The 72,089-nt window shown below is 41.6% G+C and overlaps 1 protein-coding gene across 5 annotated transcripts; it reads left to right on the forward strand.

Annotated features, from left to right (window-relative positions):
• The first annotated feature begins 12,987 nt into the window (after positions 1 to 12,987).
• On the forward strand, positions 12,988 to 47,501 carry LOC148034473 (phosphoinositide binding protein). Of its 5 annotated transcripts, XM_087679417.1 has the most exons (4): positions 12,988 to 13,307; positions 13,953 to 14,121; positions 43,436 to 45,505; positions 45,680 to 47,501. In XM_087679417.1, the coding sequence occupies exons 1-4, from the start codon at positions 13,194 to 13,196 to the stop codon at positions 46,900 to 46,902; spliced, it is 3,576 nt and encodes a 1,191-aa protein (XP_087535543.1). In that variant the 5' UTR covers positions 12,988 to 13,193; the 3' UTR covers positions 46,903 to 47,501. The 5 variants fall into 5 exon arrangements, with proteins under 5 accessions (XP_087535543.1, XP_087535547.1, XP_087535545.1 ...); XM_087679421.1 differs by lacking the exon at positions 12,988 to 13,307 and having other exon boundaries at positions 13,985 to 14,121; positions 43,503 to 45,505; XM_087679419.1 differs by lacking the exons at positions 12,988 to 13,307; positions 13,953 to 14,121 and adding an exon at positions 42,930 to 43,172.
• The last annotated feature ends 24,588 nt before the right edge of the window (positions 47,502 to 72,089 follow it).

Raw genomic sequence — 72,089 nt, forward strand, 5'->3', positions numbered from 1 at the left:
AGCAAAATAGGCTTTACATCCTGCATGCGGAAGCTCTCAAGGACTTTATGAATATACTCCCTCTGTGACAAGTAGAGGAGTCCCTGATGTCTGTCGTGTCTAATGCGCATACCAAGTATATGAGAGGCCTATCCTAGATCTTTCATCTCAAAGCTCTTCTTGAGCTGAGCCTTAAGAGCATCTAGCTCATCATGAGCTTTCCCTGCTATCAACATATCATCCACATAGAGTACCAAAATCAATAAAGAACCATCACGGGCTTTCTTCGTGTAAAGACACAGATCCATAGTACTCCTGTTGTAGCCCTGTGACTACATAAAGGCATCAAACTTATGGTACCACTCCCTAGGTGCCTACTTCAAGCCATAAAGACTTTTCTTCAATCTGCACACCAGGTGCTCCCTGCCAGGTTCTGCAAAGCCCTTAGGCTGCTCCATATAAATCTCATCATGCAAATCCCCATGTGAGAAAGCCGTCTTGACATCCATCTGATATAAATCCAAGTCAAGTTGAGCAACCAAAGCCAAGACTAAGCGCAAGGTGGTCATCTTAACCACAGGAGAAAAGACCTCATCAAAGTCCACACCATGCTCCTACTTAAAACCCTTTGCTACCAATCTAGCCTTGTATGCCAGCTTGGGATGTCCAGGGATACTTTTCAGCTTATACACCCACTTGCATGGCAAAGCCTTCTTGCCCGTAGGCAAGATACCAAATCCCAAGTGTCATTCTTATGCAAGGAGTCTATCTTTGACTGCATACCGCTCTCCTAGGAGTGACTGTCACCCCTGCGCATAGCCTCATCATAAGTGAAGGCTCTCCTGCATCTGTAACCAAGACATAATGCGTCAAGGGCTGAAATCTATCAAGTGGACGTCTGTCTCTAGTAGACTGTCTCACGGCAGGCTCTAATGCCTGCCTAGCTGCTTGTCCAACACCCTAACCATGAGTATCTGCTGCAGCTGTAGGCTGTGTAACTGGCTGTGCGGGAGTCCTCGTCTCCTCTTGAAATATGACCCTGCAGATCTCAACAACTCTCTCAGGTTGCCTATGCATCTTGTCTTCATGGAAGACTACATCATGACTGCGGATGACTTTCTGCGCCTGCAGATCCCAGAGACGGTAATCCATCTCGCCTGCATCCCCATAACCAAGGAAAATGCATTTGACACTTTTAGGATCCAGCTTACTTCTCTTGTCCGTGGGCAAATGGCAAAATGCCTCACATTCAAAGACACTGAGACGCGCATAAGAGGGAGGTTTTCCAGTCCATACCTCCTCTACAACCTGGAAATCCAAACCACTAAAAGGTGATCTATTTATGACATGCATAGCTGTACTAACTGCCTCAGCCCAAAAGCTCTATGGTAGGCATAAGAGGGAGATTTTCCAGTCCATACCTCCTCTACAACCTGGAAATCCAAACCACTAGAAGGTGATCTGTTTATGACATGCATAGCTATACTGACTGCCTCAACCCAAAAGCTCTGTGGTAGTCCTGCGTGGCTAAGCATACTACGTACATGCTCTTAGATGGTTCTATTCATCCGCTCAGCCAAACCATTCTTGGGGGGGAGGGGGGGTATAGGGGGCGGTCAACTGACGCTTAATACCCCTCTCATCACATAACTGCTCAAAAGTATGTGAGACTGGTTCTCAACCAATGCAAGCCATCTCTGAAACACAACCAAGACATCGGATTTCAGGTTAATGGGGTAAACCCAAACTTTTCGTGAAAAATCATCTATGAACGTAACAAAATACTTTGCACCACCCATAGACTGACAAGGCATGGGCCCACAGACATCCAAATGTACCAATGCCAAGGGCTCACTCATGCATGGCCTACCGGACTTCTTATGCGTAGACCTAGTCTGCCAGCCATAAAGACAATGCTCACATGAATCAAAACATGCATAATCAAGGGGCGGTAAGTACTGCAAACCAGAAAGCATTTTCATTCCCTTCAAAGACATATGGCCCAAATGCGCATGCCAAAGAGATACATGTGAGATAGAACCCACAAACAAAACATAATCAAGGGAAGAAGCGAATACAATCAAGGGATAGAGGCTGTCAGCCCTAGCACCTCTCGCAATCACAAGTCTGCCATGAGTGATCTTCCATGCAAAGTTTCCAAAAGATACATGATAACATGTGTCATCAAGTTGTCCAGCTAACATGAGACTGCGTGTCAAAGCAAGTACATGATGTACATCCTGCGTAACAAAACTACTGCTAGAAGGAAACTGCGGTCTAACATCACCAATGCCCACAATATTAAGAGAGGTATCATCACCCAAGTGCACAGAACCGGAAACAGTACGGTATAAATGAAACCACTTTCGACTAGATGTCACATGAAAGGACACACCTGAGTCCAAGAGCCAACACTGTGCATGCATAGAGTGTATCTCTATCATTTGTGAAGCATTAGAAGAAGCTGCAAGGATATAATCATCATCAACATCCTCAGGCTGCATAACATTGATCTCTTCAATTTTAACACTAGACTTTGCAGGTACTATGATCAGAAGACTTATCCTACACTTTGTCTTTTCCCTTATCTTTGCGTATTTCATGACATTGTGGCCTAATATGGCCCTTATTCCCACAATGGTGACAAGTAACTTTTGCATTTCTGCCATTGGATTTGCTACATGACTTCCCATGAGACTTGGACCGAGATTTTTGAGAATCTCGTACACGGCCACTGCCACTACCATGCTTTCCATATCCATCATTCCTGCCTCTAACTATCATGGCATGCGACACACGAGAGGCATCCAAATTCTTGCGGTTAACCTCTTCCTGCAGAAGAGCACTCTCAACATTAGATCATTTCAAGGTAGCAGTAGAGGCACATAATGCAGTGCGGAATACATCCCATGACTCATTAAGAGTACCAAGCAAGAAAAGAGGAGTAACATCCTCTGTAAAAGTGATGTCCTGCGAAGTCAAGTTCTTGAGTATAGCATGGAACTGGCTCAAGTGAGCAAACATAGTCACATTCTCCTTCATGTGCAGATCCATAAGCTACTTCAGCCAATACATCTGACTCGCTGGACTTTTCTTGTCATAGAGATTCTTGATTTTATCCCACAACAGCCATGCACTCTGTTCTTCCTCAAATACATTGTAATGAACCTGTTCTGTGAGAGATAATACAATAGTGGACTTGCATAACTCATCAAGCTCAAGCCATTCCTCATCTGGCATAGTTGCAAGCGGATGCCCGCTCAACCTCAATGGTTTGATCTACGATTTCTGTACCAACACCTACCAAATCTGGCTCTTCCAATAAGAGTAATTCAAAGCTTAATGATGTTGAAAATAGCATGATTAGTGGACGAACTCGCCAAAATGCAGGCTGGAAGACTATAGACAGTTCAAAATTGCTTGTTGTTTATTGCAGAAAATGATAAAAAAATCACCAAAACTGAGAGAAAATGGCGAGAAAAGTGTAACCAAAGCTGCTGCCCACCAAGTACTAATGAAAGTACATCATTTCAGAATATTTCAGCATGAAAAATCCATGTCAGTTCGAAGTTATATGCTTGCTGTAATAAATGATTACAGGGTACTATGAGAGTCAATTGCTGACCAAATAACTACACCAAGTCAATAAATGACAGCCAAGACATGACCAGCCATAAACGGACATAAATCAGCACCAAATAGTCATCAAGACCCTGAGCAAACACCCGAACATGTCACCAAAGCATCCGTCAGTGAGTAGGCATACCCTCTGGACAGTAGGGCAAAGTATACATAACACTGGCAAGACCTAACACCAGTAGGTGTATGCTCACAAGAGTGTAAAGCCCAAGCTCAGGTCAAAAGCAACTCCAAGATATCAGTGCATGAACCATGCAACATTTAAGTGTAAGAGATCCCAAAGTCTCAAGTATCTGCAAAATGCTCAAATTAGCATAAACCTCCTACTCAATGTCGGTCAAGCATACAAGATGCTCCCACTGGCTCAAAAGATGGTTAAACGAGCTCAACAGCTCAAGCAAACCAAGTCAAAGTACCAAAGACATGTAACCAAGACAATGCCTCAATAGCATCCAAGGTCGTAATGGAAAAAGCCAAGTTGTAACGGAAAAATCCAAGTCAATGTCCAACTGCTCAAGGGAATACTCAAATGAATGTCGAGATGAGCTCAAATAACTGCCATCCATAGCCAAAGCATAAAGCATTCACCAAGTCATCATAATCCGTACTGGGTAGCCTAGGCATAAACCATGTCATAGATGAAATGCCAGCTACAAAGAAGTGACAGTCAAACCCAAATCGAGCTCTAATCTCATCTCAAAAGCATTCCGGAACATAAACAAAACATGTGGCATAGTCCAAATACATCATGACATCATATTGAGTAGCGGGAGCACCTCGTGACCAATAGGCATAACCCAATTGTAGCATAAATAGCTTCAGCCCTGAAGTTTCCAGCAGCATATAACCTCTGTAAATTGAGCAAATCAAAGCAAATCAGTGTTCAATCCAACTCAAATCCATAGGCAAACCATAGGCATACATTCCCATATGTATAGGCACCAACCGGGCATAATCGGCCATCAAATGCCAAGACCTGTAAGCATAAAATTAAAGTAATAGGTGGCTAGTCTGTTTTAGACAGATCTGTGATTGTTCAAAACAGTCAATGGCTAAGCTAAATGAGCTCCAAATGCGTCTCACATAAGAGGCATAACATCCACAAGTGATCCGGTATCAATAGGCATAAGTAGAAGCATCACATAAGCCATGGGCATACAAATACATGCTCTCTCAGACACGAAATCTATTGCAGAATATTCTGTCATTAGAATTTGGCAAATCTGACATCACCATCGTGTCCGGAGTGTGCCAAAACCCCAACTTAGACTCTTACCTTGCCTAAATTGGGTTCTGAATGCCCGAGATATGACAAAAAGAGTGATTTTTGGGCCACATTTTGAAACAGGAGAAAAAAAAACGTGAGCTAGTTGGGGGGGTCTGCTGTTCCACGTGTCAACAATGGGGCCGAAAGGGGGCATAAATGGGGGCCAAGGAAATCCTACACCAAGCCTCAGCAAGCCTTGATAGGCTGGATGTCAAGATTGTGGGAGAGAAGGAAGGAGTCTCACTTGTAGCTTTCTTGCTTGCACAATGGGGGAATACACACAAGGGTGGAGGCTGAAAACAGTTTTTCTCTTCTTAGTTGTGTAAGCCAAAAAGAACACTCATACAAAGAAATAGAAGAACCCTATATATGGGTCTCAAACCAAACTCAACTAACTAAGGTGGCATACTAACTAAACCACAAACTAGAGTAGATAAGGATAGCTGTCATCTAGCTATTATTCATGGGCGGTGTACCAACCGCATCTGCAACTAACAAGTCGGTGACATAAATGCACAACGGTCACCCTGGCATATCACGAGTGGAGCTTGATATCTCAACACTTCCCCTCAAGCTCAATCCCAATTCCTGCACACCAAGCAGGTCTCTGAACTTGCACAGCTTCTCTGCGCCCAATGCCTTCGTAAATATGTCAGCTACCTAATCCTCTGTGCGGACATAAACTAGATCAATAAGACCTAGTAAAACTCTCTCTCGCACATAGTGATAATGCACCTCAATGTGCTTTGTTCTAGCATGATAGACTGGGTTACTACTCATGTTGTCACAATAAATGACAACTGGCCCATCTATAGACTGATGCATATCATAAAGTAGCTTATGCAACCAAGCTACCTCACATGCAGCCATTGCTGCACCCCTGTACTCAGCCTCTGTGCTCGACAAGGCAACTATAGGTTGTTTCTTGCTGCTCCAAGTGACTGCAGCACTCCCAAAAGAGAACACATATCCACTGGTAGATTGTCTATCAGAAATACTACCAGCCCAATCAGCATCAATGTATCCATGCAACTGTATCTAAACCCCAGTCTCATAAAATAGTCCATACTGCAATGTGGACTTCACATACCTGAGTATGCGTCTAGCCGTATCCAAATACGGTTTCCTTGGAGCCTGCATAAACTGACTTACCAATCCAACATCATAGCTCAAATCTGGCCTGGTAATAGTCATATAAACCAAACTTCCTATTATGCGTCTATACATAGTAGGGTCTTCCAGAAGCTCACTTGCATCTGTGCTCAGCTTCACATTCTGCTCCAAAGGAACTGAAATAGGCTTATAGCTTGCCATCCCATATTTGGACATCATGTCCAATCCATACTGCCTCTGCAAGAGCCATATCCCACTTGGTGATCTAATAACCTCAATGCCCAAGAAATAACGCAGCTCTCCCAAATCCTTCATCTCAAACTTCTGCTTCAATAGCATTTTCACATGAAGGATATCTTCATCACTATCACCTGTGATAATCAAATCATCAACATAAATGACAAGCGACATAATACCTTTCTCTGTTTTTCTCACATAAAGTGAGAAATCTGCCTTGGAAATCTGAAGGCCAATAGTGACAAGATACTGTCCTATCTTATCAGACCATGCTCTAGGTGCTTGTCTCAAGCCATACAAGGCTTTCTTCAACCTGCAAACAAACTCAAGATGAACAGTATGCACATAACCTGGTGGCTGCTCCATATAGACCTCTTCTTATAAATCACCATGCAAGAAGGCATTCTTTACATCCATCTGATGTAAAGACCATCCCTTTGATGCAGCCATAGCAATGATTGCTCTTACGGTTGCCATCCTTGCAACCGGACTGAATGTTTCTTCATAATCAATTCCATATGTTTGTGCATACCCCTTGACTACTAATCTTGCCTTGTATCTGTTTACGGAACCATCTACATTGTGCTTCACCTTATAAACCCACTTACAACCAATTGCATTCTTATCTTTAGGCAAATGTACCAATTCCCATGTAGCATTTGCTTCCAAAGCATCCATTTCTTCATCCATGGCTTTCTCCCATTTTTCTTTTCCCATGGCTTGCTCAAAAGAAGTGGGTTCTGGTTCCTGTATCACTTTGACTATATATGCATAGTGAATGGCTGTAAATCCATCATATTTCAGCCTATCCAATACAAGATACCGAGCTCTGGTAGACCTACGCAGAGTAGGTTCACTCCCAGGTGCTTTCAAAACATCCCTGGTCTTCCTTACTCCAGGTGTAACAATAGAAGGAATACCCAACTCATCATCAATGCTCTGTTCTGAGCCACTGGATTCACCATCCACATAAGAGTGACCTGCATTCACATCAAACATGGGCTGATCTACCTTCTCTTTTCCTTTTCGTGATACCTACATACCACTATCTGCATTGCTTTGAGAAGATTCTCTTGATCTCAATCAGCCTGTCCATGGCGAAGAATGTGAACCACTACTAGAGGACACTCCAAGTCCACTAATATCTTGTGACTGCTGCTGTGAATTCTATGAAGCATTACCATTTTGTGCATCTACATTATCAATCACATTTACTGGTTTATACCAGCTACTCATCTCATCAAAAATAACATCTCTGCTCACTGTAAAGTTACGAGTAGAAAGGTTATAGCATCTATACCCTTTCTGTTGCTGCAAAGAGTAACCAATAAAGATGCACTTCTCAGCTTTTGGATCCAACTTGGATCTCAACTCATCTAGCACATGAACATAGGCAATGCAACAAAAAATTTTCAAATGAGAAATATATGGTTTCCTACTAGTATACCTCTCCTCTGGAGTCATGCCATGTATTGCTGTAGTGGGAGTCCTGTTCATTATGTAGACTGCTATAGCAAATGCCTCAGCCCAGTAAAAATCTGGTAGGTCTTTTTCATTGAGCATGGCACGAGATACCTCTCCAATATGCCTATTTTTTCTTTCTGCAATTCCATTTTGCTATGGGGTATGACTACATGAATATTGCTGCTTTATGCCATGCTTCTGCAAGAACCTTGCAAACTCATTTGAGAGGTACTCTCCCCCTCCATCTGACCTTAGGCATTTTATTTGCAGGCCTGTTTCTTTTTCAACCATAGCTTTAAGAGTTTTGAAATGCCCAAAAACTTCACTTTTCTTTTTCATAAAATACACCCAAACTTTTCTGCTATAGTAATCAATAAAAGTGACAAAATAATGACAGCCTCCAATAGATGCAGCTTTGGTAGTCCACACATTAGAGTGGATTAATTCCAATGGCTTCTTACTCTCTTGAACATGTCTAGGAAATGGTTTCCTTGCCTGTTTTCCAAACTAACAGGCTTCACATACCTTATGCATTTCTGCAACCTTGAATTTAGGCAATCTTGCAATAATATTTTGGGCCTGCATTGATTTAAGTCGTTGTACATTAACATGACCCATACGTTTATGCCAGATATCAATATCTGCAACTACACCGGTCCCATGTGCAAATATTGATGCACACAATTTAGGCATGTCTGCATCCAACGTAAACATTTTGCCCTTCTTCTTTCCTTTTGCTATCAAGAGACCTTTATTTTTCATATCCTCAACAAAGCATCCATGAGGATTAAATCTGACGTGCAAGCCTTGCTCAACCATTTGACCAACAGAAACCAGATTCTTGGTGATATTCGGGACATGAAATACGTCTGACAGGTATTTCTTTTTTCCATCCTACATAGACAAATGAATTTTTCCAATCTGCACAATAGGATGTGCAGTATCGTCACCAGTCTCCACAAATCCTGGTTTTTCCATTTTCTTTGCATCCTCCATCCATTTTGCATGACCTGTCATGTGGTTTGATGCACCTGAGTCAACATACCACACTTCGTTGCTTTCTTCTACACTTGTCACAGAATTGTTCATGTGCTGCACCATAAACAAATGCTCATTTCTTTCATCACCCTGTCTACTAGAAGATGCATAATTCCCTTGTTGCAATTTTCCATTCATGATGTCATTCTTCTTTTTATAGCAGTCTTTAGCCATATGACCCATTTTACCACAATAGTAGCATTCAACATTACTGTTTGCATTTTGGCCTCTTTGCCATCCACCACGACCTCTTTGGCCCCCCCTGCCTCTAGAGTTACCACGTCCTCCTTCATAGGATTGGTTTTCTTGAGTTTGCTGCATATTCTGATTTCTACCACGGCCTCCAGATCAACCTCCTCTACCTCTTCCAGCATTTGAGTAGAAGATAGCTTCTTTTGAAGTTCCTCCTGAAGAAGATGCACCACCATTTCTCTGCTCCTCAAAAATTAGAAGAGCAATCAACTCCTCAAAATCAGGAAATCTTTCATGGACGGAAATGGATGTTCGGAACTACGCATAATCCTTTCCTAGACCATTCAAGGTCACGAAAACTAAATCATCATCTTCCACTGGCGACCCAATGGAAGCAAGTGCATCTGCAATCTTCTTCACCTTCATGTGGTAGTCATTGATGCTCATACTTTCTCTTTGCACATTGTGCAACTCTTGCTTGAGCTACATTTTCCTGGCTTGCGTATTTGTGCTATACATTTTTGACAAAGTATCCCATGCCTCCTTTGGGGTACTTGCATCCTGAATATGCACAATCATAGAGTCTAAAATACTGATAGACAGCCAGTATATAACTTTCCTGCCTCTCTCATGCCATGCTTTGAAAGCCTACATTTGCTGTTGATTGGGAACATCAGGAAGAACTGGTTCTTCTTCATTTCCTGCAATGAATTCCCAATATTCTTTTCCCATAAGAAAATTCGTCATTCTAAACTTCCATGCTTGGAAGTTGTTCTTGTCAAGCTTTTCAGTGACAATCTATGAAAGAGAATCAGACGCCATTAGAGAACACTGCAAAAAATTCTGTCGCTGCAAAAAACACAGCTTCAGCCTCACAAGGGCAAATCTGCAAAACTGACGAAAGTGGTATTTGACCACACAGTCACTTCCAAGTGACGATTTTGCATCAACAGGCAACAAGGATGATTCTGTAACTCTTAGTGTCTCTGCACACAAGCTTACGATGCAATTTCTACGGTAACTTTTCACCGACCTGTAGAACAGTGATCGCACAACAAAAAACAGGGCCTTTTCTTGAGTGCGTGTAGAAAACTTCCGTCTGCAAAACAAGCCCTGAAATGGCCTCGAATCAAAAAAATAGGGCAACTAAGGGCTAAAGCCTGCTCCCGCAGTATAAACTGCCCTCTTGCTACACCGCGAAGGGCATCTCAATCTGAGACAATGCACTCTTGCACTTTCCGGCTGTGCTACCTGTAGAGACTTGCTCCCAAAATAGAAAAATGAAAGCAACACTAGTTCTCTTACCAGAACACCGCGAACTTGGTTTGCTTTCTTGAGCTCCTTACCATAAACAAGGCTCTGATACCATGTCAAGATTGTGGGAGAGAAGGAAGGAGTCTCACTTGTAGCTTTCTTGCTCGCACAATGGGGGAATACACACAAAGGGTGGAGACTGAAAACAATTTTTCTCTTCTTAGTTGTGTAAGCCAAAAAGAACACTCATACAAAGAAATAGAAGAACCCTATATATGGGTCTCAAACCAAACTCAACTAACTAAGGTGGCATACTAACTGAACCACGAACTAGAGTAGATAAGGATAGCTGTCATCTAGCTATTATTTATGGGCGGTGTACCAACCGCATCTGCAACTAACAAGTCGGTGACATAAATGTACAATGGTCACCCTGGCATATCACGAGTGGAGCTCGATATCTCAACACTGGAAGCAAGATCCAGGTGAAAGAAGCTCCAAGAGGTGTGAGCTATAGCTGCCCACAACCTGTGAAAAACCTGTTTACCTAGACCTGTGGACTGAGATAAATCTCTGAAATAATGAAGCAATACCTCAATGTCAATGCCCTGATGGTGCTTCAATAGGCCGGGAAGAAGCTCGGGAAGCCAGGGAGTGACAGGAGCTCAAGAGAATGAGCTATGGTTGCCGGGAAGGAGACCCAATGCGAGTGGGGAGTAGATGGGAAGCTGAGAATGCCACGAGCCAAGCTCAAGAGTCAGAAGTCGTGCTCTGATACCAATTGAAAGGAGAGAATGATCGAAGCTTGCACTCGAGAGCTATGGCGGGAGAGCAAGAGCAAGAAAGAGAGAGACAAGAAATGGGAACTCCAACAGTCACAATGTGTGAATGGGCCTTCCTTTATTCAAACTATCACTAAAAGAATAAAGAATAAAGTGATGGTGACGGGCGCCCGCCACCTGCAGTGTGCAGTGGCAGTGATTGTTAGTGTAATAATACATGGGTGGCTAGGCGGAGGCGCCTTTACCCCCAACAAGAACCTAGTAATGTCTTCTATCCACATCTAATATCTTGCCAATATCATCTTTAACAAATACAATAGTTACAGTATTTTGCTAGATTTGAGTGTGCCAAAGTAAAATGAGAATGGAGCATCACTATTTAGATCCCATGCAACCCTTAATGTACCTTGATACAATCAAGTTGAAGACCATCTTGAGCTTTAAGATAATATTTAGTTACTTGTAAGAGTCACAGTAGAATAGGACTAAGAAAGTTAGTAAAAAGCTTTGAGAAATTGCCCCTACGTCTAATAGTTCTATAGAGATCCCTTCTTCTCCTAGTTGCATGACTCTGGCATACTCCTTTGAGACCTCGATTCAGTTTTGCTTACATCATAGACCTCAAGGACATTAGGGATGCTGTTTTTATGATTCCACACAATACAAGACTACTTCTCAGCCCTAGTGATTCCCTTCCTTCTATTTGACACATAAATAGATTGCTAAGAACTTCAATTAGATCTCAAACCTCTTCATCCATCCAATTGGGTAATAAGGGGAAGGCAATCCATATGGGGCTATTGTATTCGAGAAGATTGAGGGGGTGAAGTGAGTTCTCCATGGAAGGACATACACAAAATTCCCCTTGTAGCATACTATACTAAAATCTAGTCTTGTTCAAGCACTACTTTGTGCACGAAGAAGAAGCCCTAGCCAATGAAGGAAGGTTGAACTAGCAAGGCCTCTTATTCCCCCAATTTCTTCTCAAGGAAATTAAAGAAAATACAAGTAAAAGAATAGTTAAGATGATAAATCTTGAGGTTAGGGAGTGAGAATGTTGCATCACGTTTGAGAACTCTCCTTCTTCCATCCCCCAGAACTTGCTACTTTCTTTGATGATAGGTTCTAAGATTTTTATAGCATTCCTTCTCAATGTGCTCCAAGTCTTGCTAAGGCTCTTTGAGTAGGTTTCCATGAGTAGTAATCCATAGAGTCCTCTTTGTGCACCTTCCTTGGCTCAAAGGTACCACTGTTTTGAGTTACAAAAGTGGGTTAGAGGGGTATCTTGGGCCAATCTTTCCCCTGCATGCAAGGAGGGGGGGGGGGGGGGGGGGGGGAGGCCACATGTTAGAGATCACAAATGGTAGTAAATGGAATAAATGACCATGTTCTCCTAGCTTCCCCTTTTGTTAAAGGTAGTTATGCTAGCCTCAAATTGGTTTTGTTAATGCCAAAACTTCTCTTTGGAGCTTTATTTGGCTATTCAATTCTGAGTTATTCTTGTGGGCTTGAGAACTAGAAATTGGTTTTTGGGCCAGTTTGTGGTTTTCATAAACTAGTCCAATTTCCATGAACTGGATTGATATGTTTGAAAGTTCTTTCTTTCTATAAAAATTCTCCTAAAAAGCATTGTTAGGTATCCCTCCCATCTCCATTCAAAACCATTTGCACCATTAAAGGTTTTTTTTTTTGGTTGCTCCCACATATATGGACCAGTTTGATCCATATTCCTAGTTAAAAATCAGTTTTGTTTTGAAAGTTGAAAAGTATGAAAATTGGTTTTTGAAAATCATCTCACATGAGAAGCCCGTTATCTTATAAAAGACTTATCGAAAAGTTTTCAAGGGAGTGAGAGACTTCAAAACATTTTTCTTTACACACACACACACACACACACACACACACACACATTTATTTTTAGGTCCAAAAATTCCCTTCCAATTTCCATCCCTCCACTTTTTTTTCTATTTCTTTAAAGGTTGTTTTTATACATCTTCAATCAGAATTGGTCATTCACAAATATTCTCTAAGGCTTTCATTGAACCTTGACTACGTTGTGACGTTCAGTCATCATAACTGCGATCAAGCATTTGCAAGGCGAGCAAAGGACTGTCTCATGTCCCTTACAGACCCTCTTCTTTCTCTCCGAAGTTGCGAATATCTCAAGGATCGACAGTGTGATTGAAATTTTCCCAATACGAGGCATCGGGAGCCAGGTTTTGCCAGACATGTTGGAGAAGATCGGATTGCCACCAAAACCTGCTCTGAAAGGCAACGAATGGGTACTGGATGCTTCTCATTGCCAGGGCTGCAGCTCAGCCTTTACATTCTTCAATCGCAAGGTATGCATTTTGATTTGTATTCTGCTGTTTTTACTCCTAAATTCACTCTCAATTCACTTCATGCTTTGATAATGCTCCACTTTGACCTCATACATTCTATGTCTTATGTTTCTACTGATGCTGCTACAAGACAGACTCTTTGTACTTGGTTTGGCTGAACCTGCTTAATGATGATCAGTATGCCTGTATAATTTTTTGAACGTTTATGGACATACACTTGTATTTCTACACACACCGCAAAGCACCACAGCAAGAAATCATGCAGACCTGAGTATATGCCTGTATGTACATAAGCACTTGCTTTTGTGTATTATATGCCTTTTTCCTTTTCCTGTCCTGATTAATGTTGTCTATGACGATCTAGCCTCACTGCTGAAGATGTGGATACCACAATATGCCTTTTTTATTTTCCTGTCCTGATTAATGTTGTCTATGACGATCTAGCCTCACTGCTGAATATGTGGATACCACATTCAGCATCGAGCAATATAACATTGAGTGCTTGTACGTACAGACTATAACAACGCAGCATGAAATTGTGCATACCTTAGATAGCTTGCATTTACATTTTGTATGCTCGTAAGCGCTTGCTTTTGTGTATTGTATGTATGCTAGTCTCATGTAATGTTGTCTATGAACATCTAGCATCATTGCCGAAGATGTGGAGGCATATTCTGTGGAAATTGTACCCAGCAAAGGATGATTTTACGTGGACAAGGAGATCAACCTGTTCGTATATGTGATCCCTGCAAAAAGCTAGAGGAGGCTGCAAGATTTGAGTCACGCTATGGACACCGGAACAAAGTGTTAAAAGGTAGGCCTACATGCTATATGAATCATTTTATTTGTTTCTAAGACAAAGCAAACAAAATGTCAAACTTGGAAAGTGGTTTTATGAATCCAAGCTTCTAGTCTTTTCTTTTAAACTTGAATTTTTGTGATTTGAGCAGCATGTGAAGCATGCTTTCACTACTTTTGTAACACTAGATGATTAATAAATTTTATCAACAAAATGAACTAAGAAACATAATCTTGTCCACCCAAAGGAGTACATACTACATGTGTGAGGTCTCTATATAATGCTCTAATGTGATTTGTGTGAAGATATGAGCTTTGACACTGAGAGTGAGAAAGCAAGGGCTAAAAAGAGTGCACAAAGATGTATGAAACAACACGACTAACAAATGTATGCTTAGACAAGGAAATGAAATGATGCACCGAATGACCAAGCATGGTAATGAATACAATGAATGCTTTAGGAGTAGGGAAGATAATTGCAATGTAGCTAGAGTGGAGGTTTCTACTTCAAATAGAGGTGGAAGAAGGGGACCCAATAGGCCTTTGTCATGATGGTGCAGATTGAAGAGAAGGAGGCCCACTTAGACATTTGTCACGCAGGGGTGTAGGAGGTGCTTGTTGTACTTGAATGAAATCCTAGCACTTGTGTCTTGGATTACGTTAATTTGTGTGAAGGAAGCTGATACATATGTGGGAATTGTAGAGATGACGAGATAGACATAAATATGGCAATGGTAGTTGGATGATGGCAATGGCAAGATCTTGACAATGAAAAGTATAGATGGTTGGAATGAAAGTGGACACACCTTTGTTTCCCTTTTATCTAACTTTTTGAGCTAGTAGTCTTGCCAAAACTTCTCCAATTTTGGTTTGGGGCTTTATGAAAGCTGAATAAATTGACCAACAATTGGGCATGACATAATTTCTTTTGTAGCTTAAGAGATGCCCAAAAGGGAGCCCAAGAGGTTGTGACAAGCAATTTCTTTATTCCTCCCTCTCGTGCCAATTAAGTATGGATCATAAGGATGCATGTGAAGTGAACCAAATTATGCAACCACCACTCTCAAGAGTGTTGGTGATGCACAAATGCTATGAGTGAGTTGGCTCCTTGGTGTTAGGAGTGAGTCAAAATGGGACATGTGTCTAGTGGGTTTTTATACAATAAGTATGCAATGCCAATGTAGCTACAAATGGAAATGGATGTTGATGTCAAAGCCAAAAGTAGACAAGCAAAAACTTGAATAAACCAAGAACCTGAATGTACATTTAAGGAAAGCACCCTTTTCATGGTGAAAGACAAGCTAGGAATCCCTCTCCCCATCATGTCAACATCGGAGGAGGAGGTGGACCATGAATGTTAGCTAAGGGTACTGAGAACTTGGTGAAAAATAGTAGAAGCCTCTTAGTTAGAAGCCTTTGAGGAGAAATTGCCTCCGTGATAGCATTAACAAGTGCCTAAAACTCAACTTGGGGAAAGGAAGCATATGGTCTCGGATTTACTGTTGGTCCTCTATGTTTTTTGGTGGTGTCTTGGGTCGGGTTGACTAGATGCTACATCCCCAATCCAAGTCTCAATGGGTTTCTTCTATTTAGTTGGCAAGATATTCTAATGCGCACAAGTTTGTGGGACATTCTAGTTTTACCCTTCGGTTTATACAATTTGCATGAGAGTGAGCTTGATGCTTGGATTTTACATTAAACATTCTTTCCATGTGTGGGTAAAAAAAGAACAACTCTAGAATGTTGTGGGTCAGTCAGGGACTAAAAACTGAATAGAGATGTAATCTAAAGGTAGACTAGGGCCTTAATTTCTCCAAATTCAATTACTTTTTTCGCTCTATTCTTGGTCTCTTCTTTCTATTTCTGACTTTTGAACTTTAGCTGCTATTTTTAACAGTTACTATATTTGGTAGTTGCTATTTGTGACAACTTTTAAAAATGATGCAACCTGCCACTTGTACTTTGATTGCTGCTGCCCTGTCTCGGAGGACAACACTCACCCCTTTGAGATCATCACATGCTGCTGCCACAGTAGCATACTGCATTTTCACCTGCACATGCATTTTTGCTACTCTAGAGGACAGCCAGATGATGATGCCGTCATTTACCTCTCCTGCTGTTTGTGAGTTTCAGCAAGCAAACCTTGCATTTTACTGCCCAAATTCATTGTCTACATCCTGCTGTCGGGAGTGCTGTGTTTGACTCCCTCCATTGCTGCCCACATGATTCCTTTTGCTACTTGGAGTCTTCATTGACATTCTGTTGCTTGAAGGACTATGTTTTTCTCCCTCTAGTTGGTCAGATGGTAGCAGATAATGATGATGACAGACTGGCCAGTAGAATTAGTGAAACACAGTTGGTATAGTAGTAGCAGAAACAGCTCAGAATCACATTGCTAGGCGCTTGATGGATGTCATCAGTTCGGGTGGTCAATGTCAAGTTTGAAGCACAGCAGGCAGCAGGCAGCCTTTAGAAACACAGGAAATCAGGTTGTGGAAGCATGCTAAATGTGTCCTCTACTGATGGGGATGTCCTCTAGATGGGCAGTAGGGTGAGATGGGTGGACTAGCAGCAGCTTTGGAAGGGGTGTGGGCAGTAGCATGAGGGTAGAAAGATGATGGCTAAGGGCTGATGATTGATTAAAATGGGATGAGGGGATTGCTAGTGCATATTTCAGTTCACATGTGAGTTTGTGCCTTAGTTGTGGGCTGGGAGCACATAGTTCCAGTTCTGATCTAGTGGTACCTGTTTTATTGGGGATTGTATGTGGCAGACTGACTTTATTTTGGTCCTTGTAGCTGACTGATCTGATCATATTTATTTGCCTATTTATAGGCCAAGGCTTCCTCCTCCTTAGTTGTCTCATTGCATACTCCTACATCAGGTTCCATTGGAGAGGAGGAGCCATTGCATACACATTGACCCCTCTCTCAACCCATTGGAGAGGGGTCAATGTGTGCCATCCACTGGAGATGGATCTTGAGTGTAGTAACCACCTATTAAAGATGCAAATACAAATCAGAACAATGTTGGAAATGAAAGGGCAGCAGGTTGGAAACAAGAACGTAGTAGTCTTGAGTGAAATTGGTAAATACAGCAATGTAACCGCTTGAAGATGGTGGCAACTGATCACCGGTAGTAGTGGGAGGCTAGATGATAGCTATAGACCATATAGTAGCAGTTGTTGGGGGCTGGCGGATAGTTAGTGTAAGAGGGCTGATGGCCGAAACTTGCAAGACAAGGATAAGTTGAACGGTGGGCAGCTTGTGTGTTTATAGATGCAAAGGGATCCTCGTAAATTAGGGTTTTCCTTATGAGACAGAAACTCTCTAGGATCGCACATTGTTTAATAAAACTTTTGGTAATTTACACATTTGTGTTCCTTGTGGAAAAATTGTTCACTTGCCCATGTGTCCTTTTACAAAGTTGATGATGATCATGCAATGCAAAGGGAAGGTACAACTGGGAAGGGAGGCCGATGCCAAAGACAAGTGCTGAAACTTGTAGAATACAAAGAAAGGATAAGAACCCTCTCTCAATTATGGATGTTGAGGCTAAAGGAGGAAGAAGAGCGCCGAGAACCATGGTGATAGATGAAGAGGAGGATGAAGCACTCCAACTTGAAGAGCAAGGTAGAAGGCATTGCCATGATAGCATCGAGAGAGATGCTACATGATATACCTCGAGAGGGAAAGCTGTCATATTGGTAGAAGAGTAAATCTCCTAGGAAGATGAAACCTCGAAAGAAATGGTATGAATCCCATGTCTCCATCCTAGGAAGGACCAATGCAAACCTTCATGTTAGCCCTAAATACAAAAAGCTTGTAAGAGAGATTAGAATCTGCAAAACAGAGATTAGTAGTGAGATGCTTCAAAGCAAAACAAAATAGAAAAGTAAAGCTAAGCAATGGAATGATGATGTGTATATATGAATGTAGTGAAAGACTAAAGAAGGAAAACCCTAGGATAGTGCCACCATTGCATTCTTCCATTAGCAAGTCTTGAAATGCATGATGATGTAGGGAAGCGTGCCTAGGGTGAGTGTAGGAGGAGACCCCATAATGGATGCAAATAGTGCAATAGGTGGGTATGTTAGAAGTGGTGTAACAATGGAAGTAAAGACAGGTGTTGAAACAAAGGAAGAGAACACAGAGATGTGCTCAGGAAATGGAATCCATATACACCAATCACGAGAATGACGCGGACAACAGTGCGTCACTAGTTGCTTGGGCACCGGTACTGGCTTCTCTCTCTGACAAGAAGACCATCTAATGAATGATGATTGAATGAGAGGAGCCACCACTGAAAAAATAGGTCCAAAATATGCCAAATATGGCAGCTGGTCGGCCAACAATAAATGCCTAAATAATCACTAATTTGACCACTATAAAATGCCTAAATTACCCAATAATATTAGGCATAGCTCAAACTCACACATGAGTTGACTAGAGTGCTAACACCCTCTCTCAGATCATGGGTGATTTGATACGATATAATGATACAATGATAATCATATACAACAAAGAGCCACTAGAGTAGAACCATGGATACCCATGTAGTGGGTGATCAAGCCACCACCAAGATAACTTGAAGAGAGCTTGAGGTCAGCTTGAGGTCAATGTTGATCGTACCAGCTCTTGAAAATAGAAAAGATTCGTAATAGATCTCCGTGTTTGTCAACAATGTCTTGTAGTAGCATACAATACCATCTTGTAAAAAATGCCTTTGAACATGTGACCATGGATTCCTTGCCTTTGGCCAAGACCACCAAAGTGTCCCCTGATGTGAGCTCAAGACTAGGAGCCAATCATGCTTGTTGTCAAAGAAACAACTCATCATGAACCTGGATGTCAATTCTAGCTTTAGGATTTGAACTTGCCAGACTTTGGTCGATGTGTCAAGAATGTCTCTTTGTGGAACTTGTGCACCTGTATACCTATATAGATGAGGCTCGGTTGCCCCATCTTACCACCCTCTCCCACTCCCTCTTTCGCACAGGAGAGTTGCGAGGGATGACTGCATCTCCTGGATTAAGGGCAATCGAGCCCTTCCTGCTGTTTGAAGAAGTGGATCCCTTCTGCACCTTGGACTACTCCTTGGCCAGAGGATCAGAGTCGGAGTCCGAGGAAGAGGATGACGTGTTGGAGTAGTTCGCATCCTACTTCTTTTGCTTTTCCTTCTTCTTCCATGAGGCTGCTAACTCATTGCAGTTCTTTCATAAGTGGCCCTTCTTACCACAGTGATAACATTGGGCCTTCGAATTTTTTTTCTTGTCACCCCTCTCCAAAGCTGTAAAGGCCTCACTGGGTCCATCATAATGAGATGATAGCCTCAAGCTCATAGGTGTAGAGGATCTTTGCGCCCTCAAAGCATTCGCCACTCCATCAAACTCTCGGGGGGGGGGGCTTGTAGAGTATTGTATCCACGAGATGTGCCTTTGGAAGGGTAGATTGTATGTGTCGAAGTTGGTTCTGTACCTGTGTAACATGGAGCAAAAATGACTGAATGGTGTCCTTGGACTCAAACTTCATCTGCTGAAGCTGTCCATAAAGGGTCATAGCACACATGGGGGAAGGTGCCTCGTACAACATTTGAAGCTTCGACCATATTTTTGGTGATGTCCTACAGGAGGTAACCGCCGGTAGAACTTCTTTAGAAATACATCGAAGCAGTGCAGAATATGCACGTGCATTGTCCTCCAAAATCCATGTAAGCACAGCTTCCTCATGGTTGTCCTCATCAAAATTGTCAGGAAGAGGAAAAGGACGTTGAGGCTGAGGAATAGCTCATAGTTGCACTCGTACGTAGTACGAATTGGTTCGTACTATACGGTTCGTACCGTACCGTACCGTACGAATTCGTAAAATTTTTTTTTCCTCTTAAAAAAAAAATATTATGGGCGTGGTTGTTGTTGGTGGTGGTGGTTTGGGTTGTTGACTGTTGTTGTTGTCGTGATGGTGGTGATTTTGTAGCCTTGATCGATCAACCAAGAAAGGGGGTGGAAGCTTGATTAGACTCCTCATACATTTTTTGTTATGAGTTATTCTAGAGCCAAAGGCCATACATAAGGTATTCAAGCAATTCCAAACGTTTCTAATTGATGTCCCATCATTTTTCACAATATGTTAGTGTCATCAATAAATAAATTCAGCACCATTTGAGAATCAACAAGTAGCTTAATCCTATTGATTTTACCTTTGTTTACAGCTCATTTTGCACCACCCAACCCAAAGCATTAGTACACATTGCTAATAAAACTAGGCCAGAGGATAGCTTGGCCTAATGTACCTTTTGAGAGTACACGAATTAGTGAATGTACCATCGGTAGCTACTTTAGCCTTAGCAATGCCAAACAAAACCATAACCAAATTCATAAATCTTTTATCAAAACCCTTGGTGGTTTGTTTGGTAACTGTTGGTCTCACAGGTCATTTTGGCCTCTTGTAGACGTTAATAAAGCATCTCATGTCATTTCATCTCTCTCTCTTTTTTTTCGTAATGGATGATTTCATCTCTCTCTCTCTCTCTCTCTCTCAACCTTCTCTCTCAAGCATACATGCCTCTTATTTGTATGATCATTCATGTATGATGTATCCACTCTTATGTATGTACTTGTAAGTTGTAGCGCATGTTGCACATGCGGCATATGCCATAGAGGTTTTGGTGTGTTACCCTCAAGTATTCATCTTATATACTCCAATAGCATTGCTATTTAGACTTTAAAGATTTGTTCTATCATCTATAGTTCAAAATAATGAAGTTAAATTTTTTTTTTCGTACTAATATCGTACCGTACCTTATAAAATCTAAAGGTACCATTTAGTACCGTATTTTATCGTACCGCACCGCACCGCACCGTACCGTACCGTACCGTACTTTTCATACTTGACAACTATGGAATAGCTCCACATACAATGTACCAAAGCCACTTCTGTACAAACCAAGCTTTCATCACTGCAGTCCATGTAAGATAGTTAGGTCCATGTAACTTATCATCTGTAGAAGTGCGCGGACGAGCCATCTGGAGAGGAGAAGAAGAGAATATAGAGGATAGAGGGTATACGGAGAGGGAATCCGGCCAAACCAACAGCAAAGACTTCACAAAATGAGAGTTCACATGCAGTGTAACAAAAAATCTGATAAAAACGAAAGCCAACTGCTGCAAAGTGAAGAAAAACCAATCAAAAACTGCCAAAAACAGCAAAAACAGCCTGTACAAACAATCGCCTAGCCGTGGTTAGGGGCAGAAAACCAAAAACGCAGGTTGGTGGAGCATTGAATGCAGCAAATTGACAATTGTTGGTTGAAATCTAGGCGTAAGCTGAAAATGCAGGTCACTGGTCTGAAAAACGCAGGTCTGATCAGCAAGGGGAAGAAAGACGTGTAATTAGCCGAAAAATCGCAGCAGGAACCAAGATCATGCAATCTAATACCTTGTCAGAATAGGTGCAGCAATGGAAACAAAGATAAGTGCTGAAATTAACTGCTAAACACAAGACAAAAGAAAAAGAGCAAAAGATCAAAAGAACATCGCAAAGGAAGAGAAATCAAAGACGTGCTCGGGAAATGGAATCTATATACCAAACACAAGAATGATGCGTACAATAGTGAGTCACTAGTTACTTGGGCACGGGCACTGGCTCCTCTCTCCAACAGGAAGACCACCTGAAGAATGATGAATATGGCAGTGGGTCGGCTAGTAATAAATGCCTAAATAATCACTAAAACGACTACTATAAAATGCCTAAATTACCCAGTAATATCAAGCATAGCCTAGACTCACACATGAGCTGACTAGACTGCTAACAACATGTTGAGCTAACATAAGCATTACATTGTGAATTAGCCACCGCCCCAAAAATGGTTAATTAATGAAATCTCTAAATTGGTGTGTGATTCGAGAGACTTTTAAAATAGTGCACGGTACATGGTCCCGAAACTTTCTATAAATAGACAGGTTATCCTCCATTCAGCCTTAATTTGGTTTTTGCAGGTTTGAGGTGTTAGAACTTCGCTATCTACACCCTGTTCGTGGAGGACATTGTAGTGACGGGTTAGGCACGGAGATCTAGATAGACAATCGTTACGCGCAGTGAGAGACAGAGAGAGTGAGATAGAGCAGAGTCGAGAGTGAACCCGTTTGTAGGTACAATGACGATTGAGTACCTTTAGATTTTTAGATAGATATATATGTGCAAGTACAAGTGCTAAGGGTGTGTTCACACCCGAGCACATTTAAAAGCACGAGGCCTTTATTCCCAACAACCTTCCACCTAAAGGCAATGAGTCTGAAGAGGAGAAAAGAATCACCTAAGTCTAGGTATGTACAAAGCTGAAATACATATATCTATCCAACTCCCATCATCTGTCGGCAATGAGCAAACCGCTTTGCTGGAAGACCCTTCGTGAGAAGGTCTGCAGGATTATCATCTGTATGCACTTTGACAAGCTCAATGCCCTTGTTGTCAAGTACATCTCTAATGAAGTGGTACTTCACTTGTATGTGCTTTGTTTTTGCATGAAAGACAGGATTCCGTGCTAGCATGATAGCACTCTGACTATCACAATGGAGAATAGGTAACTTTGAGATGCCAAGCTCTCCCACTAGATGTGAAAGCCATAAAGCTTCCTTGCATGCCTCAATGGCAGCCACATACTCTGCCTTTGTAGTAGACAATGCAACACACTTTTGTAGCCTGGAGGTCCAAGAGATTGTTAGCAGTCATGTTTGTCATGCCTTTTCATCTCCTGCCTGTGAGCCTCAGTCTGAGTCAGACGAGGACATTAGGAGCTCTGACATGTCTGTCATGTGTTATGATGGGGGAGGCTAGTCACTCTCAACTGGCTGTCTTAGGTTGTGTATTTCTTTTTGGCCTCTTTTAGTGGGCAGCCACTGGCTGCCCGGCCACTTTTTGGTCACTGTTGTGGGGCGCCCATTTTAGGGCACTTTTAGGGTTTGTGCCCATTCTAGGGTTAGGGTTAGGGTTTGTCCGTTGCCTATTTATTGGCAGCCCCCCTCCCCACTTGATCACTTGTCTTCTTGCAGATTCCGACACTCCTCCTCCGTGATGGTGCTGCCATCATCATCAGCCTGATCTGGTGTCCTCACTGACGCTTCGGGCTGCGTGCAGGGACTGATCAGTCCATTTCAGTGTATTCAGCATTCATTTCAGTCAGTGCAGATTTCTCTTCCTTATTTTCTGCTTTCTCTCTCTCTCTCTCCCTCCGTGTTCGTATTTCCTCTTCCGCAGCGCACTCTCACATGGTATCATCGCCAAGCTGAGAGCACGGAGGTCTTCCTCGACTGGAGAGACACCACACCTATCATCTGTTGCTGCCCCCCTTCTCTCCAACAGCCAGGCGGCCCCTCTAGGTGGTCTGTACATTTGTGTTTGCTGCATCAGCCCCTTCCAGAGGCTGCCACGTCATCAACCAGCCCCTGTCTACTTGCGTTTTCAGCTGGGCAGCCTTCTCTTCAGCTGGGCGACTCCACTACTGGCTGCGTTTTGCATCCAAGGTGGTCGTTTTCCCTCCTGGCGGCTCCTCTCCAACTGGCGCTTCTCTTCTTGGCTGCGTTTTGGTGCCTGGCAACTTTCCCTCCGGATTTTGTGCCCTACACAGCTAGGTTTTCACCTCCTGGTGATAGGCGACCTGATTTCCTGGAGTTTGGTGGTTCTTCTGGTGGTTGGTGACCCTTCTGGTGGTCATTCTTCGGCATCGGCACAGTTTTCTTTGGTGTTTGGTATTTTGCAGATTGGAAGATGTCTTATCATCAGTTTACAGGTTTTGATGACTTAGATGATGAGCTTTTGTCTCGACATTCATCTGAACGGAGGCGTGATTTCTATCACGAGGACCATCGTCCGGAGTCTATTCCTCTTTCCCGTCCCCCTTCTATTCATGTATCTCTGCGAGCCCCTTCCAGTGGGCCGAAGATGCAGCCTTTGGTACCCCCTGTACAGGTACCCGTACTTCCTCAGCTGCCCAAAGAGGACCGGTTGGATGGCTTCAACTTTTCTCTATGGTCCTACAAGGTGGAGTGTATCTTGGACTCCTTCGATCTTTGGGAGCTTGTTTCTGTTCCTATTCCCCGGCCTTAGGTGGATCCCGCAGATGGGACATCTATGGATTGTGCAGCCTTATGGGATTGGCTCAATTCTAGAGCCAGATCTTTCCTCTTTCTGAGTTTGCAGGATTCTGTCCTTGTTCATGTTTACAGGTTGAAGACTGCAGCGGACGTGTGGAGAAAGCTCGTGTCTCTCTATCAACAGAAGACGTTTGCCCACCGGATATCTCTTGAAAAGAAGTTGCGGATGCTCGCTATTGATGATAGTCCTTCCATGAAGGACCACATCAACAGATTACAGGATATGAGGGATGAGCTTGCATCCCTCGGTCGGACGATATCTTCTGAAGACATGGCTATGATTCTTTTGACTCAGCTGCCATCGCCTCGGTTTGATGTCTTCTACACCAGCCTTCTTACATCGAGGACTCGTGAGAAGCTTCTATGGGAGGAGCTATCCCCGCTTGTCTTGGAGCATGACGAGCGACTCAGAGAGGTCAGTGCTAGTGGATCCGACTCCACTAGAGCCTTTGTTGCAGGTTCGGGAGGACAGAAGAAGAAGAAGTCAAAGGCTAAGCAGAAGGACAGTTCTTCAGGCTCTGACTCAGATTCAGAGAGACCGAAGTGCCCACACTGTGGGAAAGGGACACATCCCGAGGAGAAATGCTGGAAGAAGTACCCTCACCTTCGTCCGGGAGCGAAGGGTGGATCCACATCGGAGCCTTCTTCTACCTCTACACCCGCTGTTACCCATGAGTCAGTGTTTCTTCATATCCATGCTTTGGAGGAGGATCCTTTTTCTTCCGTGGCTGCAGTGTCTTCTGCGCAGCCTTGGTTAGTGGATAGTGGTGCTTCGAGTCATATGACTCCCCGAGGTGATTTGTTACAGGATCTCCGTCCATCAGAGGGTTCAGTCACTATTGGTGACATTTTATCGGTGCCTATTAGTGGTGTTGGCACATTGCCTTTGTTTATCGATCGACCTTCGAGCTCCTTTTCACAGGCCCTACATGTTCCGGATTTGGGCCTTCCCCTCCTCTCAGTTTATGGCCTTACGAGGCCTGGCACACGAGTGATCTTCACCGAGCATGCCGTTGTTATTGAGGATTCTTCTACAGGAGGTGTCTTATCTACAGGTTGGCAGGAGAGCGGGCTTTACAGGCTCCATTCCCCTTCTTTGATGCAGGGTCCTCCGTGGCAGTCTATTGCTACACCCGTTCCCGCTTGTGCACCTTCTATTCCACAGGTTCCTTCCCATCCCTCACCTTCCTTTCCGGTGGTTCCCTCGTACCCCCCATCCCTTTCAGAGGGGGACAATCTCGGTGATGCGGGTGTGGATTCCCTGGCCCCTAGTGTTTTAGAGGGGGATTCCCAGGATCATGAGGAGCTCCTTCAGCGGCAGTCTACATCGACGGAATTCATCGACCTTGGCATTCCTCTTGCCACCCCAGGATCCGTTTCTCCCTTGGCCTTCAACCACATCCATGATCTGAGAGGGGGTGTTAGCAGTCATGTTTGTCATGCCTTGTCATCTCCTGCCTGTGAGCCTCAGTCTGAGTCAGACGAGGATATTAGGAGCTCTGACATGTCTGTCATGTGTTATGATGGGGGAGGCTAGTCACTCTCGACTGGCTGTCTTAGGTTGTGTATTTCTTTTTGGCCTCTTTTAGTGGGCAGCCACTGGCTGCCCGGCCACTTTTTGGTCACTGTTGTGGGGCGCCCATTTTAGGGCACTTTTAGGGTTTGCGCCCATTTTAGGGTTAGGGTTAGGGTTAGGGTTTGTCCGTTGCCTATTTATTGGCAGCCCCCCTCCCCACTTGATCACTTGTCATCTTCCAGATTCCGACACTCCTCCTCCTCCGTGATGGTGCTGCCATCATCATCAGCCTGATCTGGTGTCCTCACTGACGCTTCGGGCTGCGTGCAGGAACTGATCAGTCCATTTCAGTGTATTCAGCATTCATTTCAGTCAGTGCAGATTTCTCTTCCTTATTTTCTGCTCTCTCTCTCTCTCCCTCTGTGTTTGTATTTCCTCTTCCGCAGCGCACTCTTACAGAGACTGCTCCTCCTGTGAAAGTAAACACATACCTAGAAGTGGACTTCCTGCAGTCCGCATGATCAGCATAGTCTGCATTCGTAAAGCCAACAACAGATGCCTTCTGCTTTCCAAAGCAGATGCACAATTCCTTTGTGCCTTTAAGGTATCTCATAATACCTTTCATTGCATCCCAATGCTTCTTGCCAGGGGTTGCCATGTATCTGCCTACCACTCCCACTGCAAAGGCAATGTCAGGACGTGTAGCAACCATAGCATACATCCAACTCCCAACAGTTGAAGCATATGGTATCTTGGCCATTTCAGCCTTCTCATCATTAGATGTAGGGCTGTCCTCTGCACTAAGTTTTACATATGGAGGCAATGGAACCCCAATTGTTTTCCCCCTCTCCACATTGAAACGTTGCAAAACTTTGGAGATATACTCCTGCTGAGATAGATAGAGTAAGCCTTTCGATCTATCTCTGAGTATTCGCATGCCAAGAATGTGATTTGCATCACCAAGATCCTTCATGTCAAAGCTGCCATGAAGACTTTGCTTCAATGAATCCAAGGTATGAGTATCCTTGCCAGCAATCAGCATGTCATCAACATACAAAACCAAGATAATCAGGCTGCCATCTGCTGCCTTCTTGGTGTACAAGCAATGATCCACTTGATTTCTATGAAAGTCTTGGGATTACATGAATGTATCAAACTTATGATACCATTCGCTTGATGCTTGTTTCAGCCCATACAAACTCCTTTTGAGTTTACATACCATCCTTTCTTTCCCTTGTTCAACAAACCCTTCAAGCTGTTGCATATATATGTCTTCATGCAGATCACTATGTAAAAACACAGTTTTTATATCCATCTGTATGAGCTCCATATTCTCAACTGCAACCAAGCCCAAAATGGTTCTCAATGTAGTCATCTTGACTATAGGAGAGAAAATCTCATCAAAGTCAATTCCATGCTCCTGCTTGTATCCCTTTGCCAACCAATCTTGCTTTGTACTTTGGTGAGAAACCTGAAGTGACCATCTTGTAAACCCATTTGCATGGAAGGGTTTTCTGCCCTTTAGGCAACTGCACCAAGTCCCAAGTGCCATTTTTTTCAAGAGATTCCATCTCTGACAACATGGCTTTATACCATTTCTTACTGTTCTGTCCGTCCATTGCGTCCTTGAAGCAAGACGGTTTACCAGAGTCTGTCAACATGACATAATCAGCCACATTATTTGCACCAGGAACAAATCTGTTAGGTTGTCTAGTAGCCCTAGACGATCTCCTAACCCAATGGTCATTGTTTGTTGGCTGTTCCTGCAAATTTCCATTTTCAGCATACTGTTGTGGCATTCTAGCCTGCAAATCAGCATTAACAGCTTGCTGTCTTGGCTGTTCCTGCACATGTAGTGGCTCATTTTCATGGGCAATAGCTGGTCGATCATTTCCTGCATTTATAGGTTCATTTACAGCAGGTATTTGCTGCTGTATAGCGGGCACATTTTGCTGTCCAAAAGGTATTTCTTCCCGGAATACAACCCTACAGACCTCTTCAGTCTTTTCGGGTTGTTTGTGCATGTGATCTTCTCGGAAGATAACGTCATTGTTGCGTTTTACTTTCCTTTTCTCGGGATTCTATAATCTATACTCCATTTCACCCTCGTCACCATATCCTAGGAAAATGCATTTACAGGACTTTGGCTCAAGTGTACTGGGTTTTTCTTTACGAATGTGCACAAAAGCCTCGCAGCCAAACACTTTCAGATGAGCATATGAAGGTGGCTTGCCCAACCATGCTTCTTGGGGAATTTCCTTTTTCCCCCTCTCCTCCCCCCCCCCCCCCCCCCCCCCCCCCCCGCCCAAAGACCTGTTTGGTGACCGATTAATTAAGTAAACGGTTGTCATAACAGCCTCTGCCCAAAAACCATGGGGTAATGCAGCATGAGACAGCATCGTACAACCCTTTTGTTGTGATCTGTCTCTAGTATGCAAAGCATTGGAAGACTTATTGGATGCATTGTTCTGTCGATTCATCTCTTTCATAAGTAGAGCGCTTTCTACATCAGCATACAAAAGGATCACATTAGAATTGCTCATAGTAGTCTTGAATGTATTCCAACTCTTTGGTAGAGTGCAAAGCAAGAAAGTAGCCTTAAATTCCTCATCAATCATGAACTTCAAGGCAACCAGCTGGCTGAAAATGGAGTTAAACTCACTCAAGTGAGTAGACATTGTTGTACCCTCTTTCATACGCAAATCCATAAGCTTTTTCAGCCAATACACTTTGCTTGCAGCACTCTTTTGTGCATACAGTTCTTCCAATCTAGTCCATATAGCATATGCAGAATCCAAACCTTCAATGTTGAACAACAAGGCATGAGAAATCGATAGCTCCATGGTTGAGTGTGCAAGCTCATTTAACTCATCCCAATCGTCTTGTTCCATGTCCGTGGGCTTTACCCCTTTGGTTTTGATTGGCTTTGCCTACTTCTTTTGCAACAGAATATTGTAGCATTGCTTTTGCCAAACTGCAAAGTTATGTGCACCTTCCAGCTTCTTTATGTGCATCAAATTACTGCTGTCATTGCTGCCAGCCATGATTTTCAGCCCAAATGTGACAAAAAAAGAGCAAGTGCAGGCCCAAAACTGTCACCCAAGTGACCAAGGTACAAACAAGTACCAACCAGCAATAAATGACCTCGTAGAAGCACAGATTTCAAATCTGTAAATAAATTTTCAGAAGCACCAAACCATGTGCTACATCATTCCACAACTGATTACAGCCGTTCCAGGGCATATGCATCACATTACATGAGAAATCCCAAAATTTCAGTTGCAATTTTTGTTGTACATGTACCCACGGGCATGAAATTTGACACGAATGGTCAAAAGCCCCAAAATTTTGTGCTCAAAGCATCAAACACACATCTGCATTTTCTCTGTCATGCATAGAACAGGTCAATTTTGCCAAAATAGAGAAATTTCAGCAAAACCCCAAATTTTACCAAGTGTTGATATCCAAATTGCGTGGAATTCAACGTGCATGTACATAAAATGACCAAATGCTACACAGATTTTGCCCAAACTGCAAATGTCCCAAATTGCACGGGGTCCAATGTGCCTCAATGTCGAGAAATTGGGTAAATTTCAGCCCAATTTATGCATGCACATGAAAAGCCTCAAATGTCGGGGACAAAATGTCACAAATTCCTGCAATTTTTGAGACAGATTTGCTTGTCCTACATCAAATTCCCTAAATTTGGGAAAAGCCCCAAATTTCTGAGCCAAGATTGCACAAAAATTGGAAGTTGTGTCTCCACGCGTGAATGCCCGTCAGTGGGCAAAAGGAATTTCAAAAAGAAAATCGATTTTGATAGAAAATTATGATGGGTCCGTTGACCCACCAGGCGTTGCGTGACGCTGACGACGCCTGCTCGCGCCGACCGCCCAGTCGTCACGTGACTACGCTTACCCGCTTGCTCGTGCTTCAGCTGCTATTTGTCACGCCCCTGGTCCACGTCAATTGTTGTTTGTCATGCCCACTGGTTGACGTCAACTGTAGTCGCCTGCTCCAGTCGATTGCTACTCCCGTCATCTGTTGCATGTCGTCTGTCAACTTGTCACAGCCCTGCGACACTTGCAACTCCTGCCGAGCTTGCCTGCGACACTTTCTACTCACCTGCGACTACCCACGATGCCTGTAGCTCACAACTTGCTTGTCTGTCTTACTCGAACTCCTCAACCACAGCTCTAATACCAGTTTGTAGTGACGGGTTAGGCACGAAGATCTAGATAGACAATTGTTACGCGCAGTGAGAGATAGAGAGAGTGAGATAGAGAGTCGAGAGTGAGCCCGTTTGTAGGTGCAATGACGATCGAGTACCTTTAGGTTTTTAGATAGATATATATGTGTAAGTACAAGTGCTAAGGTTGTGTTCACACCCGAGCACATTTAAAGGCACGAGGTCTTTATTCCCAACAGACATCTCAACCGAAGCTGCCCCAAGCTTTCTTTACTTGTTCGATTTCTGTCTCCAACCTCTACCTTGTAGCTTGCCCCACTTCTTGCATTTTACTGTTGCCGCTTTATTGTGGTGTTTTACTGCTACTGTTTTACAGTTGCGTTTATTGCTGTGTTTTATTGTGGCATTTTGTTGTTGTGTTTTACTACTCTGTCCGACATCTACTTTTGTGTTTGCTAATGTTAGACATCTTTGTGCCAGAAGTGGTGTAGCAATGGAAGCATAGACAAGTACTGAAATAAACTACTGAATGCAAGATGAGAAAGAAAACAGAAGAATAGTGAAAAAGAAGAGAACTCAAAGATGTGCTCGGGAAATGGAATCCATATACTAAACATGAGAATGATGCATACAATAGTCAGTCACTAGCTATGTGGGCATTGGTAGTGGCTCCTCTCTCCAACAGGAAGACTACTTGAAGAATGATGATGATTGAATGGGAGGAGGAGGAACCACGGAATAAATAGGTATTAAATAGGTGCCAATTCCTCTTTCCGGGTATGTTCACATCCTAGAGTCTCTTTCTAGGAATTAAAGAGGAATTGAACCCCATGAGTGGACTAGGAGCCAATTCCTCTTTCTGTCAAATAATAGCCCATCACGAACGTGGATGTCAATCCCAACTCTAGGATGTGAACCTACCATAGACTTTGGTCGATGCATCAGGGATGCCCCTCTTTGGAACTTATGCACCTATATACCTGTATAGATGAGGCTTAGCTGCTCCATCTCACCACCCTCTCTCTTCCTCTCTAGCACTATAGAGTTGTGAGGGATGATTGCATCACTTGGACTAGAAAGCAACAGAGGAAGGGGCTACCAAGCCCTTTCCTCGATATGAAGAAGCGAATCCCTTTCATGCCTTGAACTTCTTCCTAGTCGGAGGATAGTCGGAAGTCTGAGAAAGAGAATAACTTATCCGAGGAGTTTGCATCCCACTTCTTCTTCTGTGAGGCTGCTAACTCCTTGCAGTCCTTCCTTAAGTGGCCCTTCTTACCATAGTGATAAACATTGGGCCTTTGACTTCTTCTTCTTATCACCCCTCTTTGAAGTTGTAAAGAGCTCGTTGGAACCTCCATAATGAGATGGAAGTTGCTTCTGTAAATGCAAAGATGCCCATGCTTAAGTAGCATCGAGGACGTATGTATAAAGCTCATAGGTGTAGAGGATGTCTGCGTTTGCAAAGCATTGGCCACTCCATCACTTCGGGAAGAGTTTGTAGATTACCGTTTCCACTAGATGTGCCTCTGGAAGGGCAGATTGCATGTGTCGAAACTAGTCTTGTACTTGATAACACAGAGCAAGAAGGATGGAATGGTGTCCTTTGGCTCAATTTACATTTGTTGAAGCTATCCATAAAGGGTCACGGTATGCATGATGGAAGGTGCCTTGTACAACATTTGAAGCTTTGCCTATACTTCAGGAGACGCCCTACAGGAGGTAACCGCCAGTAGAACTTCTTTAGAAATACATCGAAGCAATGCAGAATATGCATGTGCATTGTCCGAATCCCATGTAAGCACAACTTCCTCATGGTAGTCCTCATCAAAATCGTTGGGAAGAGGAAAAGGATATTGAGGCCGAGGAATAGCTCCACATACAATGTACCAAAACCGCTTCTACACAAACCAAGCTTTCATCACAACAGTCCATGTACGATAGTCAGGTCCATGTAACTTAACATTTGTAGAAGTGCACGGAGGAGCCGTTTGGAGAGGAGAAGAGAAGATAGAGGATAGAGGGTATACGGAGAGGGAATCTAGCCAAACCAACAGCAAAGACTTCACAAATTGAGAGTTCACATGCAGTGTAACCAAAAATCTGATTAGAAACGAAGGGCAAATGCTACAAAATGAAGAAAATAACCAGTCAAATATTGCGAGAAACAACAAAAACGGCCTGTACAGACAATTGCCCAGCCACAGTTAGGGGCAGAAAATAAAAAATGCAGGCTGGTTGAGCATTTAATGCAGCAAATTGATGATTGTAGGTTGGAATCCAGACGTAGGCTGAAAAGGTAGGTGGTTGGTCTTAAAAACACAGGCAGCAACTGAGTACACACAGACTGAAAACTACCAGTAGTAGATTGCCTGATCAGCAAGGGAAAAAAGACCTGTATTCAGCAGAAAAATGGCAGCAGGAACCTAGAATTTGCAATTTGATAGCATGTCAAAGTGGTGGAGCAATGGAAGCATAGACGAGTGCTAAAATAAATTGTTGAAGAGAAGGAAAATAGAAGAACGCTAAAAAAGAAGAGAACTCGGAGATGTACTCGGGAAATGGAATCCATATATCAAACATGAGAATGACACATACAATAGTGAGTTATTGGCTGCGTGGGCATTGGCATTGGCTACTCTCTCCAATAGGAAGACCACATAAAGAATAATGATGACTGAATGGGAGGAGGAGGAGCCACATAATAAATACGCATAAAATAGGAGTAAATTGGTAGCTGGTTAGCCAGCTGCCATTTTAGGCTGATTGGGATAAAATGCCACACAAAAATCACTAAAATAATGCCTATATTCCAGCTGCCATTTTATGTCGACTGGGATAAAATGCCACACAAAAATCACTAAAATAATGCCTAAACAAAGACAAGTGTGCCCAACCCTGATAGACATGCATATACTTACACATGAGTTGACAATCCTACTAACACTTCGGAGGCTGCTTTTGCTGCATTTCAGGATCCGTCAGGAGTACAACATGTCAAAAGATGACGTACTGGCGAGACAGTAGGGTTTGCGGAGAGGAACACGGAGTGAACTCAGCAAACATGGAGAAGAGAAGAGAAGAGAGGAAACTCTAATGAATGAAATGATGAAGTTCTGAATCATGAAGTGAATGTGATATAAGGGAACAAGGGTGCCGTAGCACAAGGAAGATAATGAAGAAAGCCATGAACCACGAAATGCAATGTCCTCTTGAAGGGATGTGAGGGCAGTTGAGAGGTTGGAGAGAAGAGATGACATATTGAATGAATCATTTGTGTTGAATGAGTGACAGAGGCAGTCTATAAATAGGCAAGAGACTGTCTAGGGTGGCGCCCGGAGAGAGGGCATCAGCTGTCTAGGGTGGCTCCCCACTGTGGGCACCCAGCCTCTTTTTAGGGCTGTCCATTGTGAAACCTTAATTGCAAAACATGAAACTCTAAATGAAAAATGCAGAACGCAAAACTACGGGTGAAGGGTTTCTCAACACCCCCTCTTAGGCCCAAAAAGGGGAACAAGAGAAGGAGGTGGAGATGGAATGCTACATGCTGAAGAATGCTCATGTAGTAGGTGCTACTTGGATAGTGTCCCTCATGGGGAAATTGTTCACTTGCCCAAGCGTCCTAGTACAAAGATGACAAAAACATGCAATGCATAGGAGTGTTGGACTTTGTGTGGTGCCGAGAATCATAAGGATATGCCCGTACTCAATCTCGGGAGTTGGCTCCATGCTGACCAAGTTACCAAGGCAAGAAGAAGAGGAGGAAGAAGATGTAGAGGATCCCTAAGCTCTAAGATGTCCACTTGAAAGGTAACTTGCAATAAAGAACAGTAGATAGAGTGAATTGGAGAACCTGAAACCCAACCTTGGGAGAGAAGCCACTAGCTCCATGCATCCATGCAAGAAGGAATATGAAGACCTCGTCGCCAAGTCGTGGCTGAATCTCCAAGGCCCCGATCTAGGTAGATCCTTGAGATCGTGGGTATCAATAGGTGAGATAACCAGTGGAAGGAAGCCACCCTAGCTAAGGGTAGAAGAAGAAGGTAAAAGGCCTCCGCCAGGGTGTGCGAAGGATCGAGTGGTGGGTGGGGACCCCTTTTGAAACTGGAGGAATAGGAGCGCCCTTTGAAGTTGTAGTAGATGTAGATGTCCCCTCGGATGGCAAAGAAAGATCATCTCCCTCTGAACCCCCCTCTGAGGTAGATAGGGAATCCAAAAACTCATGGATTACGGACTCCGAAATGTTTGAGGATGAAGTACGGCCAGTTGTGCCGAAGAAGGTATCTGGGGTGGTGAAGAACTCCCAGAGTTGGTCTCTCGAACCTAAGTAGGCGAAGTTGAAGGTGGGGCTTAGACTGAGCGATGAGTGGGCAGCAGTCGTTGCTTCTCATCAACGGAGCGCACCGGGAAGTCGAAGAAGAGGAAGGAGTTGAGCAGCTACCGTCTCTCGTACCAGCGAGACAATAGGGTTTGCAGGGAGGAACACAGAGTAAACTCGGCAAACATGGAGAAGAGGAGTAGTGAAGAAAAAACTTTGATGAATGGAACGATGAAATTTGAATCATGGAGTGAATGTGATACAAGGGAACAAGGGTGCCGTAGCTCAAGGAAAATGATGTAGACAGCCACAAACCATAAACCACAATGTCCTCCTGAAGGGGTGTGAGGGCAGTGGAGAGGCTGGAGAGAAGAGGTGACGGACTGAATGAATCAGCCGTGGTGAATGAGTGATAGAGGCAGCCTATAAATAGGCAAGAGACTGTCTAGGGTGGTGCCCGGAGGGAGGGCGTCAGGTGTCTAGGGTGGTGCCCCACTGTGGGCGCCTAGCCTCTTTTTGGGGCTGTCCATTGTGAAACCCTAAACGCAAAACGTGAAACCCTAAATGCAAAACACAAAACTGCGAGTGAAGGGTTTCTCAACACAGCGCACTCTCCCACTGAGCACCTCTATCTTGGTCTCTGAGACACGAGAGTTCGGGGGGTGCAATTTTCATTCCTGCACGGTTTGTTTGGTGGTGGGCATTGTATATTTAGTATTTAGTCATTCATTCAGATCTCACAATGTTTATAGTCTCTGAGTTATCCTAACCCTAATTGTGTTATTTTGAGTTTATGCTTTGTCGTACGCTTTCATTATCTTCCATGGAACCTCAGCCTTTGATTTGAAAGCCCTTTGCAAGAAGTAGGAACAATATGACGGCAAGATGACTTCGAACACATCTTCACCACATCATGATGATGCTAACAAGCCTAACACATCGAGACACGCATTGGAGTGGGCTTTAGAGCTTTCTCCTCCATCTGGCCTACCCACCTTTCCCTCCTAGTTTTCCCCTCCACCACCTCCTTCCTACTCCACTTATCCTACACCTCATGGTTCTTCCTTCTTATCAGTGAAACATGCCTTTAATGATAAGACTTGTTTTAACGGGTCAAACTTCACTATCTAGTCAAACTTGATGAGACATGTCCTTGACTAACGAGGTTGTCCGCTCATGGAAGGCTCGAAATGCCTTCGCTATTGTTGAGCTGATGCAAGGTCTATTATCTAAATTTCATTCACAGCTTCAGCATTTTGACTTAGCATTTGAGCATTGGGTACATTGCTATGTGGCTCGAGATAGGAGTCGTCACATCAATTGGATTATGAGCTCCAAAACTATGAAATCACTGACCGGGATGACTTGAAAGTCAAGATGGAGAGAACATTAGTATATTTCTTTTTGTGCACTTTTGGCTATTTTTAAGGAATTTGACCACATTTAGAATTTTCCTCTTTTTCGCCTATATATAGGCAGCCCACCCTCCCACTTTCATTATCCATCATTGATCCTTCTTGATCAGCCAGCCCTCCTCATTCTCTCATCCCTTTCTACCATCTGGCACCCACATTGATGCATAGAGTTGCATGTTGGGGCTAACCGTTGTAGCCTTATACCTTCAACCATTGTAGTGACATTGTTCCTTCTCTCTTTTGCATTCTTTCTTTGTCTCCTCCTCTCTGGGTTCACTTTCCTCTTTCTGTTGTGCATTCCCACATGGTATCAAAGTCAGCGCGGGAGCCAGAGATCTCGAAGAGGAACATGTTGTTCATGACAAAACTTGCATGGTGTCATTCCCACGTATTATAGACCTTACGCTTGGAGTCAAACAGGGTAGGGCGGCTTGTTTCCAGCCCTTTTTTAAAGGCTGCGTTTACCAGGGTAGATTTGCGTTTTGCTCCTAGGTGGCCTCTACCAAGCTAGGTGGCACCATTATTGGATCTGGGTGGTGTCAAACAGGTTGGGTGACTCTAAAATAGACTTGCGTTTCATGCAGGCAGCCGTTGGCTCACGTGCTACAAAACTAGGCCCTACATTATCTGCGTTTTTGTGCAAGTAACCCCTGTATCTTTGCATTTTTGCAGGCAAGTCATCGGTCCTCCTGGGCAGCACATTTGCAGGTTGGGTAGCACCTGTTCTCTGCTGGTGGGCGGCCTATTTATAGGTGGATAGATTTCTTTCTTTGTTGCGTTCTGTTGGACTTTGCTTTGGTGCTTCTCCATTGCAGGCCCACATTAGGACATATTTGCGTTTATTGCAAGGACTCGATTTTTGGGCACTCCTAGTCCTTTACTAGCCCTTGGATTGGTTGTGTTTCCAAGTTGAAGCTGTGTTTTCCTCTGCATTTATTGCTCCCTCTCTCTGCCTGGCATTGTGTGTTTCCTTTGGCATCAAACACTCCCCGTTTACCTTGCCCTAGTCAAGTCTTCTTCTATACCGTGGCTTGACGGACCTTGATTATCTTGAGGACATCTCTTATTGGTTGCCTTTATTCCAGTGGTAGCATCTTCTTTTGTTTTCTTGTAGGTACTTTATTGAAGGACATTTATGACCAACGTGTATTCTATGGGGGATTGTGTAGTGTGGCATCATTGAGACCAACCACCATCTTATTACTCTTTCCTGTTATATTCTTTCGGGGCTTCTAGTCCTTGATTGGCATTGATGGCATCTCCTGAGTAGGTGCCAATCCTACTCTCTCTCTTTGCATCTAACAAGTTGGATGGGACAAAAGACCCTCTACGGTTGTGCCGCATGGAGTGTATTCTCGATGATTGTGATCTTTGGGATTTTGTTACAGTCCCTATATCTTGACCTACTATGGATCCTCATGATGGTGCGATCGCGGGTTTGGCAGCTTTGTGGGATTGGCAGAGCCCGCTCTTCTCTCCTTTTGAGTCGTACAAATTTTGTGGTCATTTATGTTTGACATCTCTGCACCGTTGTAGAGATTTGGAGAAGATTGGTATCTCTCTTTTGGATCTAGACATTCGAGTATCGCTTATCTCTTGAGTTGAAGCTACAATAGCTTTCTGTCGTGTAGATTCCCCCACGATAAGGGATCACATCCATAGGACGGAGGAGATTCAGGATGAGCTTTTATTCCTTGGTATAGATATTTCTTCGGAGGACCTAGTTGTGACACTTCTCTCACATCTTCCATCATCGACATATGATGTGTTCTACACTAGTCTTCTCACTTCTCATAGCTAGGAGACTCTCACTTGGGAGGAGCTAGTTCCATTGGTATTGGAGTGGGATATGTGTCACAATGAGACAGTTTCTTGTGGAGCCCATGCAAATGGCCATACTTATGCATTTTTATCTATAGGTACAAGACTAGCCAAGCAGGAGAGACGAAGAGGAAAAAGTTGGAGTCATCTTTGGACTTTGATACAACTTTTGTAGAAAAGAGCAGAGAATATCCCACGTGTCCTCATTGTGAAAAGACCTTGCACTTGGAGGAGAATTGTTGGAGGATATACTCTCACCTTCGTCTAGGAGCAAAGGGTGGATCTCGATTGGAGCCTTTGTCTACTTCTACTTCTTCACTTGCTATTTCTATCGAGTTAGTGTTTCTACACATTTATTAGGTGGAGGAGCCTTCTTCGATTGTCTTGACTTTTGAGTAGCCTTGGCTCTTTGACAGTGGTACATTGAGTCTTATGACTCCTTGAGGTGATTTGTTGTAGGATCTTTGTCTGTTAGAGAGTATTGTTACTACTAGTGACATTTCTTCGGTGCCTATTGGTGGTGTTGGTACCTTGCCTCTATTGTTTGAGCATCCATCAAGCTCCATTTTTGAGGCCCTACATGTTCTAGAATTGGGCCTCCCTCTCCTCTTAGTTCATGGCCTTCCTCGTCTTGGTCCCTAGGTTGTCTTCATTGAGCTGGCTGCCTTTGTTGAGGATTCTTTCACTAAACCATGTTTGTGATAGGTTGGCAGGTGAGGGAGCTATCTATGCTCCATTCCTCTTCCTTTGTACAAGGCTCTTTGAGGCAGTTTTCTATTACTGCACCCGTTCCTGATTATGCACCATCTATTCCACAGGTTCCATTCCAACCCCCACCATCTCCTCTGGTGGTTCCATTGTATCTCCCATCCCTTTCAAAGGGGGCGATATTGCTGATGTGGTTGTGGATATCTTGGCCTTTTGTGTAATATGTTTCAAAGGAGGCTTTCTAGGATCATGAGGAGTTTCTTCAGGGTTTCCAAACTACTTTGGGTCTCTCTTTTATGTGGCTACCCCTTTTCTTCATCATCGAGCCACCATTTCCTACTACTTGGCCCTTGGTCCCTGGTGTTTCTATGTAGCTTATGGAGCCTTCGATAGTTCCTCACTATTATCTCATAGTTGGGTTAGAGGCTTGGCTCACCCATCCTTGACTGGAGTTTTTTGGAGTGATCCATTCGAGGCCTCTTCATTTCCATTGCCCTTTGGTGGCCTTCTGTTTGATCGGATGTTTATATGAAGAGGGGGTCTTGCTCCTTTGCTGGCTTTCTTCATCAATGGACTATTATGGCATTGGCACCTCTTCTTTGCCACCCTCGGATCCGCCTCTCCTTTTGCCTTTTACCACATCCAAGATCTTAGACCACATCCAAGATCTTAGAGGGGGTGTTAGTAGTCATGTGTGTCTTGTGTGGTCATCTCCTACTTGTGAGCTGAGCCAGATGAGGATATTAGGAGCTCTGGCAATGTATTTATTTGTCTCTTTATGTGTTCTAGACACTTTAGATGGAGGGCACATTAATGCATTTCTTTTTGTGCACTTTTTGGCTATTTTTTAGAGGTTTGACCACATTTAGGGTTTTCGCTCTTTTTCACCTATATATAGGCAGCTTGCCCTTCCACTTGCATTATCCATCATTGATCCTTCGTGATCAGCTAGCCCTCCTCATTCTCTCATCCCCCCGTTATTATTTGGCGCCCACATTGACGCGTAGTAGAGTTGTGTGTTGGGGATGACCGTTGTAGCCTTGTATCTTCAGCCATTGTAGTCACATCGTTCCTTCTCTCTTTTGCGTTCTTTTTTTCTCCTCTCTGTGTTCACTTTCCTCTTTCTTTTGTGCACTCTCACGGCAGAATGTACCAAAGATAATCGGTACTGTCAACATTGTCAAAAGGTTGGCTATTTGGATGACGAGTGTCAATCAAAGGCAAGAGGCACAACAACAAAAACTAAGAATTAGACCCGTGACTCTAAGTCAGGCAGCAGCTTTGTTGGTTGGATCAAGAAGTCTTTTTCAAAGTGACCACAATCGAGGTCTTTGACTCTCAGATTGGTTTAGTGATTGCTCGCGGTGAGGCACAACCTAGTGGTCTGTACCACATGACAGTTTCTTTTCAAGCTGACAGTCAAGGGCTCTAAGTGTTAGAGCTGGTTAGCTAGTCATTCCCAAGACAGGTAGCAGGTACAGCAGGTTTCCCAGGTGACAGTCAAGGGCTCTGAGTGTTAGAGCTGGTTAGCTGGTCATTCCCCAGACAGGCAGCAGGTACATCAGGTTTCCTAGGCAGCGATTGGTGCAAGAGTGCCATGTGGCAGCTGCCACGTGTTAGGCATCAGCAGAATGTAGTCGGAAAGCTGGTTGAACAATGCAGCCGACCTGGTATTTTTGGTATTTTTCTGCTGGCCTATTTATTGGCCTTGATTTCAACAATCTTTCTCAGCTGTTTTCATAGATTTTGGGCTGTAGACTGTGGAGACTGCCCTCGGGGCTGATGGAGACTGAGATCTTCGAGGTGGAGACATACGCAGATGTTCTCTTTGCACCCGTGTATATTTTTGCATCCTTATACGGCATTCTTCATTGCAGATTTTCTGCGTTTCATTGTCTCTTTCTCTTCTCTCTCTCTTCACTCTTTGTCTTGGTCATTCGCTTCCTCATTGCCTCACTTTGACATGGTATTAAAGCATTGAAAGGACTGGACCCATTTGAAGAGGAGATTTTAGCACGACACAAGGCTGCGTTTTCAGCGTTCAAGTGTGAGTAGGAGGGTTACACATCAGAACAAGGTTGAGGCAAGCGTAGGCGTGCAAGAAAGGAGAAGATTTGTTAAAGCTACTACTGGTTTGTGCTGTTAGAGAAGGTAGAAGATTGCGTTTTGGGCCTTCAAGTGCAGATTTTATATTTTTATCGCCTTCGGCGGGTAAAGGAGTAGGACGAGTGAACAAGAGCCCTAGTAGACTGTATTTTCAGAGTCAGAGGGGGCTGCTTTTTGTGTTTTGTGTAGGTATTGTAGGTGAAGATGTCTTTTGAGGCCGAGACAGAGCGGGAGAAGGTTCTAAGGAATTGAATTCTTATGGAGTATCTCATTAAGTGGAAGGGTTTGGCTACTAGGGTTTACAGTAGAGAAATATGAAACTTCTCAGCCTTTGGTGATCTCGATGCTGTAATCTTCGGAGCAAGGTTGTAGAAATGCTGGGAGATGAGAGAGAATGTTGAGGAGAGAGAAAATTCAGGCTTTCTTCGCAAAGAAGAAGAAAATCAGTCATTTACTATTGTTGCCCTGTCTCAATAGCATGTAGATGCTGTCACCTATTGTTGATTGGTCTTCTCCTGCCCCTAGCTGCCTCACAAGGTCCTGCAATGGTTGCAAATTAGACCAACAACATCTTCTCCCTCTCTCTTGCAAGCTGAATGTACTAAAAAGGCCTCTCTCCAGCCTCTAAAGACGTTTTTCAGTCTTGCATGGGAATTTTTGACAAGTGGCAGCCTTTCCTAATGGTTTTTCTAGCATTATCCATAATTAAATATTAATTTATAATCTTTAAATATTGAAAATTAATCTAATAATTATTTCGATGCCTTGAAAAATAATTAGACAGGCCAATAATTAAATGGGCTAGATAACTTCCATTCTTGGTGTCTTTGCGCCATCTTTGACCATCAGATTGGCATTAGGTACCATTAAACAACACTTCCGTAGCATCACCAATTGACACTTATGGCCAAATGAATGACCTAGGCCAACAACTGGCACCAGATACCACCAAGTACCTGTGTGGCATAACTTATAGCAACTTTTGCCTTTGACATCCTGTGATTTCCTCAGGTCTTGGGTTGTAAATTTACTCTTAACCCTAGTTACACCTCACACATGCAACATTTACTTAACCATGTGATTAAAAATTAATCCACATGTCAAGTGAGGTTTCAAAAATACATGTTCTCATGACAATGTACCACGGTGCAAAGGGGCATACGTAAAGATAGGTGATATGGGGTGTAGAGAAAGAGAAGAAACTAGGAGCAGAGATGGAAGACCAAACTCCCATTGTGTTGGATGTAGAATATGAGTGCAATTCTAGATTATTAAATGCAAAGGAAGGAGATTTAGGAGATGTTGGTGGGATTGGAGGTAAGTGTGGTAGAAAAGTGTCAACTCCATGCTTAGAAGAAATAGAAGACATAGTTCCAAGTACTTGTAGATATATATCTGTGTCTAGAGCCTCCTCAATTAAAATTGACATATTGAAAATTATCTCGATCTTGCACACCAAAAGGAGAAATAGGGGAAGTTTTTGATTCATATGACTCAAAGGGGTTATATTAATCTAACACTGGGCTTGACCAAGATGAAGAAGATGTTTCGCCGATCGTTCCAAATGTTATATGTCCTCCTTGATCAGAGAGGTGGCCAGCCTCACCAATTTGAAACTTCTCATTTGTCATGAAGCTAGGAAAAGAAGAAGAATGCGAAGGTAAGGGTGAAGCGTTGTCTTCTTCACTGAGTCCATAATATCTTCTCAAGGCCTCGATGGAGAAGCCTGATAAGACAATAGGATCCCAAGGAGTTTGAGACATTGTGAAATGTGTCTCGCTCAAACTATAGCCTCCACAATACTACAAGATACTCTTTAAAAGAGCACCGGCTTTGATACCATGTGAAGATATGCTAGGTTTTGCATAGAGAAAACAGAATGTGAGAACATGACTAAAATACAATAACTTATACATTAACACAATAAATGCAAATGCAAAACGCAAAACAAAAAAGGCAAAAACACAAACACAAATGCAAACACGAGAAGAAAGAGAACTTTGAAGTGAATGAATCAATGCTGTAAATGAATGAGAGAATGTATAGAATGCTCAAGGGCAAAGCTTTCCAACAGCTGGTGGCTCTTGTGGGAGCAGGCTGAGGGAGGTGTCGATGTGTGTTGTCCATTGAAGATGGATCCCGAGTGCAGTAACCACCAGTTGGAGTAGAGACTGATGAAGAAAAGTGCCGAAAACACAAAAAGGACTTGTTGTAGATGCAAACACAATTCAGGCCAGAACTAGAACACAGCAGTCTTTGGGGCTGAAACTGGTAAACACAGCAATGTAACCACCTGAAGATGATGGCAGCTGATCATTGGCAACAATGGGAGCCTAGGTGATAGCTGTAGACCATGTAGCAGTAGTTGTTGGGGGCTGGATAGCTAGTGGAAGAGGGCTGACGACTGAAACCTACAAGACAAGGATAGGTTGAATAGTGGGCAGCCTGTGTATTTATAGATGCAAAAGGATCCTTCCAAATTAGGGTTTTCCTTATGGGACACAGAAACTCTCTACCATTGCACATTGTTTAATGAAACTTCTGGTAATTTACATGTTTTGGGGCTGTTTTAAAGATCTAATGAGTTTGTAATGCATTTTTAGCTTGACAGCATCAACATGTGCCCACACCAAGGATAGATACTGATGAGATGTCGCTTATGATAACGGTAGCCTCCTACTCATAGAGATCTTGGAGCCAATCAGACCTGCAAGTCATGTGACTCGAAGCACTACTATCCATGAGCTAGGGTCTCTTGAAGACAAGATTGCCAAAGGAAAGTCCTTCATGTGATGGATGTGAAGAAAGATTCACTCAGTTATAATGGCCAGAGTTGACATGGATCAAGAGGTAGGCCCTATGCACCATCCTTCGCACTAGGACAAAGTTGAGGGTATTTTATACATTTCTCCTTAGAATGAGGAGTTTTCACAGTGTGGACACTCCGGAACCCTTTGTGCTTGTCCTCTTTGTTAGAATTAGATTTCGAAAGAAAGACTGATTTAACTTTCTCCCCTTTCTTTCTTCTTTTTTTTATGTATGTATGCATGGATGGAGAGAGAGAGAGAGAGAGAGAGAGAGAGAGATCCTAAGTTGCAAGTGAGGCACCTTAGGTAGCAAAAAATCAGTCTCAGAGGTGCAGTCTGATTTATTAATCAAGGAGATTTTTTCTGATGGAAGTGGAAGTTCGAGGGCTGGACCTGAACCAGGGATTGGCTCCACATCAGTGGGATTAGAGAATATCCCTGAGGCAGAAGAGGCAGGGAATGACAGTGACCCGAAAGTTATTGTGACTCCTGAAATGTTACTCCAGCAAGCACAAGAACAAAAGAAACAGTGGCTGGCCTTTAAAAAAGAAGGTAAAAATGAAGCAGCTCTGCAGGCATTCAAGCGAGGAAAGGAGCTTGAGCGACAAGCAGAGGACCTTAAAATATCCATCAGACGAACTCAGAAGAGGGCTGCAAATTCTGCTGTATCTAGGAATGAAGTATCTGATAGAACTAGAAAACAAAGGATTATAACATCCCCAGTGAACAAAGGTGAGGAGCAGAGTGAGAATACTGTTGGTCCAATGCAGTTGAAAGCGGGAAAGAAGGGGCTTGAAGAAAAGGATGATCTTATGGATGCTTTGAGAGACATAGGTTGGAGTGATGCTGAACTTCAGGATACAGGAGGAAAACAGAAAAATCCAAGGAGTGTTGAGAGTGAGCTAGCAGAAATAGCTGCATCCATGCATCGGGCAGATACAAAAGATCACAAGGGATCTGTTTCCTCGATGGAGGTTCTTGCACATAAGAGAAGAGCACTTGCTTTGAAAAGAGAGGGAAATCTCGCAGAAGCGAAGGAAGAGTTAAAGAAAGCCAAGCTTCTTGAGAGGCAAATAGAAGAGCAAGAACTAGCAGGTGGAGAGGAATCAGAAGATGAGTTATCTGCAGTTATTCGTGCCATGGAAATGGAGGGCTCAAGTGGTCCTATGCATTCTGTAAACTTGGATGTCAATTCTTTGAGTCTTGTTGGCTTCGATAATGACCATGAAACAGAAGATGGGGGAACTGAAATATCAGACTCAGATATGAATGATCCTGAGATGTTGGCAGCTTTAAGATCGATGGGTTGGGATGAAGAGGCGGCCACAATGGAAAGAAATATGCCTAAAATGACTAGTAAGGGTCATGGCAAGGACTCCTTGGGGTCAACAACAAACACCAATTTGCCAGATTCAGATCTTTTTGGAACAGTGGCACATGTAGACGAAGATGCCGAGGCTGTTCATGTGACAGATGAAGACATGGAGGATCCCTACTTCCTCTCAGCATTGAAGGCAATGGGTTTTGCTGAAGAAGAACCATCAAAACTAATTAAGCCAGTTACACTGTCCATCCCTAAACCTTCAGAAAAAAAGAGATTGCAGCAAGAGATATCATTTTTGAAGAAAGAAGCTCTTACTTTAAAGCGTGCTGGAAAACTCCAAGAGGCAAAGGCAGAGTTGCATCGAGCAAAGCAATTAGAGAGAGAAATACAGAACTTTCAGTTTCAGCATGTTGAAGAAGATGTTCTTGAAGCATTTTCTGAGCATGATGTTCATGATCATTCAGAAAATAGAGCAGAATTACCAATAGAGTTTCACCTTCAGGAAGAGGAAGGTAACATAGATGTAGGGGATGAAGACATGGAGGACCCTGACCTTATGGCATCTTTGAAGTCACTAGGTTGGCAAGATGATCACAAGGCTGAAGATACAACTCTTATAGAACCTGAAGGTATTGCTGCACCCCTAAATATGTCTGTTGAATCATCAGGACCTGCTATCAGCTCTTGGAATCCAAAATCGAAATCTCAGTTGCAGAGAGAGTTACTGGGCATAAAAAGAACTGCTCTGAAACTTAGACGAGAAGGCAGAATAGATGATGCAGAAGAAGAACTAAGAAAGGCTACCATAATAGAACAGCTTATCAAAGAATCTGAGAGTGTTGCCATGCCAAAACAGATGGCTGCCACACAAGGGAAAAGGTTTATTGCATCTAGTCACCTCGTTACAGAACATGTCAAGGTTACAGAGGATGACATGGATGACCCCATTATGATGGAAGGTCTAAAAGATCTTGGGTTGAGTGAGCCTGACAAGGGCATTAAAACAGCAACCACCTCATATGGTGCTACATCCACTCAAATAGATGAACCACGTAAGTCATCTGATTTATATGTCTAAGCCCTCCTTCCATTACTCTTTGTTTCAGTGTCCATCCTGTTTACTTTTCATGCCTTCTCTTTCTTGCATGCCTCCTTGTTCCCTGGGCATGCCGTTGTTTGTGAAACATAATACATGTCTAATCAATCTTTTGATTGTTGTGTTGCAGGTGAAGACATTAGTATTGATGACAAACTCCCTGAAAAGGCACTGACTCATGAAAGGAATGATGCCAAGAACACAGCTCAGGACTCTGGCCCAAACAAGCACAGTCTTCCAAGTGTTTCTCCTGCTGTTGAAGCCAATACATTTCAAAATTTGAATGCCGCTAAGGATGCTTTTCATCCTGTTGGTGATCTGCTGACTGGTGAACCATGGTCATCATTGGTTGATAGTAGAGATAATAACGTTGACATACATTTGTTGAAGCCTGTCACGGAAGAGTTTCCAGAGAGAAGCAGAAGTGGCATGGAAGTAGGTAAGCCTTCAGAAAGTACATCAGATGCTAGAGCAGAAGGTAGCACACAGCCATTGAAAAGTGATGTACCAGAGAATTCCTCATTAAAACAAACTTTGCAACAAGAAATTTTGAGGTATAAAAGGCAAGCTCTAGCATTGAAACGTGACGGTAAGCTGGCAGAAGCAAAAGAACACCTTCGCGAGGCAAAGATTTTGGCGAAGAAACTTGAAGCTGAAGAATCTCAATCAGAGCAGCCTAGCAGTGGCCCAAAAGCACAGATCATAAAATCAACAATCGCAACTTCAATGTTGAGTCCATCTGCACAAGTTCCCCTGACATTAGGCGAAGATTCAAATCGGCATGATCCTGAAGTTTCTCACTCTGGGACTGCTACGAGGGCTTCTACTTCCCATGCACAAAAGTATACTGCAGGTAAAGACAGGCTAAAACTACAGAGAGAGTCCCTAGCCCACAAGAGAAAAGCACTTGCTTTGCGCCGTGAAGGGAAAATGGAGGAGGCAGAAGCCGAGTTTGAGCTAGCTAAGTCTATTGAAAAGCAGATGGAAGAAATAGGAGGAAACAGTGAAGGTGCTGTCCATCCAGAAAAAGATGAAGCAGGATTGATTGATGAGATATTTGATCCTCAACTTCTTTCAGCACTTAAAGGGCTTGGGTGGAAGGAGACAGATATTCTTGGTGGACCTCTCAAGGGAGGGCAGGACTCAAAAGAAACAGTGCCCAAGGGTACAAGAACAGCGAGTCCTCCCAAAGCAGTCAACCCAAATGAAGAAAGACAGAAACTTGAGGAAATGATCAAGTCTGAAAAGGTCCGTGCACTACAGCTTAAACGATCTGGAAGGCAATCTGAAGCCCTGGATGTGTTGCGAGGAGCAAAAAGACTGGAAAAACAGCTGCAATCAATGCTTCAATAGCAGGCTGCCACATTACTGTGGGCTACATGCTGCAGAGCTCTCTTTAACATATTCTCAAAAAGTGTTGTTTGCTGTAAATGACAAAGGCGTCACTAATTTTAGTGATTGATCTCATGATAGTTCTTGAATAAGGAGGAAACCAGTGTGGCAAGGCTGTGCCATGACAAAAATAATGCCTGCAGAAACTCAAGGAAGGTTCACCGTCCAAAATCTCACTCAGTTGTGTTCATGAGTATAAACCATGTCTGTGCTGCAGAGGTCCAATGAAGGCCCATTGGAATTTCTGCTGCTTCATCAACATTTCAAAGATGTGTTACATTTATTCAAAACTGTGTTAATATTATGGAGGGTTGTTGATCCCCTTTCTTGTGCATGAGGAGAGAACATTCATTGAAGCATTTCGAAAGAGCCTATGTACATCCCAAAATTTATCAAGGTTTTGAGGGTTGCCCTTCCTTCCTTACACAAAGTCCATTGAAGAAACAAAACAAGCTAATTTCAATCTAGCTGTGGAGTGGATCTTGTTGGAAATTTACAAAAGTTCCAACCATTATCTTCAATCTAAATCTTAAACAAAAATTCGAAAGTGTCAATATCATCTTCAATTTAAAAATTAATCCTTGCACATCCCATGGGTTCATTCTATTGGAGCACCTCAATTGGCATTGTTCAACCGAGAACAATACTACTGATCCATCTAGGTCTCTTTCTCCAGTCCACAAAATGACAAGCTCCAAAAACTGTTTTAAAACTGGAGATAATTGTTCTTGGTAATTCGAAGGGTCTTTCTCCCGTTTTCTGCCCAGCACATAAAAGTTCCTCTCTATGTTACTTCTATTTTCACAACATCAGAGCTAGACTTTGGAAAAAGCCACACTAACAGATATCTTTCTCATGTGTGCATGCATGTGTCATGCACATTGTAATGAGAATGTCCACCCTCCCATGGGAGGTGGAACAATTGTTGCTTTGGCGATTTTCAGAAAGTTGAGGTCCTCTTTGTGATGGTGACTTTTATACACAAACTTCATAGCCTATTCAAACAAGGATATTGTAGACTTGCTCTAGAGTCATATAGACAGCTAGCATAGCAACTACACATGGATCGCTTGTCTTCTCTACATTACAATGTTACCTTTCTCTACATTGCAACATGGGCTCTTTCTTAGATGCCAACTGAAAGGAGCTCGATAGAGCCATTAGCATGGACATCATTAAGTCACACATGACAAGGACATGCATCACACCCATTGAGCCACTAGGGGAAAAGATGGGATTCTATCAATAGCATCTTCTCCAACTCTCTTGATGGTTGCATGGTTTGTCCAATATATCTCGGTACACACCTCTCATCGAGTATCTTGTGCCCTTTGCTAGCATCACATCCCTTCACCCTAGTTGGAAATAAATCAGGCAACATGGGGAGGATTCCCTTTCCCTCGAGTATTGAATTTCTTGGCTTTGTCATCTTGAATTGAAGACTAAAGCAAACTATATGTATGGATGTCTCATGTGTTATAATATTAGAGAATGCTTCCACTACTTGTTTCACAAGGAATTCAGATGGTTATCTTAGGTTGTGGACTTTCTAGGCTCACACTATTGTGGGACTCTTTCTTTAGAGTTTCATTGACATAGAGAGCACCTCTTGCTTTCTAAAGGAGGTAGACACCTTGAAGATCAAGGTTTGTGTACTCTTGCAAAGTTCTCTAGAGCTACAATTTCCTTGACTATTCTAAAGCACATCCTAAATGGACTTGTGGATCCACCACAAGGAGTCACCTTTGATAGATCCATCAAAATATATAAACCCAGTTGCCCATAGCTTTGATCTATGTCTTAATGCTTAGGAACCAATGGAGGATATGGATAATCTCAAAATCTATCGAGCAACCCTTTGATAGAGTTATTGAAAGATAATTTTTATATTGCTTATAACCTTGGTCTAGGTCTTAATGCTTAGGAACTAATGGAGGATATAGATAATTCAAAATCTATTTAGCAATCCCATAGCTATGATGTATAGATTCAATGAGAGATATCATTAGGCCATTGAGCCTCTTACTTGTCAAGAATTGTGTGGTGGGGGAACTTGCTTGAGTTGCTGCGCCAAACACACACTTAAACAAAAGAGGAAAGATCACTCAATGACACGAGAAGAGAGATAGAGGTCAAAATGTTTGCTTGGTTTTTTCATATTCTTTCACGTACAATATAATGTACATAAAGTATAGATAAGATACAACATAAAGGAAATGTATAACCAACTATATTAATCGACTGGTGCGATAACTATGTTAGATGTAGATAGGTACAACAAACTAAATGTAATAAGTGATAAGTCATTGGTCATGTGAGGATCATAATGATCACCGACGTGCTAAGTGTAGACATGTGGATCCATCTAGCTAGATGGTTCATCATCAATATCCGCACGTATTGAGCTTGCCATCTCGACACTTCCCCTCAAGCTCAATTGTATCTTTGCAACTCCAAGTAAGCTTCGAAACTTTCGAAGCTTCTATGTACCCAATGCCTTTGTGAAAATGTCACTATTTGATCTATCTGATATATAGATATCTATAGTAGCTATTTGATCCTGTGTGTTGATATATACCAAGTCAACCTCTCCTGCAAATATCTTCTCTCTCACAAAGTAGTAGTGTATCTCAATGTGTTTTGTCCTAGCATGGAACATTGGGTTTCTAGCTAGCTATATATTGCTCATGTTGTCACAGTGAATGACAACTGGACCATCTCCTTGTACATCCAAATCACACTAACTTTTATAGCTATACCATCTCACATGCTACCATAGAAACACCTCTATACTGACAAGGCCAACAATATTGGTCGTGTGATAGTAATGTAAATCAAACTCCCTACCATCCTCTTGAACATAGTAGGGTTTTCTATCTTATCTCTAACGTTAGCACTCAACTTCATATTTTGCTCTAGTGGTATTGAAAGAGGCTTATATGCTATCATACAATACTTGGATAACATATCTGAGCCATACTGCCTTTGGGATAGCCATATACTATCATCACATTTAATCACCTCAATACCAAGAGAGTATTTGAGCTCACCCAAATCCTCCATCTCAAACTTCTTTTTTAAAGAGTTCTTAACTTCAGCAATTCCATTGTCATTGTCACATGCAATAATCAAGTCATCCACATAGATGACTATGATGACTAAACTTGCATCTCCCTTTCTCACATAAAGTGAGTGATCACAGCATTAGAAATATAAAAGCCAATATTGACAAGATACTCTCCAATCTTGTTAGACCATGCTCTAGGTGCTTGTTTTAGCCCACAGAGCACATTTTTTAACCTGCACACATATGTGGAATGCTCTAAACTCTCATAACTTGATGGGTGCTCCATATACATCTCTTCTTGCAAGTCACTATGCAATAAGGCATTCTTAACATCCATGCACAACCTTTTGCAATCAACCTAGCCTTATACTTGCTAATTGAACCATCTACATTATGCTTGATTTTGTAAACCCATTTATAGCCAATAGCTTTCTTGCCCTTAGGCAAGGGTACCAAATCCCAAGTCTTATTGGCTTATAATGCAACCATCTCTCTGTCATTGTTGCATCCCAATGAACATGGCCAACAACATCCTTAAAACAAGTGGAATGAATATCCTCAACTACCTTCATCATATAAGCATAATGGTGAGATGCATAACCTTCAAAATCAAATATTTTAACATTGTATCTAACCCTGCTAGATCTGTATACTAGTGGATTACTTAGTGGAGTCTTTATATTAATATGTGCTCGTTGTACACCTGGTGTCCTGACTAAAGGAATACCAATCTCATTATCCAAAATCTTTGAACCACTACTAGAATCTCCATAAAATCCCAAATGACTAGTAGATGCATCATTACCAGCCAACACTTTCTTCTTTTCTTTGTCTTTAACTTGTAATACTTATAGATCCACCTGAAGATGTGGGGCTACTTCTTAGTCTCCCAGACTAAGGGCTCATTGTAGGTGTAGTACCAGATGATGTTTTTAGTCCATTAAAACTCTGTGATTCTTGCTTGTCTTTTTGCACATAGCTATCATCTTCATGATCATAATCTAATACATCACTAGTAGGTGCATACCAACAACTCATCTCATAAAAAATATTATCCATGCTCACTCTAAACTCACCTATGACAGGGTTATAACAACGATACCCTTTCTACTCTAAAGAGTATCCAATAAAAATACATTTTTCAGCCTTTGGATCAACTTCCGAGACAACAATATGAACAACTTCAGACCAAAAATGTTTTGGCATATTCTTTTTAACCATCAATGCCCGTGCAACTTCTGCAATATGCCTATTTTTTCTTTCTGCAACCCCATTTTACTGTGGGGTATACCTACAAGTAAATTTTATTCTATGAGTCCTCAAGAATCCACTAAACTCATTAGAGATACTCTCCCCCTCCATCTGATCTCAAGCACTTAACTTTCAAGCTTGTTTTTGTTTCAATAGCTACCTTGAAAGATTTGAAGTGCTCAAATACATCACTCTTTTTCTTCATGAAATACATAACTCTTTTTCTTCATGACAAAGTATTTACTACCACCAAGAGATGGATTCTATGTAGGCTCCCAATGATTTATATGTACAACATCAAGTATATTTTTGTTCACATCTCTATCATGCAAAAATGGTTGCCTTACTTGCTTACCAAACTGACATTCTTCACACACTTTATGAAATTCTGTAATTCTAAAAGCAATCAGCCCTATAACCAATCCTTTGGATTGCATTAATTTCAACCTTTGCACATTTTCATGTTCAATACGTTCATGCCATATTTTAATCACTGTAACAACCACTCATTTTCCTTTAGCATGTTGAGAGATAGGCATGTGAACCCTATGTATGCAAGGGTGTATACGGGTAGTTGAGTGTGAATGAACTAGAGGGCATGGAAAAACCCTAACCTTAGCCATTCGAAGGCTATTTAAACAGTCTAGAGGTCACTCTCAAGGTATAGAAGAGTGTACTAGTTATACTTGTAAACAACTCATTAAGCAATATCTTCTTCTTGTACTTGAGCTCTTTCTCCCTCTTGTGCACACTTTCTCTTGCTCGCACTCCTGATATTGCAACATAGCATGAATAACATTATTCATTGTAGGAATTCCATTATCTAAAGTGAACATGCGGCCAACTCTACTTTCTTTTGCGATCAATATGTACTTATCATTAAAGTCTTCTACAAAACAACCCTTTACATTGAATTGAACCTACAATCCTTCCTCTACCATTTGGCTAACAAACACTAAATTCTTTGTAATTGATGGCACATACATTACATATGATAGACTCTTTGTTTGTTCATCATGCAATGACAAGGGTGTTGAGATATCGAGCTCCACTCGTGATATGCCAGGGTGACCGTTGTGTATTTATGTCACCGACTTGTCAGTTGCAGACGCGGTTGGTACACCGCCCATGAATAATAGCTACATGATAGCTATCCTTATCTACTCTAGTTCGTGGCTTAGTTAGTATGCCGCCTTAGTAAGTTGAGTTTGGTTTGAGACCCATATATAGGGTTCTTCTATTTCTTTGTATGAGAGTTCTTTTGGCTTACACAACTAAGAAGAGAAAAACTGTTTTCAGCCTCCATCTCTGTGTGTATTCCCCCATTGTGCAAGCAAGAAAGCTACAAGTGAGACTCCTTCCTTCTCTTCCACAATCTTGACATGGTATCAGAGCCTTGTTCGTGGTAAGGAGCTCAAGAAAGTAAGCCAAGCTCGTGGTGTTCTGGTAAGAGGAGCAGTGTTGCTTTCATTTTCTGTTTTGGGAGCAGATCTCTGCAGGTAGCACAGCCGGAAATTGCAAGAGTGCATTGTCTCAGGTTGGGACGCCCTTCACGGTGAAGCAAGAGGGTAGTATATGCTGCGGGACAGGGCTTTAGCCCTTAGCGACCTTGTTTTTTTGATTTGAGGCCATTTCGGGGCCTGTTTTGGAGGCGAAAGTTTTCTGCACGCACTCAAGAAAAGGCTCAGTTTTATGCTATGCAGCCACTGTTCTACAGGTCGGTGAAAAGTTACTGTAGAAATTGCATCGTATGCTTGTGCGTAGAGACATTGGGAGTTACAGAATCATCCTTGTTGCCTGTTGATGCAAAATTGTCACTAGGAAGTGACTGTGTGGTCAAATACCACTTTCGCCAGTTTTGCAGATTTTCCCTTGTGAGGGTGAAGCTGTGTTTTTTGCAGTGACAGAATTTTTTGCAGTGTTCTGTAATGGCATATGATTCTCTTTTACAGATTGTCACTGAAAAGCTTGACAAGAACAACTTCCAAGCATGGAAGTTTAGAATGACGAATTTCCTTATGGGAAAATGATCTTGGGAATTTGTTGTAGGAAATGAAGAAGAACCAATTTTTCCTGATGTTCCCAATCAACAGCAAATGCAGGCATTTAAAGCATGGCATGAGAGAGCCATGAAAGTTATGTACTGGCTGTCTATCAGCATTTCAGACTCTATGATTGTGCATATTCAAGATGCAAGTACGCCAAAGGAGGCATGGGATACTTTGTCAAAAATGTATAGTACAAATACGCAAGCTAGGAAAATGCAGCTCAAGCAAGAGTTGCATAATGTGCAAAGAGAAAACATGAGCATCAATGACTACCACATGAAGGTGAAGAAGATTGCAGATGCACTTGCTTCCATTGGGTCGCCAGTGGAAGATGATGACTTGGTTTCTGTGACCTTGAATGGTCTAGGAAAGGATTATGCACAGTTTCGAACATCCATTTCTGTCCGTGAAAGATTTTCTGATTTTGAGGAGTTGATTGCTCTTCTAATTTCTGAGGAGCAGAGAAATGGTGGTGCATCTTCTTCAGGAGGAACTTCAAAAGAAGCTGTCTTCTACTCAAATGCTGGAAGAGGTAGAGGCAGAGGTAGAGGAGGCCGATTTGGAGGCCGTGGTAGAAATCAGAATATGCAGCAAACTCAAGAAAACCAGTCCTATGGAGGAGGACGTGGTAACTCTAGAGGCAGGGGGAGCCAAAGAGGTCGTGGTGGATGGCAAAGAGGCCAAAATGCAAACAATAATGTTGAATGCTACTATTGTGGTAAAATGGATCATATGGCTAAAGACTGCTATAAAAAGCAGAATGACATCATGAATGGAAAACTGCAACAAGGAAATTATGCATCCTCTAGTAGACAGGGTGATGACAGAAATGAGTATTTGTTTATGGTGCAGTACATGAACAATTGTGTGACAAGTGCAGAAGAAAGCAATGATGTATGGTATGTTGACTCAGGTGCATCAAACCACATGACAGGTCATGCAGAATGGATGGAGGATGCAAGAAAAATGGAAAAACCAGGATTTGTGGAGACTGGTGATCATACTGCACATCCTATTGTGCAGATTGGAAAAATTCATTTGTCTATGCAGGATGGGAAAAAGAAATACCTGTCCGATGTATTTCATGTTCCCAATATCACCAAGAATCTGGTTTCTGTTGGTCAAATGGTTGAGCAGGGCTTGCAGGTCAAATTTAATCCTCATGGATGCTTTGTTGAGGATATGAAAAATAAAGGTCGCTTGATAGCAAAAGGAAAGAAGAAGTGCAGAATGTTTACATTGGATGCAGACATGCCTGAATTGAGTGCAGCAATGTTTGCACATGGGACCGGTGTAGTTGTAGATATTGATATCTGGCATAAACACATTGGTCATGTTAATGTACAATGACTTAAATCAATGCAGGCCCAAAATATTGTTGCAGGATTGCCCAAATTCAAGGTTGCAGAAATGCATAAGGTATGTGAAGCCTGTCAGTTTGGAAAACAGGCAAGGAAACCATTTCCTAGACATGTTCAAGAGAGTAAGAAGCCATTGGAATTAATCCACTCTGATGTGTGGACTACTAAAGCTGCATCTCTTGGAGGCTGTCATTATTTTGTCAGTTTTATTGATGACTATAGTAGAAAAGTTTGGGTGTATTTTATGAAAAAGAAAAGTGAAGTTTTTGGGCATTTTAAAACTCTTAAAGCTATGGTTGAAAAAGAAACAGGCCTGTAGATAAAATGCCTAAGGTCAGATGGAGGGGGAGAGTACCTCTCAAATGAGTTTGCAAAGTTCTTGCAGGAGCATGGCATAAAGTAGCAATATTCATGCAATCATACCCCACAACAAAATGGAATTGTAGAAAGGAAAAACAGGCATATTGGAGAGGTATCTCGTGCCATGCTCAATGAAAAAGACTTGCCAGATTTTTATTGGGCTGAAGCAGTTGCTACAACAGTCTACATAATGAACAGGACTCCCACTGCAGCAATACATGGAATGACTCCAGAGGAGAGGTATACTGGTAGGAAACCAGATATTTCTCATTTGAAAATTTTTGGTTGCATTGCCTATGTACATGTGCCAGATGAGTTGAGATCCAAGTTGGATCCAAAAGCTGAGAAGTGCATCTTTATTGGTTACTCTCTACAGCAAAAAGGGTATAGATGCTATAACCCTTCTACTCGTAAGTTTACAGTGAGCAGAGATGTTGTTTTTGATGAGATGAGTAGCTGGTATAAACCAGTAAATGTGATTGATGATGTAGATGCACAAAATGGTAATGATGTACAGAATTCACAGCAGCAGTCACAAAATATTAGTGGACCTGGAGCGTCCTCTAGCAGTGGTTCACATTCTTCGCCATGGACAGGCAGATTGAGATCAGGAGAATCTTCTCAAAGTAATGCAGATAGTGGTATGCAGGTATCACGAAAAGGAAAAGAGAAGGTTGATCAGCCCATGTTTGATGTGAATGTAGGTCACTCTTATATGGATGGTGAATCCAGCGGCTCAGAACAGAGCATTGATGATGAGTTGGGTATTCCTTCTATTGTTACACCTGGAGTAAGGAAGACCAGGGATGTTTTGAGAGCACCTGGGAGTGAACCTACTTTGCGCAGGTCTACGAGAGCTAGGTATCATGTGGATAGGTTGAAATATGATGGATTTACAGCCATTCACTATGCATATATGGTCAAAGTGATACATGAACTAGAACCCACTTCTTTTGAGCAAGCCATGGGAAAAGAAAAATGGGAGAAAGCCATGGATGAAGAAATGGATGCCTTGGAAGCAAATGCTACATGGGAATTGGTACCTTTGCCTAAAGGTAAAAATGCAATTGGCTGTAAGTGGGTTTATAAGGTGAAGCATAATGCAGATGGTTCTGTGAATAGATATAAGGCAAGATTAGTAGTCAAGGGGTATGCACAAACATATGGCATTGACTATGAAGAAACATTCAGTCCGGTTGCAAGGATGGCAACTGTAAGAGCAGTCATTGCTATGGCTGCATCAAAGGGATGGTCTTTACATTAGATGGATGTAAAGAATGCATTCTTGCATGGTGATTTGCAAGAAGAGGTCTATATGGAGCAGCCACCAGGTTATGTGCATGATGTTCATCCTGAGTTTGTTTGCAGGTTGAAGAAAGCCTTGTATGGCTTGAAGCAAGCACCTAGAGCATGGTCTGACAAGATAGGACAGTATCTTGTCACTATTGGCTTTCAGATTTCCAAGGCAGATTTCTCACTTTATGTGAGAAAAACAGAGAAAGGTATTATGCTACTTGTCATTTATGTTGATGATTTGATTATGACAGGTGACAGTGATGAAGATATCCTTAATGTGAAAATGCTATTGAAGCAGAAGTTTGAGATGAAGGATTTGGGAGAGCTGCGTTATTTCTTGGGCATTGAGGTGATTAGATCACCAAGTGGGATACAGCACTTGCAGAGGCAGTATGGATTGGACATGCTGTCCAAATATGGGATGACAGGCTGTAAGCCTATTTCAGTTCCTCTGGAGCAGAATGTGAAGCTGAGCGCAGATGCAGGTGAGCTTCTAGAAGACCCTACTATGTACAGACGCATAGTAGAAAGTTTGATTTATATGACTATTACCAGGCCAGATTTGAGCTATGCTGTTGGATTGGTAAGGCAGTTTATGCAGGCTCCAAGGAAACCACATTTGGATGCGGCTAGACGTATACTCAGGTATGTGAAGTCCACATTGTAGTATGGACTATTTTATGAGACTGGGGTTCAGATACAGTTGCATGGATACACTGATGCTGATTGGGCTGGTAGTATTTCTGATAGACGATCTACCAGTGGATATGTGTTCTCTTTTGGGAGTGCTACAGTCACTTGGAGCCGCAAGAAACAGCCTACAGTTGCCTTGTCGAGCACAGAGGCTGAGTACAGGGGTGCAGCAATGGCTGCATGTGAGGTAGCTTGGTTGCATAAGCTACTTTATGATATGCATCAGTCTACAGATGGGCCAATTGTCATTTATTGTGACAACATGAGTAGTATACACTTGGCAAATAACCCAATCTATCATGCTAGAACAAAGCACATTGAGGTGCATTATCACTATGTGCGAGAGAGGGTTTTACTAGGTCTTATTGATCTAGTTTATGTCAGCACAGAGGATCAGGTAGCTGACATATTCACGAAGGCATTGGGCACAGAGAAGCTGCGCAAGTTCAGAGACCTGCTTGGTGTGCAGGAATTGGGATTGAGCTCGAGGGGGAGTGTTGAGATATCAAGCTCCACTCGTGATACGCCAGGGTTACCGTTGTGTATTTATGTCACCGACTTGTCAGTTGCAGACGCGGTTGGTACACTGCCCATGAATAATAGTTACATGATAGCTATCCTTATCTACTCTAGTTCGTGGCTCAGTTAGTATGCTGCCTTAGTTAGTTGAGTTTGGTTTGAGACCCATATATAGGGTTCTTCTATTTCTTTGTATGAGAGTTCTTTTGGCTTACACAACTAAGAAGAGAAAAACTGTTTTCAGCCTCCACCTCTGTGTGTATTCCCCCATTGTGCAAGCAAGAAAGCTACAAGTGAGACTCCTTCCTTCTCTCCCACAATCTTGACAAAGGGAACCTTTCTAATGTGTGAAATTGGGTGGTATGAATCATCACCCATATGCATGTAACTGTCACATCCCCTTCTAGAACTTGAGTAAAATGCTTGGTCATGTTTACCATTTCTACTAGATAAGCCACCTTGCATATTAATCTCCTGTTAATCATGAGAGAGACCAACTCATCAAAGTCTAGAAATGGCTTCCATACATATATGAAAGTGACATGATTTCCAAGCCTTCTCATTATTAAGGCCATCCAAAGTAGATGAAAAGAAATCATCATCATTAAGCATTGCATTAATCACTACTAAAGCAGTAGCAATGCTCCTCACCTTCAAAACATACTCATTGACAGACATTTTTGCTTTCTTTAAGGTATTCAACTCTTGCTTGAGTTCAATCTTTCATGTCTTTGTATTTACTGAAAACATGTTCTAAAAAATTGTCCAAGCTGCGTGTGAAGTTTTTGCATTCCTGATATGTCCCAATATAGTATTATCAATGATTACAGATAGCCAGTACATCACATTTTTGTCTTTTGAATTCCATTCTTTCCACGCCTTTAATTCATTTGTAGTCATCGCAAATGAAAGGGATACTCAACTTTGGCTCCTTTTCTTCACATGAAACGAACACATAAAGGCCCTTTCCAATGAGAAAGTTTATTATATGGAACTTCCATGAAGGGCAGTTGTTCTTGTCTAACTTCTCAATGATGGGATTTTCATTGTTCTCTGCCATTATAACAAAAAATGATACAAAATAGCAAGTCTTTTGTAACCTTTTACAACAAGTGCATAACAATACACCGAGCAATCTTTCTCACTAATTGCTTAACAATACATATAATTTGCAACCTGTTTGTAGTTAAAACTTATGTTTTTTTCCTAGTAAACACTTAAAAAATTATAGAATCGAAATATGTAACCCATGCATCCATTTTCGGTTAATATAGCCAAAATCACAGTATACTTTGAAATTGCTATATGCAACCTTGCGGTTCTAAAATGAGACCTGAAATGGCCTCATATTTTTGTACCAAATCTCACAATAATTTAAGATTTTCGCTTTGCCCTGCTTTCGATGCCTCTATGTGCACTAGCCAAGAGAAAGAGTGGAAGAATGGGACAGTTTCTTATCGGTTGCTTGCTTGCTCAAATCCTTGCTTCTTGTCCTTTACTTGAACCTTCAAAACTAGCCTCTCTCAGTGGCATTGCTCTGATACCATGTCAAGAACTGTGTGGTGGGGGGACTTGCTTGAGCTGCTATGCCAAACAGACGCCATCCACAAAAGATGAAGCTTTCCTAATAACACAAGAAGAGAGATGGAGGCCTAAATGTTTTCTTGCTGGTTTTCTTTTCTTCTTTCACACACAGTACAATGTACGCAAAGTATAGATAAGGTACAACATAAAGGAAAGTGGCATATAAAGTCAAACAATGCATAACTAACTATACTAATCGACTAGCGCTATAACTATGCCAACTGTGGGTAGGTGTAACAAACTAAATGTAATGGCTATGTGAGGATCATAATGACCGTCGATGTGTTAAGTATAGACATGCGGATCCATCTTGCTAGATGGTCCATCATCAATATCTGCACGTGTTGAGCTTGCCATCTCAACATTACTCCCTCCATAGATATTTGTATTAGTTTAACCCATTGTTAAGTTTGTTGGGTAGTTATATCATATCTCTAGTTTTGTTTTTGTTAGATTTTGTTGTTCTTAGCTAAGATGTTTTTCAATCATGATTTTCCTCCCCCCTCCCACACCCCACACACACACACACACACACACACACGATATATATAGAGGGTGAAGTAAAGAGGGAAACCAACTTGCCTAGGATGGTTTAGATAATTCAACCATATAATCTTTGTTTCCACACAACCTTTAGGGCACATATTAGTTCTTAATGTGAAATAAAATTGCTTTGAGGTTGATCAAATTGAATCTTATTTGATCACACCCATAGACATATATAAATAAATGACCAAATATACAACCAAAATCGATATAAGATAAACTTTCAAAGGCTTATATAATTCCTTCCTAGACACATGCATGCACTCACTTATTCATGGATATGTGCACTTGTGCACACTATTATTTGGATACATGTTTCTACATGCCTTAACACTTTCCTCCTCTGTCTAGTAGAATGATATGGAAAAGATATAATTGTGCTACATGATAATACACCTTACTAGGAAAAGAATAGGCCAAGTCTACATATAGGTGTTACAAAAACACAATGATAGAACTTGCCCATATCCACCTTAGACTTCCAAGCTATAGCCAAGAAGTGGAGGTCCATCGTGTCAACATTGTTATATACCTTTGTTATTAAATGAGGCTTGTTGCATGGCTGAGTTAGTATACTACAAGAGCACATGCCAACAAGGGGATTTAGATCATTAATGACCATAAAGAGTTGTAAACGTGAGAGCTTCCCCCCAATAAAGCTAATGTTAGTAGGTAGTCAATCCCCTTGCACCTCAAGGAGGGACTTGGATACTCATTGGCTCGATATGCAAGGTTTTCTTTGGTTATTTTTTTCCAAAATTTTCTTCTTTGCGGTAAGGGAGTTGCTTTGAAGGGCACTAGTTTGATGTGGTAGCGATTTATGGGTCGCCACCACATTGATCTTGAGCAAGTGACTTAAGCTTGCTAATAGATTTTTGTTTTTTAGTTTTGTTGTTTAGTAATATCTTTAGCAAGTTGTGGTCCATCATGTTGAATACAAGCTAAGGTGATAGGCTTGGTTTGTTGGTTGGTGCTTGCCCCACAACTAATTCCCTTGTGCTGAAAGCAAATATGAATCTTGCTCCTAGAAAATAGAGGTGAGCACATTTCTCAACATAGTTGATATTACACTGTGTTCGATACCTAAAGGATCATGCCAAGGGTATTTCCATCCCGAGGTCTTTGTAGTAATATAGGTGAGCACATTTCTCAACATAGTTGATATTACATAGTGTCTGATACTTGAAGGATCATGCCAAGGGATCATTCCTATTGATGACACACATGCAATAACGTTTGAGACATTTGAATTTCAATTTGTTCTTATGGCCTTTGATTGAATGTAGAAGCACTAGATCTATTATGTAATAGGTCTTTGATACATGTGCTTATCAAACTACACTTTTTCTAGGGACCTTTTTAGCAAACAAGGCATGCATGGCTAAGAGGTGTGTTTTTGTTAGGTATTCCAACTTAGTGAGTTGGTTGGCCTAGGCTTTGGTACCTTTCTAGCATTCTTGTAGCCTACTTGATAGGCCCATAAAGTTGCCATGGGTTTGTTGTCCCATTCAGATCTCAAGGAAAAAGCAATTCTCATTCGCATATTAATTAGTATTTTATTGGTGGATTTAGTCTAGCCATTTTTTTGAGGATAGTAAGAAGAGGATTTTGATATAGGACTAAGAAGATAGACAAACAATGTTCAATGACTACGTCAATAAAATGAGTGTTGAGTGATTGGGCTAATGTGCCCCACAAAATCAATCCCCACTTCTCAAAATGTTGACAAGCAATCAATAACAAGACCTACATCTTATATTTTTGGATTGACAATTTTATTTATTTTAGCACTCTTCACAGTGTTTAACAAAGTATGCCATGTCCTTGAATTGGGTTAGCCATCAAAGTTGTGGGTTTATGTTCTTTTTGGTTGTTGCATTGTTATCATAGTGATCACCTGCTATCCCTCCATGTGCTCCCTACAACAAATCCTCAATTTCATGCTCACACATGTATCTTCAAAGAAGATAATGTTTCCCTAATATTTATAATTGGCCTACAATAGTATGGTTAGGTCTCAATCAGAAGATAGGTGAGTCCCCTTATCTATTGGGTGCTCAAGTACTATTTTTTTGAGATATAGGTAATATCATTAGCTCAATATTGTGTTAAGTTAGATTTGAAGAGTTGAGCCTCTTATTGAATTTTGAACAAGTGATTGCCAAAAAGAGTGTCACCAAAGCATGTTGCTCTCTTGCCGCTTGTTACTTGGGACATGTAATTGGTTATAGTGGTAAAAGCTATCAAGCAATTTGTCTCATAACATAGGGTTTATTCACCAGTTTTAGTAATGCTTGATGGTGTACAAATAAGGTGGTGGCTAGTAGATAATGTCAAAATCTTTTAATAGTGTACACCATTCTCAATCCTTTTCTTTATATGGTTGAATAGTTTATTTCCTATCAATGAGTTGTTTTCTTGTTGCAAAACTCATAGGAAACTCCATGTTATGCTCACAAGATTAGTAGAATACTACTCCAATTGTGATCTTGGATGCATTAATATGTTTGTGGAATGTTATCATCCAATTTGGAGTAAGATAGGTGAAGTTACAAGAGCCTTTTGTAGTGCCTCATAAACATTTTGACATTCATAAGTCCATTCCTAAATAGCTAAGAGCTTGTATAGATGTATTGCTACCATAGCATAATTCGACACAAAGCACTTCCCTAAGAATCTCTGGATTCCTTTTAGTTTGTAGATGGATGGAAGATCCGTTATCACTCAAATTTCACTATGTTAGTTATGCTATTTTTGGACACTATGTGGCCCAAGATGATGTTGTTTTACCCAAACTTGAAATGTCAATAGGTTCACTAATAGTTGATGCTACCTATACTTTTCAAATATTTCGAAGCTTTTCAAGGTTTTCCTTCCAACTTCAATGGATATAGAGGTCATCTACAAACATCTCAAGCCATTTTCTCAACATGTCTTTGAAGATATTACACATTAATAATTGAAAATTGGCTAAAGCATTGATCAAGGCAAACAACATGACTATCTAGGCAAGCACTTCTTAATGGCAAAGGCTCTTTTGTGTCTATTGTTTGAGTACATCCTACTCAATGGCAAACACTTCCGACTCAATTGATTTTCTAAAACCCATCAACGAAGTTGTATGCCTCATTGCATGCTACTCATTTAATCATATGATTTATATATAATAGTGGATAATTGTCCCTCTTGGTTGTGGTATCTATGTTCTTGTAATCAACACATACCCAAATATTTGCATTCTTCTTGACTACCATGGCAATGGGTGATATCTTGCCCATATGCTCAATCTTGTAAACAAACCATGCCTTTTGAAGTTTGTCTAGTTCTTCCAACATGTGAGCATAGTGAGGATTCATTGTGTAAGGTCATTTTTTGATTGCCTTGGCATCAAGTTTTAGTGGTATTATATGTGCTAGTACTTAAGGAGGTATACCTTTAGGTTCATTGTAATTCCAAGTAAACACACCACAATATTTTTTGAGTTAGTTCTTGAGGAGGTATACTTTTAAGGTCATTGTAGTTCCAAGCAAGCACACCACAACATTTTTTGAGTAAGTGTATGAGCTTCTCTTCATCCTCAACATTGAACTCCTATACAATACAATAAAGATTGGTCTAGGGGGTTCCCCTTGCTCTACAAGGTTCGCCTCCTTCACCTTGATAGGCCCCTCCATGAGTTTGCCAGACTCACCTTTTCTCTTTGTACCAAGCATCATTATGACAATCTTCTCCTTTCTTAAATGATACGATGTGTCTAGTGAGAGGTCTTGTGGGTTCTATGGATTTTCGAGTCTCTGTCTTTCTAAGAGTTTTTGAGTTGCCTTTTGTGTAAATGTATAGAGAGATTGGTCTTCAATTTTCAAGATTTGGTGTATTGAGGAATCTCAAGGTTAGTGCATGTGCCTCCTTTGGACTTTGAACTTGATCCTTTTGTTGCCAATGGAGTATCAAAGCCTATGTGTAAATGTATAGGGAGTTTGGCCTTCACTTTTCAAGATTTGGATGATTGAGGAATCTCAAGGTTTGTGCATGTGCCTCCTTTGGACTTTGAACTTGATCCTTTTGTTGTTGATGGAGTAGCAAAGGCTATGTGTTCTTCCTATTCAAATAAATACCTTAGATTTGGGGATTGAATCCATAGGCATGTATCCCATTTTTTCATGATTCGAGACTTATAAAATTTCTAGTCCTAGTTCTATTGACTTAATTCTAACTTTGCATGCATTTATTAGCAAGCTTTCTACCTTCTCAAAATGTCTCTATGCCCAAGCCTCTTAAGGTTGAAGTGGTAGATAGGTTGGGTACTCTGATCTTGGGAGGCTCTTGAGCAATCGATTTAATTGCTTGTTCTCCATCAATCTAGCTCTTAAATAATCCAAATAATTGGATTTCCTCTTAATAAGGTGCCTAGGGCGATGATATTTGGTTTGATGTCATGGAACTAGAATTATTAGTGCCTCACATTTTGTCATGGTGAGTGTATGCATTCATCTTGAGATTCTAGTACATAAGTATGGGGTGGCTCTCCCTATCACAATAGATAAAGGGATTAGTACACTCCTTGTCCTCCATGGGTCCTTCAACATAATGCCTAGGACTCATTACTAGAAGAATGAGTATTTATGAGTAATTATTGGGGCCTTGATGGTCTATGGATTCTCAAAGGATTAATTTTGGCTTAGGATGATGCTAGCATTTGGTCTTTTGGAGTAGGTAAAGCTGTTTGGAATTGCCTTTCATAGGAATTTCTCAATTGAGTTATTGATAATCAAATTTTGCATTAGTGGCAAGGTTAAGGATTCTTTTGTGGGCTGCACAATAAGTTGCATCATTCCCAAAGTGCTCATTGTTAGAGCAAGGATGATTTTGTCTTGAACATTTTGAGAGGAGGTGATCTCCACCATAGTGTATGCATTGCACATTTTGCCTGTATGGTTGTGATTATTTTAGGGATTCCACAATCATTCGCTCATATTGCTAGCTTCTGACATTGAGTATGAGGTCCTAGGTTGAGTTGAGTTCTTGACTAGGTTGAGGATCATGTTGGGATTGTCAGAAATTCTTATCCCTACTGCTTTTTCTATGGATATTGTTGGTTCAAATAGCCTCATCTACATAATGCTATTGATATTTGACTAATTGAGCATGAGTCAATCACTTGTCTTGGTCTCATAGGTATTTTCATATGGGATTTCTTTGATGAAAGCTTTGGCAATGGCCTTGATAGTTAGAATTTCTATTGGGTGGGATCTTTTATTAAAGACTCTAGACCTTGGGAAATACTCTCTCAGGATCTCCTCTTCTTGTTGTTCTATGTTCATGAGTTGGAGAATAAGGTTGCCCCCATATCCAAATTTTGCAAACTGTTGTGTGAAGATATCCTTAAGTGTAACCCTTTTCATCCAAGCATAGTTTGAAGGCTTGTGCTTGCCTTAAGACAAGAGTGAAGTTGTTGGCTTTATATCCTTGTCCCAATTGCCTTGTTTCAATTGCTCTATGAAGCTATAAGAATTGTCCCCTCCTCTATATTTGTCTAATTTTTTAGTGATGAGGGGGATCTTGGCTTAGTCTTCTAGTTCTTAGTGTGGTTGCCATCCTAAATTAGCATGGGGTCATTGTTGCACCAGGTTTTATATGGATTTTATGATGACAATGCAACTCCTCTTTTTAGAAGCATCCTAGGAATATTACCTATATTGTTTTCCATCTCATCTTGCATGTTGGCTAAATATTGTTGTGTATCCTTGAAGTCTACTAAGGGTAATTTTACCTTGGTCCTTGCACTAGATTTGATATGAAATTTTTTGTATGCTTGAAGCTTACTGGGGTAATTTTACCTTGGTCCTTGCACTAGATCTGATATGAAATTCTGTGATGACCATATACATCCTTCATTTAGAAGCATCCTAGGAGCGTATCCATCTTAGCTTGCATGTTGTGGCTAGTTGTTGTTTTGCATCCTTGTTGAAGTCAACAAGTCTACTGAGGGTACTTTTATCTTGGTACTTCAAATCTATGAGCTTTTACTCCCTATCCTCAAGCATCATCCTTGAAACATTAATTTCTATAGTATTGTAGAAGGTATATAGGGTCTAAGTATTTGGATCTAGACATGGTACTATTTTTGAATACCATGGTTTCTAGGTTTAAATAGTTTGATGACCTTGTTAAGTAGCTCTAATACCTACATTTTTTCAATATTTGCTCTTCTAATGGTTGACTAGAGCTAGGATCATTTTCTTTTTTAGGAGTTGGGATAACATTGCCACTATGTAAGCACATGCACTTAGATTACTTAAGCCCTTTCCTTAGCAAAGTAGGACATTCTCAACTCTAGGTTTCTAGGTGTCTTGGCTTTGAGTTGGCTTATATCTCTTATGTGGTATTGGTCTTTTGGTTTCTAACCTCTTTAAGTAGTTGTTGTTCAGTAGTCTAAAGCACAACTAGTTGTTTCTTACGAGTAATATCTATCCCTTTTTAGCACAAGTTTTAACCACCAAAAAATGCCTTAATGCTTAAGGTTCAAATTATCCTTGTCTATGTACAAAGTGTAGTGATTTGTGCAACCAAGCTTTCTTCTTTTCCAAATCAAGTGTGCTAGTACTCAAACAATATCATACCTTCAAGTAACCAATTCTGACCTCCCAAACAATAGTTGTTATGTGCTAGTACTTAATACAATGATATTAGAATTTTGTAACCCATTCTTGTGATCCTAAATAAAAGCTCCAAGGATTCTAACAATTGCTCAGGTGACTAATTAAGTTGTTGATTCTAAGTGGCTTTCAAGTGGGCATATGACCTAGGTGCTTATGGGTGCCTAATTCTACCTTAAGTATATGGTTTCCTAAGACATGTGCCTTAGTGTCCTAGGTGGGAAGGAGGTGTCTACACTATGGAACTTGTTTATGAATGTGTATTGTCACCTTAAGTGGCCTAAGCATGTGTACAGAACTTAGGTGATTGCAAGTGCCTAAGGACTTAAGGTATGTGGTGGGTGGAACTCTAATGGAATTAGAGTAAAGTACTTGCAATTCCTAAATGTGTAATGCACTGAGTGATTTGTGGTGCCTTTGATGTGATCCTAGTGGTCTAGACTTAAGAATGTTGTGCCTAAATGTGTTGAGATTCTATTAGTTGAAATGAATCTAAGAGAGGTAATTGGTATGACGAGTTGTCTCTAAGGGACTTGTACCTAAATGTGTCTTATTCTAAGTGCACCGAGATGCGACTATGATGAATGTGAGGTGCTAAGGATGGATAGGTCTAATGGATGTGTGGTCTTGGACACAAGGAGTTAAGGTCTGACTGGTCTTTTGTTTGGGGTGGGGTGATGCAATTTTTGGTGAATGCCTAAGGATTCAGTCCTAAAGATCTAGCTATAGGAGAACTGGGGGATTGAGATGAATGGGTTAGCCATGATGACCTAAGGTGGGTGTCAATTAGTGGCTATGGCTAGAAGGTCTAATCTATGTATGAGAACCAACATATGTGTGTTGTTCTCAAGTTAAAATTAAGGTTGGAGTGGGTAAGTCATTACCCTACAAGTGGTTTGGATGTCAAGTAACCTTGTCCAAGGTGGGATGTGAAGGTTCTAAGTATGCTACCCTAATTAGAAATGCCCTAGGGCACTAGTGTGTGAGTGATTTGGCCTACAAGATGTGATATGTATCTATCATAGGATTATGTGTATATGTATATACAGGTGGAGTACCTAAAGTTAGTACTAGTGATTAGGTGTCTAAAGAGTGCGGGATGAGGAGTGCACCTAAATGTAAGGTGTAGGTGCAAGTAGCTTATCCTTAATGTACATTATTGCGTTGAACTAAGGGAGGTGTGCTCCTAGTCTAAGTGCTTATAGAAATGAATTAAGGGGATGCAACCTAGGGTTTGAGGATGTCCTAAGGTTTAGTTGGGTTTCTCTGATTTGTATGAGTGTTTAGGGGCATTCTCATGTAAGGGTTAGTCTCCTCTCTAATCATGGTCATAAAGAGGATAGGTACTCCTAGTGTGATGATGTAAGGAATGCATATACAAAGGGAAATTATGCATGTCTATCGCTACTATGGGCTTAAGTTTGTATCCTAAGGGATGGTGTGTATCTAATGTGCAAGGCCAAAGTGGAAATACCTTGTGTAGATACCTAAGGCGTGTATAGGCTTGTGATTACCTATGCTTGCCCTAAGGTTGAGGATGCCTAAGGGGATGTCAGATACATTACCTTATCTAACGTGCAAGGCCAAAGTGGAAATGCCATATGTAGATACCTAAGACATGTATAGGTTTGTGATTACCTATGCTTGCCCTAAGGTTGAGGATGCCTAATGGGCTGTGGGATACATTACCTTATCTAACATGCAAGGCCAAAGTGGAAATACCTTGTGTAGATACCTTAGGAGTGTATAGGTGAGGTATAGATTTGTGATTACCTATGCGTACCCTAAGGTTGAAGATGCCCCTATGGTGTGTAATAGTGTGCTAAGCGGGTGGTGAGGTGGACTTAAATGATGATTATGAGCTAAAGAAGGTTGAGATTGGAGTGAGCTAAACATAAGAAAATAGGGTAACACTATTCTTATAGTTATATACTCATGAAAGCCTTGTTTTAACATGCATACATATCACATGTGCACATCACATTAGTTGTGTAATTTAAAATTATGCGTTGCCCATTTATGTAATGAAAGCATGAGTTGTGATTGGATGGATGTAATAGGTTTTTGACCCCCTACAAGTATCTATCTAATTTTATAACTCTTTTACTAGTGTCTCATGTACTTTTCATAATTCACTTTTAGTCCTTTGTTTATCTAAGTACTTTGTAGTTAAAATACTAATTTGGCAATGTTCACTACAAATCTTTTGGTATAGTTTCTTGCTCTTTGCATTCATCTACTCTCTTCGTATGAGCTTTTCAGTGTGTAGATGTGACCAATCTCATGCACAATAGTGTTAGCCACTCTTTTAGTACTTTTCAATTCTAGGTTGGAATTTGTTTTACTACCAATAGGAGTCATTAATACTAATATGCTAGTAATATTTGCTCTTAGTAATGAAGGTTAATACTACACAAAATTATCCTCTCCTTTCCCCATAAGGAGGGGGAGGGAGGCGAGCCTTTCCTCCAAATATTAGCCTCTTTAGTATTATGACTACCATGTTCTAAGTAATAATTAGTTATATATTTGTGGTATCTAATTGTTAGTACTAGAATAGCCCTTAGAAAGAAGGTACTTAAGCATTAAGAAATGTGTAATATTTAGTACTATTTAGCACAAAGGTCAGTACTCTTTAGAACCTATCCTTGTTTAGTACCATCTTATATGGTACTATGACATTGTTGCATTAATAGTTGACAATATTAGTACCTTTTTATTTGTACTAATTACTTTTTAATGAAAGCATTGGTTTTGTTCCGAAATAAGTAGTTTTCCTAAAGAAACTTGTTAGTACTAAGACACCATTGTGTTTGCTAGGTCTAGTACTTTGTTAGCTCAATGGTGTTGATATAGCTATTTTAGTAATAATTCATTGTTGTATTTCTAATTGCTTGCAATTGGTATCACAAGAAATTTTGATCCTACTAAATATGTAACCCTTGGAAGTATTCACACACCTTGTAGTACAAGGGAGAAGCAACAAGAGGTGTGCATGGGTTTGCACAAGGCTCATGTGTAAAGCTTAAGAAGTAGACAACTGCTCCTTGATAGTAAATAAGGATGCGTTAGTGAAAGGGGTTGAAAGAAGCCATGGTTTAAATAATGCTAACAATGCCAAAGACTCTTATTATGAAGAGGAGAGCAAGGAGAAAGCCTTGAGTGGCCAAATAGAGCTTTTAAGCTTTGATCATAGTAATCAAAGGTGCCCATTTGAGGTGCTAAGTGGACCTTTCTTCCACAAGAGGTAACACATTGTGAAGGTGTGCACTTCACATTCCCATGCTAGTTTACATAACATATTTAAATCTGGCATGTTACTTTACACATAATTTAATTATGACTCATGTCTAGCTTCCAATGAGATTGTCCATGAGGGTGTGTTCAATGCACAAGGGACTATCTTGTCGAAAAAAGAAACACATAACAGAAGTTACACAGTAGAGAAAGATTGGCAAGTAAGGTATCTTTCAATTGGTTTAGTGTTAAATTATTTTTTTATGTCACATACTTATTTAATCTATTTCTTTTGGTTTTTTGCACTCTAGTGTACCACATGAAAAAATAGTGGTTAAAGTGGTTATTGAACTGGAGTAGGAGTGGAAGCTCTCTCCATTACGAGGCCCAAGAGAGTGAGGCCACTGTCTAGGAGGAGGAGGTAGTTGTTGTTGGGGGTAAAAGTGCCTCTTCCTAGCCGCCTATGTATTACTACAGTGACAGTACCCACACGCCTACATACTCAGGCGGCGAGTGCCCATCACTATCACTTCATTCTTTATTCTTTCAGCGAATTTGAATAAAGGGAAGGCCGTCACACATTGTAATTATTGGAGTTCCCACATTTGGAGTATCTCTCTTGCTCATGCTCCTTCCACCATAGCTCTTGCTTCCGTTCATGCTTCCACTTCTTAGGGCTCACCTTCCTTCAATTGGTATTAGAGCCTTCTTCTTTGTGAGCTTGAGCTTGGTCCGACACACTCTCACAACTTCCATTCGAATCGCTACATCAGTCATCTCTTTGTTGGCAACCATAGTCACTTTGTTCGAGCTTCCTATCAGTTGCATTCTTCTTGGGCATCTTTAAGTCTTCTCAAGCAAGTCTTGGATCATCCCCCATAGCCATCACCTTGCTGGTGCAACATCACATTGCATGGAACATGCCATTTTTTAGCAGCATCTCACGTTTTTTATCTCCTATAGCATATCTTCTTCATTGGGTAGCTATACAAGCACTTATACACTTGGTTTTGATGCTTGGCATTGATCCTTCCACTCTTGGCATTCGATTTGAGCATTAAGCTTCAGTTTTGAATTGTTATAATAGTTCACAAATTGTCATAAAATAGGGTAGCACTTATCTTTGATGTCTACACTCATTGGCATTGGTTAGATGATACTTGATTATGCCCGGTTGATGCTTGTATATTCAAGGATGCTATGTCATTGCTTGGAGCTGATTTTGGACTGATTTAACCACTTCATTTACTTTTTTTTGGCTAAGGTTTTCTGGTTGGAAACACAAGGTAGCACCATGTTTGATGCTTCTATGGTGAGCTTTGTTGGTCTTATGATGCTCGGTTATGCTGCATGTACGAGAATGTTATGCCCGTGTTATGGGTTAAATTTTGAGCTGATTTTGGTACTTAAATAGCTTGGTTTGATAGTATATTCACTACTATATACAACATGGCTGAACCTCTTTTAACAAGGATTTTATATGCCTATTGCTCTTGGCTATGATTTGAGTGTTCTATACATACTACTCATGTGTACCATTGATGCTGGTACATTGATATATCATATGCCCATGATTTGAGGTGGCTTTGAGATTGATTTGAGGACTGACTTACTCAATTTCAATAATGAATTTACTGCTGTAATAACCAGGGCTGAAGCCTATTTGGTTAGTGTATGCTCTACCTATTGCTTACAGGTGCTTCCTCGGTGATTTATTCGACCATATGAATGTATATGGAGGTTGGAAAGTGCTTTGTTTTAGTTTCGAAATGCTAAATTTGAGAAGTGATCAAACTCTATTTTGGTCTAACTAACTGGCATTGGACTACAGCTGGCATTCTTTATGATAGTTTTATGCCTATTGTCTATGCTTGACGTCTAGGCTTCATGCTTTGATACTTATGCCAGAAAGGATGCTACTTGGAATGTCTATGTGTGACTGACATTTGGGGCTTCTTCTGTGATTGAATTTGAGCATTTTGGAGATCTTAGACACTCTATTTGGTTGCCAGCTACTCGACTTTGGAAACTTCAATGCTTTATGCTTTATAGGCTTGAGGTACTTTAGGATCTATGCTTTGGATGTATACTACTTGGATGTCGGATGTCTGATGGTATTCACTTGATATATTTGAACAGTGCTTGCTCTGCTTGCATCTGACTTTCCTTCTAGTGGGAGATTCTAACCTATTTAGATATACGTAGAGCTTTGGCTTTGCTGTTGAGCTTGAGATTATGGGACATTGACATGCATCTGCTCTCTCTGCGCTTCATGTATGCAATTCATGCTTAGTAGGCTAATCTGATACTACTTTTGGGAAGGTGCCTATCTTTGTTGTAACGTGTCCACTTGTTATCTTTAGGACACGTCTTAGCAGTCCATTGGGAAGGATGTCTAGAAAGCTCTGCTCGGCACTCCCATGGAATGTTATGGGTTTTGCGATCTAAGACTTCCCGCGTCTGCCATGTAGCAGAAGTACCGGCCGTTCCCACTTAGAACCGACCTAAATTAGGGTTTTGCTTATTGGTC

This window comes from Lygodium microphyllum, chromosome 6 (genome assembly GCF_053477565.2).
Source record: "Lygodium microphyllum isolate KBCC chromosome 6, Lygodium_microphyllum_v1.1.10, whole genome shotgun sequence".
Classification (NCBI taxonomy): Eukaryota; Viridiplantae; Streptophyta; class Polypodiopsida; order Schizaeales; family Lygodiaceae; genus Lygodium; species Lygodium microphyllum.

Bases quoted from the DNA above. Each gene is read 5' to 3' on its own strand.
- LOC148034473 (XM_087679417.1), top strand. From the start codon at position 13,194: ATGTTGGAGAAGATCGGATTGCCACCAAAACCTGCTCTGAAAGGCAAC. The intron at 13,308-13,952 runs GTATGCATTTTG...ATGAACATCTAG, and splicing joins TTACATTCTTCAATCGCAAG to CATCATTGCCGAAGATGTGG. The intron at 45,506-45,679 runs GTAAGTCATCTG...GTTGTGTTGCAG, and splicing joins CACTCAAATAGATGAACCAC to GTGAAGACATTAGTATTGAT.